The 69,935-nt window shown below is 45.4% G+C and overlaps 3 protein-coding genes, 1 non-coding gene and 1 pseudogene across 8 annotated transcripts; 2 read left to right on the top strand and 3 right to left on the bottom strand.

Moving 5' to 3' along the window:
* Positions 1-4,964: 4,964 nt before the first annotated feature.
* TRNAE-UUC (transfer RNA glutamic acid (anticodon UUC)) lies at positions 4,965-5,036 on the bottom strand. Its single transcript has one exon. It is a non-coding gene; the product is annotated as a tRNA-Glu (tRNA).
* Positions 5,037-5,725: 689 nt separating this feature from the next.
* Positions 5,726-10,037, bottom strand: CCDC115 (coiled-coil domain containing 115). Of its 2 annotated transcripts, none has more exons than XM_060153146.1 (5): positions 9,799-10,037; positions 9,624-9,727; positions 9,454-9,536; positions 8,670-8,816; positions 5,726-7,128 (listed from the first exon to the last, which is right to left on the bottom strand). In XM_060153146.1, the coding sequence occupies exons 1-5, from the start codon at positions 9,907-9,909 to the stop codon at positions 7,016-7,018; spliced, it is 558 nt and encodes a 185-aa protein (XP_060009129.1). In that variant the 5' UTR covers positions 9,910-10,037; the 3' UTR covers positions 5,726-7,015. The 2 variants fall into 2 exon arrangements, with proteins under 2 accessions (XP_060009129.1, XP_060009130.1); XM_060153147.1 differs by having other exon boundaries at positions 8,670-8,801; positions 9,799-10,006.
* Position 10,038: 1 nt separating this feature from the next.
* On the top strand, positions 10,039-16,586 carry IMP4 (IMP U3 small nucleolar ribonucleoprotein 4). Of its 3 annotated transcripts, XM_060153144.1 has the most exons (10): positions 10,045-10,713; positions 10,859-10,967; positions 12,589-12,672; positions 13,387-13,496; positions 13,575-13,707; positions 13,793-13,947; positions 14,030-14,124; positions 14,245-14,318; positions 14,399-14,560; positions 16,359-16,586. In XM_060153144.1, exons 1-9 carry the CDS (start codon positions 10,375-10,377, stop codon positions 14,509-14,511), a joined length of 1,212 nt encoding a protein of 403 aa, XP_060009127.1. In that variant the 5' UTR covers positions 10,045-10,374; the 3' UTR covers positions 14,512-14,560; positions 16,359-16,586. The 3 variants fall into 3 exon arrangements, 2 of the variants coding, with proteins under 2 accessions (XP_060009128.1, XP_060009127.1); XR_009541214.1 differs by lacking the exon at positions 14,245-14,318 and having other exon boundaries at positions 10,039-10,713; XM_060153145.1 differs by lacking the exons at positions 13,387-13,496; positions 13,575-13,707 and having other exon boundaries at positions 10,042-10,713.
* A 3,654-nt stretch (positions 16,587-20,240) lies between these two features.
* On the top strand, positions 20,241-37,326 carry PTPN18 (protein tyrosine phosphatase non-receptor type 18). Of its 2 annotated transcripts, XM_060151550.1 has the most exons (15): positions 20,241-20,372; positions 22,485-22,593; positions 22,881-22,957; positions 23,037-23,132; positions 23,245-23,283; positions 33,126-33,194; positions 33,932-33,994; positions 34,216-34,358; positions 34,746-34,812; positions 34,890-34,967; positions 35,060-35,149; positions 35,413-35,501; positions 36,174-36,382; positions 36,821-36,895; positions 37,121-37,326. In XM_060151550.1, exons 1-15 carry the CDS (start codon positions 20,280-20,282, stop codon positions 37,186-37,188), a joined length of 1,365 nt encoding a protein of 454 aa, XP_060007533.1. In that variant the 5' UTR covers positions 20,241-20,279; the 3' UTR covers positions 37,189-37,326. The 2 variants fall into 2 exon arrangements, with proteins under 2 accessions (XP_060007533.1, XP_060007534.1); XM_060151551.1 differs by lacking the exons at positions 22,485-22,593; positions 22,881-22,957; positions 23,037-23,132; positions 23,245-23,283 and having other exon boundaries at positions 20,280-20,372.
* Positions 37,327-66,818: 29,492 nt separating this feature from the next.
* On the bottom strand, positions 66,819-67,940 carry LOC132521899 (heterogeneous nuclear ribonucleoprotein A1-like; annotated as a pseudogene).
* Between the last annotated feature and the right edge of the window lie 1,995 nt (positions 67,941-69,935).

The following is a 69,935-nucleotide window of genomic DNA, read 5'->3' on the forward strand; positions in this document are numbered from 1 at the left end:
TCTGGTAAGGATTTTGAGGTGCCAAGGGCCACCCTCCAGGAGTTTGCTATGCCTCTATAGAGGATCCAGCTAACTTCACTGCCCACTTAATCTCATTCTCTTGAGCCCGGCATACATTCTCTAGGAGCATAGGCTGGGCTGAAAGTTCTGGCCCACCCAGAACAGCGCCAAACCTCCACAGAAGACAAGCCCACCAGTTCTGGGGACTGGTCCTGAAGATTTCCTGCTAATTATTAAAAAAATTAACATTGAGAGGGGGGCCAAAATGATTTCCTTCCTTTTTATTTAACTGGAATTACAGGCTGTTAGAGCTAGAAAGATCATTAGGGTCCTGGCATCTGTCCTTTCCACTCAAGCAAAGACCCAAGCTGAGGGAACTGAACACAGGCAAAACACTCTTTGACATAAATCATACCAATGTTTTCTTAGGTCAGTCTATGAAGGCAGTAGAAATAAAAGCAGAAATAAACAAATGGGACCTAATCAAACTTATAAGTTTTTGCACAGCAAAGGAAACCATAAACAAAATGAAAAGACAACCTACAGATTGGGAGAAAAATATTTGCAAACAATGTGACTGACAAGGGCTTAATTTCCAAAATATACAAACAGCTCATACAACTCAATAACATAAAACCAAACAACTCAATCAAAAAATGGGCAGAAGACCTAACTAGACATTTCTCCAAAGAAGACATACAGATGGCCAACAGGCACATGAAAAGATGCTCAACATCGCTAATTATTAGAGACATGCAAATCAAAACTACCATGAGGTACCACCTCACACTGGTCAGCATGGCCATCATTAAAAAGTCTACAAATAACAAATGCTGGAGAGGGTGTTGGAGAAAAGTGAACCCTCCTGCACTGTTGGTGGGAATGTAAACTGGTGCAGCCCCTATGGAAAACAGTATGGAGGTTCCTCAAAAAACTAAAAATAGAGTTACCATGTGATCCAGCAATCCCACTCTTGGGCATATATCTGGACAAGTCCAAACTCTAATTTGAAAAGATACATGCACCCCTATGTTCATAGCAGCACTATTTACAATAGCCAAGACATGGAAACAACCTAAAGGTTCATTGACAGATGAATGGATAAAGAAGATGTGGCATACACACACACACACACACACACACACACACACACACACACACACACACACACACAATGGAATACTACTCAGCCATAAAAAAGAATGAAATAAGGCCATTTGCAGCAACATGGATGGACCCAGAGATTATCATACTAAGTGAAGTAAGTCAGAAAGAGAAAGACAAATACCATGTGATATCACTTATATATGGAATCTAAAATATGACATAAATGAACTTGTCTACAAAACAGAAATAGACTCAGAACAGACTTATGTTTGCCAAGCAGAAGGGGGGTGGGGGAGGGATGGATTGGGAGTTTGAGATTAGCAGATGCAAACTATTATAATATATATATGTATAACTAGGGACTTCCCTGGTGGTCCAATGTCTAAGACTCTGCACTCCCAATGCAGGGGGCCCAGGTTCAATCCCTAATCAGGGAACTAGATCCCACCTGCCGCAACTAAGAGTTAGCATGCCGCAGCTAAAGATCCTGCACGCCACAACGAAGATCCCGCATGCCACAACTAAAACCTCACACGGCCAAATAAAATATAAATAAATATTTAAAAATATTTTATATATGTATAACTGAATCACTTTGCTGTACACCAGAAACTAACACAACATTTAAAACCAACTATATTTCAATAAATTTTTTCTCTCACCGCTGTGGCCTCTCCCGTTGCGGAGCGCAGGCTCTGGATGCGCAGGCTCAGCGGCCATGGCTCACGGGCCCAGCCGCTTCGCAGCATGCGGGATCCTCCCGGATCGGGGCACGAACCCGTGTCCCCTGCATCGGCAGGCGGACTCCCAACCACTGCGCCACCAGGGAAGCCCTAAAAAAATTTTTTTATTGAGATAAAATATACTTCATAAAATTTACCATCATAACCATTTTTTTTCTGTTTTAAAAAATTTATTGAGGGGCTTCCCTGGTGGCACAGTGGTTGGGAGTCCGCCTGCCGATGCAGGGGACGCAGGTTCGTGCCCTGGACTGGGAAGACCCCACATGCCGCGGAGCGGCTGGGCCCGTGAGCCATGGCGCTCCGCGAGCGATGGCCGCTGAGCCTGCGCGTCCGGAGCCTGTGCTCTGCAACGAGAGAGGCCGCAACAGTGAGAGGCCCGCGTACCGCAAAAAAGAAAATTTTTTGAAAGATTTCATTTCAAATTCTGGAAGGGCAAATACTCCACTGGGCAACACTTGGGGGTGTCATCGTAGCTGGGATGCCCTCACCCTGACCCCATGGAGACACAGTAGTCTCAGAGTAGTCCCTTGCCATCATGTGGAATAAGCCAAAGAAACCAACTCTGTTACAGAATATTATGACTCTGATGGCCCCACCACTTCTCAGTGTTGCCCAGTGGGCTGCTCAGATCCATCCCATGGCACTTGGAAAGAGTTACCCCTCACTCTCCTTGGAGGAGCCTTTCAACTGTCACAAGTAGCCAATTAATTTGAACTACCCCCAGGTACTCTGTCCTGGACACTTGACACCTTGACCCAGATAGGAACTAGGGGAGGACTTTGTTTACAAGTTCCAAAATTTATGAACGGGATTCACAGCAACATCTGGTAGAAGCAACAAAAAGCAGCTTTGGGGCTTCTCTGGTGGCGCAGTGTTTGAGAGTCTGCCTACCGATGCAGGGGACGCGGGTTCGTGCTCCGGTCCGGGAAGATCCCACATGCCGCGGAGCGGCTGGGCCCGTGAGCCGTGGCCGCTGGGCCTGCGCGGATGGGAGAGGCCACAGCAGTGAGAGGCCCGCGTACCGCAAAAAAAAAAAAAAAAAAAAAAAAGCAGCTTTGGCTACAGCAACAACATGCCAGCCAGCAGCGTGCCTGCTGCTGCTATCTGGAAGACCTGTTAGAAAGTCAAGATCAGTCATTCGGTCTGAGATCAAGCCATTCTGCTTGCTGGACCAATTGTTTCAATGTTTTATTATTATTACTTAGGTATTGTAAGGCCAACAGATCAGGAGACAATTGCCACTGAAAACATAGTTTATTGTGCTCAACATTCCCAAGAGAGGGAGTAGGGACGCATGTGGAGGCATGGGACACAGAGAATGACCAAGGGGAAGTCAAGAGGCAGAGGCAGGGCAACGGGATATAGGATTGGCTAGTCTGAATAATTTCAGGGGCTCAAGGGCATAGAAACGGTCCCTGTTTTATCATCTGTCTTTTAAATTTTTGTTAAGAGCTACACATGATGTATCAGGTAGAAAGAACTGAGGTAAATAGGCTTTTAGTGTGAGCTTTTGTATTTTTCTGGCTAGGAACCAGGCTGTATTTATTGTTTGCTCTAGTTGTAGGTGTCAGAGGCTAAAATTTCCTCCAGTGTTATTTTTGTGTCTTGTGTTGTCTTTGGCTTTCCCATTAGACCTCTTACACAGATTCTGAGCCTAGCAGTTCCTTCAGCTATAGTCCCCTATTATTGTAACGCAGGAGCTTTAGTTATGTGGTGGTAAGAGCTGGGCGGAGGGGAAGTGTCTAGAATCCTATGGTTAGGGCTTAGTCTTTTACTGAGCATCTGCCCCTGGGCTGTGACCTTCACAAGTGTTTCTGAGCTTCTGTTCCTCCCTTTACAACGAGAGAGGGCTGGAGTTCAGTATCTCCCTTCCCCCAAGTTGGGTATGCTCTGGTAACAGTTTCCCTGAGGATGGGCCTTTGTTAAGGAGGACAGGCTGCGCTGGTTCGTTTCCGAACGGTTCCTTTCCCCTTCCCCTTGCCAGAAGCACCGGGGGCTTTTTCTCCAGTCCTGACCCGGAGCACCTGGTAGGGCTCCTGGAGTAAAACCCACAAGTGTGACGCTCAGTGAGCCTCCAAGTTTTCCTACAAGTTGCTGACTCTGGCAGCCGCTTCTGAGGCTGGTGAGGCCTGGCTCTCTGTCCTCACTCTTCTCTCCAGTTTTCGAGGCAGCAGTTGGCCCCGCGACCTCAATTTCCTCATGATCCAAGACGAGTGGCTAAACTGTAGTTTTCTCAGCTTTTTCCTTGTTGTGAGGACAGAAATGGCTTCCAAGCTCTCTGCATGCCAGATCAGAAACCACTGTAACCTACTGTAACTTCCACGCTTAAAATTAATATGATTATAGAGATAATCCCCGCCCCCCCGCGCAGAAGTGTGAATGAATACACGCGTGTGGTGGTGCGCTACTGGGGACAGGGCCTCGGGCCTGCGCGTAAGCTCCCTGGATTATCCGACAGGGTAAAGGGATGGAAAACGGAGGAAGGCGTTTTCTGACTCATGTTTGTGGCTTTGGCTCCCCTTTCGAAGGGAAGTGTGCCCGGGCTGGGATGCAGAGGGCGTGGCGTGCGGGCGCGGCCCGCAAGCCCGCGTTGCCCCCGTGAGAACCCAGGACCCCTAACCACTGGACCACAGGGCAAACACAGCGGCCGCTGGGACAAAGAGAGCTAAAACCGTCGGGGAACGCTCCGATCCCCTCCGCAGCCTGCCGCTCGCCCCTCCGCGGACACAGCTCCGCAGCGGCGGCCCCACCCTCCCCGCAGGCCCGGGAGCCAGGCTGCGGCGGCGCCGCCCTCGAGGGAGGGGCCGGGCCCGGGGCGCCCTTCACGGCGGTGGTCTAATACATACTGGAGTAAACATTTAACCTGTAACTACTACTATTACTCACACCTGTAGTGGATATGGTACCGCATGTAACTCACTGGTAGAACTAGTCAATGACGTGATGCAAAATCGACACGATTAATACGCTGACGGATGGGGCCCAGAGCTTCCCGGGCCTCAATTTCTCCAGGTTTAAATGGAGAGAGACATTTAATTTGACGTGAGGTGTGCTAGTGGAAAAAAACCAAACTGTGGCAAGTTGAAAGAGTAAGTAAAAAAAAACAACTCAACGTTCCCATACCGGGAGTCGAACCCGGGCCGCCTGGGTGAAAACCAGGAATCCTAACCGCTAGACCATATGGGAACTTCCGAAAGCCTATCTTCCTCGATGCGACATATATTATTTGCGTCAGCTTGTCGTCAGCACCACCACACCACATCTGCGCACCTCAGGCCTAGAAATCTGTGCTGACTGCGGCTGCGCGAGCCCGGACTTCACGGACCCGCCCGCCTACGCAGCGCCGGCCGGCACATCCGGGCCCCTCCCAGGAGCGGGAACTCCTCCTCCCGGAAGTGTTCCCAAGAACCGAAGCGAGGATGGCGTTAGTCGTAGTCACCGTCCACACTAGCACACCTCGCTGGGACCCTGGCCGCGCCGCCACCGAAACCCAACTTCAACAGTAAATAACGGAGGGCTATTGCTTGTCCTTCGATGTCAACTGACATCTAAAACAAAAGACACCTCTTCTCCCCCCGCCCCAATACCGGGTTCCCCGTGAAAAATCTTTTCCTCAAAAAGCAAAAACGGGGTGTTATCTTTAATTCATTTAAGCTTGAAGATCTCACAGGTTGGCACTTTGTTGGTAACAGGTTTTGGCCTGAAATTCAACCTTTTGTGTGGATGGAGGGATGCCCTTTTTTCCTCCGGTCACATCGTTTCCTTTTCAGTGCTTCGATTAGGCTGTTTCACAGACAACTCAAGCTCAACGTAGTGCCCTGCCCAGCCCCGGCCCGGCCAAAAAAAAAAATTCCCTCCAACCAGAAAATGTGCGCTTACAGCGGTTAAAGTATGTATTAAAGGCTCAAGAATTAAAACAGTGTGGTTCCTGTGTCTGACATTAAGATCAATGAAACAGAATGGAACCGCCAGAACATGGTACGGGTATACAACATTGGCATTAATCGAAAGAAAAAGGTGGCATCACAAATCAGCGATAAGGGTGGTCCCCTGTATGTGGATCTGTGGTAGAAAATAGGAAGTTGAGTGCAGGACTCACCCTGTACCTCACCTGAAAACACAAAAGTTCTTGAGGAAAACACTGGCGAATTCCCTTACCGTCACATCAACTACAATCCCAAAGCAGGAAATCATAAAATAGCTGAGTGATAAATTCAACTGTACTAAGAAAACTGACTTAAAAACACAAGAGCTGAGAGATGCTCATGATAGTTTTCACCTTGCTCTTTGAGCTATTCATTGGGTCTGTGCAGTTTAATGTAATGTGTTTTATTTTATAATAAAAAGTTTGCTTTGTTTTTTTTTTAAACCACCATAAGCAAAATTAAAAGACAAACTGGGAAAAAAATTTACATCTCATATGATGAACAAAAAACTAACCTCCACCAAACATAACAATTAGCTCCTAGAAACTGCTAAAAATATCAACAAGCCAGTAGGAATATGAATTGACACAGAGTTCCTGGCCCTTCAACAAATTAAAAGACTCACTCTTGGAAAGATAAAGGCAAGTTTTTAAAAACCTGAATGGTCTCTTGAAAGATTTCCCTTGAAAATCTAGGTCCGATCCTTTTTACTTTCTGGCTTAAAACCTGCCAAGCGCTGCCCATCTACTTGGGTGTGTGTGTGTTTTATCGATGAGGAATCATTCTGTCCTCATCTGTTAGCTGTGTATGGTTTATTCCTCCACCAAAATCACTTTTAAGGATCTAGTGAAACCGAAGCACCTACTTCTTGTCCTTCCCTGCCATTAACTGTTCAATATTTCATCCTTTAATGAAAAACCACAGCTGATTTATGCATCAGGTTGTTACAGTTGTTCAGTGATACGAACTAACCTAACAGGTGTTTGTGCCTGCCCCACATGAATACATCCTGAGACAACAGAAGTCTAGAAGTGGTTTCAGAGTAGTGGCTTTCAACATTACTCACTTTGTCCCTTCAAACTTCCCCACCTAACAAAGTTGGAAACATGCAGACCAGAGAAGTATTAAGGAGGGAGGAATAGCTGGGGTGGGGGGCAATCTGTGAAGGAAGAAGGCCTGAGATAATGCAGCCACATCGAAGAACAGCTGTGCTCACTGCCTTGCTTCTGTGGTGGCAGGTCAGGGAGCCCCGGGCTCCAGCTGCTTGAGTTTCTCCTGCAGCCCCTGGAGCTGGCTTCGACCCCAGTCGATGCGGATCTGAAGGCTGGCCATGTCTGCAGCCAGCTGCAGACCTAGAAGAAGAGGAGAGACTGTCACCATGGTATCTGTGGTGACAAATGACTCAGGGGGCTCTGGACATCCCCAGGCCTCTCTGGCCTTCACACTCTTCCTAAAACATTCCAGGTATAGCCTTGCATTGGCTCCTCAAGAACCTCACTGGACCCATACCCTCATGTCCTTCAGGTCATTGCTAAAATGTCACCTCCTCAGGATACTTCCTTGACCCCCTTATATCACCCACCAGGAAATAAATTCACAGATCATAATATAGTCTCATGCCCTTATTTCCTTCCTTGTTTTCTCCATTATCACAGCCCCTCACTGCTCTTGTCCTCTCTCCTTCTACCTGTTTTCTCTGCCCCCAAGATTGGTCCACACTCTGGATCCACCTCTACGTTGCTTTCACCTGATGCTTCTCCTGGAACAGCTGCTGTCAAGTCCTCTGGGCCATCCACACCACCCAGTCCACTGGCCAGTCCTGTCTTCAGCCTAACTGCCTGGCAGCAGAGCTGGCCACACACCTGATCACCTCCCTCCAGGGCACATCTTACCCTCTTGGTGTTGCTCCTGCCTCACTGTTGCTTGTAAGTCTCCTCGACTGGTTTCTTCCCTTCTTTTTTCTCTTACTTCCTGTCCACATTCCCAGGACCTCTGCTGATCTTATCTCATTTCAACTTTAATGCTGTGTCTGTTAGCAACTTGGGAATTTAAAACCAGTGTTATGCAGTGGGTTCCCAAATCTCCCTCTCCAGCCCAGTCCTCTTCCAAACTCCAGATGCATGTGGCCAACCATCTGATCAGAATCTCCACCACACAGTACCAGGAACACACCCCACACCACTCCTGACTTCCCCTCGGCTGTTGCTGCTCCGCAGCCCTCCCACTCCAGGTGAGGGCATCCACCCTTTCAAGCATTCTGGCTAGAAACTGTGGGCTCATCCTTCACTCCACTCCTTCCCTTACTGCCCAGTTGATCTGTCAGCAAATCCTGTGGCTTTTACTTGAAAAAACATGCAGCTTTCCACCACTTACCCAATCCTCCACTGCCCTCCCCCCGTCCCCCTCCACTAGACCACTGGCCTCCTCTCTGCTATTCCAGATACAACCTTGCCTCAGAGCTCTGCCCTGGCTGGTCCCTGCACCTAGAACACTGTCCCCCCAGATCACCAAAGCTCTCTCCTTCATCTCTTCAGAGGCCTTTCCAGGCTACCATTCAAAAAACAGCTTCCCCAGCCCACTCCATACTCTACCTTATTTTTTCATAGCAAGTCTCATTACCTGATATTATATTTAGGGCCTACTTACTTGTTTGCATGTTGTTTTTCTGCCCTCAATAAAATAAACATCCCATGAAGCCGTCTGTCCCTTTTGTTTACTGCCAGCACCTAATATGAACCTGGAACTCTGCCAACAGCGAATAAACGCTTTTTGAAAAAACAGAAGGTGTGCAACAAAAGTCTGCAATGGAGAAAACCTGCAAAGCCCTTTGCAGACTAATCCCAGCCCCGGCATTAGTGCTCAAGTGCTCCCTGTAGATAGGGGGTCCACTCACCCTCCCGGAAGCTGGCTTGAGCTTGCCGTAGACTGTGAGGAACCAGGATTCCAAACCAGTTCAGAGGGTCCTGGGGAGCTGGGGAGGGGTCTGGCTCCGGAGTCCTCGTGAGACCCTTGCGCCTGCGCAGAACTGTAAAAAGAAAGGCTGGAGGTTGGGGGGATTGTTACCTGGCCTTTGTTTTCTCAGTGACACAATGTTAAACTTCATTTGAGCTCATGATCCTAGAAAATACCCATAGTTGGAAAATCCTCTCAACCTTTTATGTTTTGGAAAACAGCTTACTACAAAGAACCACCCTTCCCCTTGTGGTTCATGTGAATCTGTCCACTCTTTCTCTTGACTATCATAAAACCAGCAAATGACACCCCTTGTTTACCCGTGAAAAAGCCACACACTGACTTTTCCCATTTCGCCTGAACATGCTGAAAGGCCAGACAGACCCTTCAATTCCCTGTTCTTTGTCTCACGAATGATTAACTGAGATTAGAAGCTTGTCCCGCTGAAACTAGCTAGACAAAAATATCTTCTGCGCAGCTGAGACTTCCTCTGATTGCAAAACAATCCCAACTGTAAAGGACCTCACCTATAACTTTCTCTCTCTCCCTGTAAAAGTCTAAGGCAAAAAACCACTCTGCTGAGACATTCTACATTCTGATCTTCAGGTCTGGGGTGCCCTCTCTATCGTTAACAGCCTAAATAAAATCATCTCCTCTGTTGTCCCATGCCTTTTGTCTTTGACATCGGAAGGGGCCCTACGGGAAGAAGGGGCGGGGGGACTCACCTGCCTCGCGGGGTCCCACCTCCTCTGGAGTCTGGGTGCCGCCTCTCACCATCCAGAACTTCTGAGGTCCGTCCTGGGCCTCGCTAAAGAACGAGAAGGGAGGCTAGACCTTTGGCGGCCCCGACCTGGCCCCTGCCTGCCCACCCGCTGCAGCGTGAAAGGGACCTCACCTGGTGCAGACGCGGACCTGGGGCTCCATGCGGGAGGCATACTGCAGAGGCCCTACCGACTTCGCACCCATGGCGTAGCGAGCTTTGGAGAGCGAGAGCCAGCCCTGGGAAGAGAGAGGAGAGCGGTGAAACTCAGTAACCTTCACGTGCCGGCCCGCCCGCCCCAGGCTCCCACCTCCTCCACCCGGGCGTTCAGCGCCGCCCGCTTCGCCTCCAGTTCCTCCAGGTCCCCGAGCAGCTGCAGGAGAAGGGAGTCCAACTCGGCTCGCGGGTCCCTCGCCGCCATGGGCTCCACACACAGTCAGTAGCCGGCTCCCCAGGTCGCCCAATCAGCGTCCGCCGTGCCAGAAGGACAACCAGTAGGCGCGTGAGGTCCGTCCCCGAGGGGGCGTTCCCAACCTTGGGCCGAGACGCCCACTGGGTGGAGGCGACTCGCTGAGTTCCTTTCAGGATAAGCACCCTCAGAGCAGCGGCCCGGGGAGGTGATTAGCGCCTCGTCACGCGAGCACCGGAAGGGGATCAGCCACCCGGACAGTCGGCGAGAGCTGTGGGTGTCTCCGAATCGCTTTTGGAATCGGCCGTTTTTTAAAGTACGGCTGTCGCAGTGGCGATGGAAGGAGGCATAGCTGTTCGGCAACCATTTTAAGGGAGGAGCGGCTTTAAATTCAATTCTAGAACCGGCCGCTAGGCGATCATCCGGTCAATCGCTGTGCAGCTTTTACAGTTGCTGCACTATTTCGAGCCTACAATTATGATTATTTTAGCTGTTCGTCGTCTTCTAATTAACATCCCGTTCCGCACGTTAGGTAGTGAAACCACGGCCGACGCCTTTATTAACGGCCGTTCTAGGCCACGTGACAGCACCTTGACACCCCCCCCCCCCCCCCCCCCGCCTAGTGGTTGCTCCAGCTTCGGGCTGGCCAATCGCCTTGCGACTCCCAGCCATTTTAACTTTGGGCATTCTCGGCAGCAGCAGAGTCTAGTGAGGCCTCTAGCGGCCTTCTCGGTTGAGGGCGGAAGGGACGACTGCGTGGTGCCGGCGGCGCCAGAAGAGAACTCCTGGACTCACGTGGAAGTTGCGCCCAGGATGGTAGGAGGGATGTTTAAGCTCCTGTTTTGGAGGTCGGGGGCTCGCGGAGGCTGGGGATGTGGCCTGTGGGCTCGGGGCGGGTGTTTCCCGGGCCCGGTCTTGCGCGGCGAAAAAGGTTTGCCTGAGCGGATCTGCTGTTTCTCAGCTGCGCCGCGAGGCCCGCCTTCGCCGCGAGTACCTGTATCGCAAGGCCTGTGAGGAGGCTCGGCGAACAGCCCAGGAGAGGAAGGACAAGGTTCGGCGTGCGCTCGAGGGTACGTCTGTTCCCCCCCGCCCCCAGTCGCGGTAAAGACCCTTGGGCTTTCCTGTTAAAACCCAACGGGAAAAAGGCCAGTGGTGTCAAACGCTTTTAATTAGCATTTACTTGTGTTAGTATGGTGAGTATCTTTTCAAGTATTTACTGGTCATTTTCCTTTCCTGTTGGATCTTCCTGATGGGTTGCAAATGTCGCTTGCATGATGGTGTGAATTACTTGTCATTTATGCTGCAGTATCCAGATTTTACAACTTGCGTAGTGATTTTATTTACAGTGTCTAGGTCTTCCCAAATTTAAACATTTCACGTGGTCCTATATTTATTTCCCCTCTGTCGTTTTTATTCTTGCTACTTTTTTTCACTACAAGATAACAAGAATATCTTATTGTCTTTTAGTGCTGTTATGACTGCCTTGTATTTTAAAACTGTTCACTCGTGTAGAACTGAATTTTATTTGCGTTGTAAATTAGGAATTTAACTTTGCAATATTTTCCCCGCTTTCCATTTGCCGTACTAATGAAGAGCCTGTCACACATGCCTGATTGGAAATGCCGTATTTATCTGTATTTTGTTGGTTCTCATGTTGGTGGAGCTCTGTTTCCTATCTGATAGTACATCAACTCCATATCTCTATTTTAGATTCACTTTGATTTTTTTAGGTTTTAGACATATAAAGTATATGAGGTATGTGTATGTAGTACTTATGTCAAGCATAAAGTTAAACACCTGTGACCTATCTGTCCGTGTAAAGAAATGAAAAATGATCAATATATTTAAATTCAGAAGTATTTCCCCCAATTTAGATAAACGCAGTATTGAGTATTGATTAAAAATGAACCATTTCCTTGCTGTTCTTTTTGAGGATTATCATGCTTGTTTGTATTCTTAAATCATATGGGTCGATTTTTAGTTGTAAAGGTAGTATTAGGTTGCGTGCATTCTTTTGCAGCTTTCTGTTTTGGTTCAGTGTTGTTTTTAAGATCCATTGAGTGTAGGTGGGGCTCCTGCAGGTTAATATTCCACGGGGTCTTCATCCATTTCCCTGTGGGTGGTGTTGAGCTTATTTTTAGTTTGGGGCAGGCCGGCTGCTGTGAACATTGTCTTCCATGTGCAAGAGTTAGTCCAGGGCATGTTGGAGGGACCTGCTGGGTTCAAGGGCATGCTCCAAAGTGGGCATGCCCACAGCCTAGCTCCTCTGCCAAGTCTAGCATTAGTTCACAGAGGAAACCTCTGACCCGGAGCATCACGATTAATGATTTTATTGTAAGAGGGTTTCAGGGTTTCTGGTCCACCTTTGTATAGAAAGAGCAGTTTCCATTTATTCTTTAAAAATTGTTAGTTTTTTTCTAACTACGAAGGGAGTGCATACTTGTGATTAAGTATTTTAGAAACCCTTCAAGTCTTGAGACTCAGGAACCATAGTAAATGAAATCTCCTATAACCACTGTTAGCAGGTTGGCATGTAGCCAAAAATAGTTTCATCCCTCTCCACCAGTTACGTATCACCTCTCTGCTCAGAAAGGAGTAAAAGGGGTATTTTTCCATCAAGTTTGTTCAGTGTTGTATAAACTGAAGGCTCCATGCATGTGTCTCACTAGCCCCTCTGTCTTCCCTCTGCAGAGAACCGCCTGATTCCCACCGAGTTACGCAGGGAGGCTCTGGCCTTACAGGGTTCCCTGGAGTTTGACGATGCCGGCGGTGAAGGTGACCTTCCCTGACCCTGTGAGCCAGCCTCACTCCCTGCCGCTGAGCCCCCTGGCTTCCATGTCATTCCTCAGACACCTTGAAGAAAGGTTGTGCAGCTCCCACTCCTGAAACTGTCCCCCAGGTGCCCTCGTGGCTCTGTACAGATGACACCTCAGGGGACCTCTCCCTGAGTGCTTCCAATTCCATTTACATGACACAGTATTACCCCACTTTCTGCATTGCTTTGTCTGTTGATTGTCTCCCTTACTAGGACGGTGGGCTCTGCTAGGGCAGAACAGTGTCCATTTTGTTCATTGCTGTGTCCTTAGCTGTCAGCACTTCATTGGCACTCAGGTGTCTCATTCACTGCATCATTCAACAAATACGAAAGGAATCACAAACATTATAAATATTTGTTATGAGAGAATGGAGCCTGATACCTTTGGCCTTAACAGAATCTGGACTTGTGCTAACGTGGTAGCTACTAGCTCCATGTGATTACTACAGCTTCAATGAACTAAAATTAAATCAAATATAAAGATTCAGTTCCTTGGTCACACCTGTGTTTGTAGCCAGTGTGGCTGGGGGCCACCCTGTTGGCCCAGAGCAGGTAGAGAGCCTTTCCATCCTTGAAGGTATCGTCAGTGCTGTTCTAGGTGGATTTGGCCACCCCAAGTTAGCATTTCACTTCTCTAGACAATGTCATGTTCTTGCGCCTCACACTCCTAACAGGTGTGACCAGCCACATGGATGATGAGTATCGATGGGCAGGGGTTGAGGATCCCAAGATCATGATCACTACTTCCCGAGATCCCAGTTCCCGCCTCAAGATGTTTGCAAAGGTACCAGTAGGTGGGAGTTAGTGGGAGATGCCCAGGCCCCAGGAGCCCCAACCCTAACCAGAGGGAGTTCATATGCAGGAGCTAAAGTTGGTGTTCCCAGGCGCCCAGCGCATGAACCGTGGCCGGCATGAGGTAGGGGCGCTGGTGCGAGCCTGCAAAGCCAACGGGGTCACTGACCTGCTGGTTGTCCATGAGCATCGAGGCACACCTGGTAAGACTGAAGGGAGGGAGCAGGGTGCTGCCATGATGGCTGGCTGGGAGCAGAGGGTCTCTGACGGCTTACCTGGCCCTGCCAGTGGGGCTCATTGTCAGCCACCTGCCCTTTGGCCCAACCGCGTACTTCACGCTGTGCAACGTGGTCATGCGGCATGACATCCCCGACCTGGGCACCGCGTCGGAGGCCAAGCCTCACCTGATTATGCATGGCTTCTCCTCCCGCCTGGGTAAGCGGGTGAGTCTGAGGCCGTGGGGTGAGGACTGGGGGCCTGGAGTGCCAGGCTGGGCATTTGCCACTTTTCTTCCTTCTGCCCCAGGTCTCTGACATACTCCGCTACCTGTTCCCTGTGCCCAAAGATGACAGCCGCCGGGTCATCACCTTCGCCAACCAGGACGACTACATCTCCTTCCGGTGGGTCAGTGGGCTGGGCCCGAATGGGGTCTTGACCTTTGTGTCCCTGTGCTGTTTGTTGTTGACCCCGAAGCTGCTCCCTGCCTCCCCTCACTCCTGCCCTGCCCCCCCTTGCCCCAGGCACCATGTGTACAAGAAGACAGACCACCGCAATGTGGAGCTGACCGAGGTTGGGCCTCGCTTTGAGCTGAAGTGTGAGTTTGCGGCTTTATCCCACATCTGGTGAGGGGCATGCTGGCTGTGTAAGTGACCATATCTCATCCCCTTTCGCCAGTGTACATGATCCGTCTGGGCACGCTGGAGCAGGAGGCCACAGCAGACGTGGAGTGGCGCTGGCACCCCTACACCAACACCGCGCGCAAGAGGGTCTTCCTGAGTGCTGAGTGAGCCCACTCACCAGTCAGGATGTGGACCTGGACCCGGGAGCTGGGGAGAGGTCAGAATAAAGTCTGCTTGCCACAGCACCCTGCTAGCCTCTGAGTGGCCAGGACAGGGCTGTCAGGCTGAGCGTGAAGGATGCGGGGTCCCCTCAGCTGGGGACCTGATAGCTCTGGGACGTTCTCAGGCCTGGTGGTGACATCGTGTCTAGGACAAGGCAGGCCTGATGTGCTTTCTTGCCCCTGGGCCACAGAGGGTTTGGTGCTACCCTGGGAGATTTGGTACTGCTCTCTGTCACTCAGGAGTCGGGGGCCTGTGACTTCATCATCTGGGAGTGGGGATAATAATGTGAGCACGGAAGTCTCACTTAGAGCAGGGCTTGGCGCTGGGGCCAGCTCTCAGCCAGAGACAGACAGAAAATAAACAAGAGGCAAACCATTTATTCACTTCATTGTGGCCTCCTTTGAGTGTAATTAAAGTTCCTCAGAGAACTCAGTGCACTTGGACTCACTAGCAGTGGAAAGCTTTATAATGACCATCTTTCCCTTTAAGGATCTCCTTAGGCTCTCCCTGGATTACCGAGGATATTTCTAGGTTATCTAGGATGTTTGGTATGTGTGGATTCACCACTCTTTGATGGTCGCACACTCAAGTTGTTTCCTATTTTTACTACCACAAACGTTGCTTCAAGAACATTGAACATACCTCTGTGCATATTTATGCGAGTATATCTGATGAGTAAACTACTGCAAGTGGAATTGTATCTTGAAAATGATTATAGATGCTGCAGAATTGTCCTCCAGGAGGCTGTCTCTCCCAGCCACTATCATCAGATCTGAGTGTTTCCTGTGTCCTTGTAGGCACTGTGAACTGTCAGACTTTGCATCTTGCCCGAGCTCTAGGTGCAAAATGGGTCCTCAGTTGAATTTGCATTTCTTTAATTATGACAGAGGTTATGCATCTTCAAATACTCACTGACTATTAGTGTATGTGTATTCTCTGTGACCTGTTAGCTCTTTATAGAAACAGTTGTTCACCTCTATGTTGATTGATTGTTTTAAGTCTTTTAATTGTGGAGAATTCCAAACATAAGAGCTGAGAGGACTGTACAGTGAGTCCATGAGCTCATCTCAATGTTGACCAGTCTGGTTTCCTTCATAGCTCCACCCACTCCCTTTATCCACTCCATTCATTTATTTTGAAGCAAATCCCAGACACCATATCATTTCATCCATAAATATTTCCATATATCTCTGAAAGATAAGACTCAACAGGAATAATAATACCACTGTCGCACCTAAAAAATCAACAATTATTCCGAATTCTACATGTTAATGTTCAGTTTTCCCTGACTATGTTATGTTTGTTTGAACTAGGATCCAACTTGGGTCCATTCATTGCAAATGATTGACAAGTCTCTTGTCTTTTTAAAAACAGCTTTATTGAGATATAATGCACATGTCCCACACAGTTCACCTGTTTAAAGTGTACAATTAAATATTTTTTTTATCATATTCACAGGGTTGTACAACCATCACCACAGTCTAACTTTAGAGCATTTTTGTCCCTCCTAAAAGAAACTCCGTACTCTTTAGCTGTCACTTCCCATTCCTCTCCAACCATCTCCCAACTCCCAGCCCCCAGCCCCTTGTAGCCACTAATCTACTTTTGGTTTCTATAGACTTGCCTATTCTGGACATTCCATAGGAACTGTAATAGGAAAGAACCTTTTGTATTCTATTAGAAGCTAATCACTAAAGGGATGTTGCCTATAAGCTTGAGTTATACATAATGGCTCATCTCTGGGAACCCTGCTTCCCAGGTAATGAGCTAAAATACCTTTGTTTAACCTACAGGAAACATCCTGACCAGGTCCACCTGTAAATGACTGCAGGGAAGAAGAAATTAACGCATCCTCTCCAGAGGCTGATGGGAACCAGGAAGTGTTTGATTTTACTTCCTCATCTTTTAGTATAAAAGGAGCCTGAATTCTAACTCAGGCAAGATGTTTCTTTGGGGCATGAGCCCACCATCTTCTCGGTTTGCTGGCTTTCCAAATAAAGTCTTATTTCTTGTCCCAACAAGTCGTCTCTCGATTATTGGCCTGTTGTGCGGCGAGCAGTATGAGCTTCAACTTGGAACGGAATCATACGATATGTGGTGTTACTTAGCATTGTTTTCAAAATTTATCCATGTTGTAGCATGTGTCAGTACTTCATTCCTTTTTTTATTGCTAAACAGTATTCTATTGCGTGTGTATACCTTATTTATCCATCAGTTTATGAAATTTGGTTTGCTTTTCACTTTTGGGCTATTTTGATAATGCTGTTATGAGCATCTGTGTATAAGTTCTAAGTCTCTTTTATCCTATAGAATTCTCTCCTTTTAATTTTTTTTTCTTTGTAATTTATTCAGTTAGGAAATTGGTTTGTCTTGTGGAGCTTCCAGAGTCTGGAACAAAAGCCCTCCCAAAGGCAGCTACCTCCAATCGCTGGTGGATGCAAGCTGCCACTTGTAACTGGAGAGACTGGCATTTTTCCTTTTTTGCCAAATGCCAGACTTGTAGGTGGGCCAACAGGTCAGCCCACACCCAATCCAAAAGTTTGTAAGAGTGGAGCAGTGGGAGAATTTTTTCAAATTTTTTGTTCCCTTTTGTGGCCTAGCAAAAAAGGAAGTCAGAAGAACTGTTCAATAGGGATGTCAGTAGTCTCAGACTATCTCCGCATAGGCCTTCTTGGTGAGGGTGGTGTCGGCCAGGTTTCTCCACTGTTTAAAAGTTACTATTTCCCCTTTGCAACATCAGCGCAGGCTGGGTTCTTCACAGTATTGCAAAAGCTTCTCCGAGTACCTTCCAGCACCCTGTCCACTTGGCTCTGTTGGGTGGCCTAGCACTCTGAGCTGGGAAGCAGGTGGCAGACTGGCATGTGGCATGTGGGCACTGGGGTGCTCAGGATCTTCAGGACAGTGCCAGCTGCTCCCACTGCTTGGGACTGCCGCCAGTAGGGTGCGCAAGAGGGCCAGCAGCAGCAGTGAGTCCCACAGCAGGAACACAGCTTGCAGTTCTCTGGGACAATGGAGAGGGGTGAGCCAGGGCTGCTGGTGGAGGTCTTGGGGGGTCTTTCCATCCCCTACACCAGCCTGAGCTGAGCAGAGGGAAAGCCAGGAGAATTTGGATGTTGGAGAGACATGGAGGGATGGTCAGTGTCAGGATGGTGGTCCGGTTAAACAAGAGGAGGGTGTGTAGTAGGAGGTGGACGTGCAGCTAGAAAGACAGACACCCAACCCTGGTGGAAGCATGGCAGGTGGACTAAAGTCTCAGCCACTCTGTTCACAGGCCAGATAGGCAGAAAGATTCCCAAACAGGCAGGCAAACAGACACATAGATCCCTGGCAAGACAGACTTCTAGATAGAGTCCCAGGGAGAGAGAGACTACAGCAGGACAGCCAGACAAATGGACAGATTATTGGACAGGTGGGAAGGTGCTCAGCCAGGCATCCAGAAAGACCTGTGTCCAGGCACATGGACACCCGTCCCTCCCCACTTCCAGCCAACCATAAGACAGAATTCCTCAAGGGTAGACAGAGCCCCACAATTGTACAGAGAGACCATTAACTCAATGGAGAGACATTCCACTACCCAGTCAACTAGCCAGCCAGACCTTCAGCTTGACAGACTTACTCTTTGCCAGTAGGTCCCAGCCTATGAGAAAGGCAGGTGGGTCCTCAGGATAGACAGATATCTCCTAAGCCAGGGGGACAGATAGACATATACACCCCACCCTGTCAGACAAATAGACCCTCAGCCCCTAGTGGAACAGAAGATCCCAGAGTGCCAGAACCCAGTTGCTGGGTTAGTTGCCCTGCCTCCCAGTCATCACCATAGGTGATATGGATGGCTCACTGACCCTCAATGTTGCCTCTGCTCCCCAGGTAGCACTGGTTTCCAGTGATCATTGACATCCAATGACATTCACTACCAGCAGGGTCCATAAAGCCCTTTCTTGATCCCACAGTGGCTGTTCCCCCTTTACTCTGGTATCCACTATACCCAAATGACTGCCATTAGTATCCATGATTACTCAGGGACTTGAGTCTCTGTGACTCCTCCAGTGGGCCTCCATATTTTCTCAAAGTTCACTGATACTTCTGTATCCTGCCACCCTGAGTCTCCAAGAACCCATGACCATCCAAGAAATCTCAGTGATTCCACTGACATTCACTATTGAGCCCTGGTTAGGGGTCCTCAATGACCTTCCCTGACTCTTTTGACCCCTCAGTTATTTAGTAAACTAACATTCCAAGTCCCAATGGCTCCTCAGTTACTTTCAGTCTCTCACTGACCTCCCAGTGACTGCCATTGACGTCTACTGACAGTCTCCATGAACATCCAAGGAACTCTCACTGGCCTCCAATGAATTCACTATCAATGTCCATCCTCAGTGATCACTGCTGACCACCTTTGAACTCTCAAAGATGACAGTGATAAACACTGAGTCAACAGTGACTCCTACTGACCCCTCAATAAGTGAAACATCCCCACTAACTGGCTTTTTGACCTTTCAGTCACTTAAACTGGGGTCAGCAACCCACAGCCTGCAGGAAACACACACACAAATCGTGACACATGAAATTAAAATTTAAAGTCCACGAAGTTTGGGACAAAGCCATGCTCATTCCTTTACATGTTGCCTATGGTTGCTTTCACCCTGCATAGCGGAATTGAGTAGCTGGGACAAGGACCAGAGACCCAAGCCCTTTAAGAAACAGTTTGCTTGTTCTTGACTTAACACTGATGAATTAGGTCCACATTCCTCACCCCAGAGGTGAAGGATGGGCTAGCCCATCTACACTGGCCAATCCTTGGCAGGGGCCGTAGGCTTCTCTCTGCTCTCTCCAGCCTCCCTTTGGTAGCCCTGGGAGCTGGGACAGCAGCTGTCCTCCAGTCTTCTCCACATTTTCTGAAGACAAGAGTGTGGGGACGAAAGAAAATAAGCCCCTTAAAAGCACTGAGAACACCTAGTCCCTTGGAACCCACTCCCAGAGCCTCGATTCTCAGTTTCCCAGAAGGTTTATGCGGGTTGAAATCCTCAAATTAGGACTGGATGCTGGCGCCCCCAGTTCATCCTAGCCCGACCCAGAAAAAGAAGGAGCCTCAGGAAATACACGGATTCAGTCTTTCTCACAGCCCAGGTGCCCGGGTGTCATTTTCCCCCGCGGCTACCTCTCCCGACCTCCCTCGGACCCCGCCGAAGCGCAAAGCGCGGGATGGTCCCCACCCGGGGTCCCCCAGGCAGGAGTTGCAGCTCGGTCTCGGCGACCGTCTTTACTCACACCTGCCACGCCACCCCGGCTCGGATCCGGACACAGCCTAGCTCCCAGAAGACAGAGCCGGGGAGGCCGGGCGAGGGCATGCAGCCATCCGCCCTGCCCGGGCGCGGACCCCGGGTCCAAGAGAGAGGAAGTGGCCATGGGACCGTGCGGACTCAGCCAGCTCACGCGGAGGCCATAAAAAAGGGAAGAGCCAGCGCAGGATCCACGTCCCTGGCCCACCCCGGGTGAACCAAGCGCTCAGGCAGCCGCCCCGGTCCGGGAGCCTGTAGGCGAGGCTGGGGCGGGCTCTGAGTGTCATTGGCCGAGGGGAGCGCCCTGTCCGCCGCTGCGCACTTCCATTGGCTGGCGAGATCTGAGGCGGGGCCTCGGCAGCCTCCCACGGAGTCTACACTAGGTGGGAGCGCGGAGCGCCACAGGTGGACTGGGCATCGCTAGCCGGCAGCGCCATGAGCTGCAGCTTGGACGCGGCGAGGAGCTTCTTGGAGCAACTGGAGGCACGGGGAGTCCGGGAGGGGGCGGTCCTCGCCTACGAGTTCAGCGTGAGTGGCCGAGTTGGCCGGCAGCGCGCCGCGCTTCGGCTCCTTGCCCTGGATGGTCCAGACGTCTGCTCTCCTGTGCACCCTGCTGCGCTTTGCCTCTCTCTCTCTGTCGTCTCTCTCTCGGCCTCCAGGGGCATCTCCTCGCCTCGAGATCTCTCTGTTTTTCTCTCCCCAGCACCTCTCTCTGTCGCCCTCTCTCCCTGTCTGTCTTCATCCTCTGCCAGTAGGTCCCAGAGGGCTATGTCCACGGCCGGGTCGGGCGGGGCCGCACACGCCCTCGGGTCCCTGCGCCCTTGCCGCGCTCCCAGAATCGTCCGGTTGCTGAGCAGGGCAGGCGCTCACCTGCGCTGGACACGCGACGCCCGGCCGCTCCAGGCGACCAGGCAGTCACTCCTGTGGTCCTGGGGAGGAAGGGGCTGGGGAAAGAGGAACCAAGAGGCCCCGCTGCGGCGAGTGTGTGGACGCCGGCTCTAATAGGCGCTGTGGCCTGTGGCGCTTTATCCGGTCCCTCTGGCCTCAGTTTCTCCTTGGGTGAAATGCGGACATTGATGACTCAACTGGCCTGAGGATTAAAACAACCGGTGTGGGTAAAAAGCGCTTAGCACATCTTGAGCTCTCACTTTGTAGGCGCCTTTGTCACTAGTTATAAATATTCTAAACTTTACAATGGGGTAGTGCAAGCTGTATGTAAAGAATGCTAACGCAGCAGCGTCGTAGGCATCGCATCTACATGTACTGAGGTATTTTAAATATAATAACATGGAAACGTGCTATGCAAATACAATATATGGTGACATCTCAAATTTAGAAATAAGTTTGGTAAATATATGTATGTATCTAATAAATGACTATATATCGTTGAGTATAATAAAAATAGATAACAAACATTTATGAAATAATTTTATTAATAAATAGAAAATATATAGTGAATATGTATAAATATGATTGTAAACTATAATTTACACAATAACATTAGTTAACTTCTTAAAACAGTAGAATACACATAAATACAACATAGAATTATAATTTATCAAATAAGCAGTTATTGAAGTTCCTAAGTAATAAAATATGTAATAAATAGATAAAAGAAGTTTAAGATAAATCTAAATTTACACAAATATAAAAATAAATATCATATATAAGAAATGCATAATAAATGCAAAATATATAATTTATTCAATATGAAAATGTACATAATAAATGTAAACATAATATCCAGGTAGTACATGACACCATGTCCATCCGGGTCTGGGTCCAGTCTGGGACAGTAAGCAGTGCCAGCTGCTGGAGACCACCCTCCTGCAGGCAGCCTCCTGTACTCACAGGAGTCTTTGGGCTTCTCTAGGCCTTGGTTTCCTCATCTATATAGTAAAAATATTAATAGTGGTACCCACTACACTAGTGTGTCCACGAGGATGTAAATGACTTGATGGGCATAAGAACACTTAGAATGGTGGCTTGCACTCATCAGGGGGCTTGGTAGGTGTTACTTATTATCATCATGATTATGAATACTTGATGATGGTAATGCTATTCACTAATTATAATAATGGAACAGTAGTAAAGCACCTATAGTATCTAGTTACATAAGTAATGTTATTCATTATAATTCATATGCATTGTATATTGTCTTATATATTGTGTATCACCATGTTTGTTATTTTAAATGCATAATATATTACAATTATTGTTCACAATACAATGTAAATACACATTGAGTGTACAGGGGGTAGATGCTCAGAGGTCTGAGTTCAATACTCACTCACTCACTGTGCCACTTCCTGGGTGGGACTTTGAGCAAGTCACTCAAACATGTGGTGCCTCAGCTTTCTCACCGGCATGATGGGGACGTCAATAATAGTACCCACTTTGGAGGGACCTTGCAGGTGGTTCAATGCCCTCACACAGAGCCTGGCACAGAGAAAGCACTCTGAGTCGCTACTATTATGGAATCATAATTAGCAGGCCCTGTGCTATCTGGGCACTGCACTCACCTCTCACAGGCCACGTGCTGTGTATCCCTGTGAGAGTCTCAGTGTCCCAGGACCCTAACCTGGCTCCTCTCTTGCTCTCTCCTCCCTCTCCCGGGTCTTCTTTCTGTCCTCCCACCAGGACATCCGGGCCCGCTCAGCCTCCTGGAAGACAGACAGCGTGTGTTCCACTGAGGCCGGCAGTCGACCAGAAAATGTGAGGAAGAACCGCTACAAAGATGTGCTGCCATGTAAGTTGGGGGTGGGAGTGGGGACCTTCTGGAGGGAGTCGGTGCTGCTTTGCATGCCCGCACCCCGAGGCAGTGCAGGTGTTAGCCCGGATCCCCGTGCCACCACTGGGCCCCCAGAACTCTCCCTCCCAGGGCCTTGCTGTGGCTGCATTTCTCTCCAGCAGTCTGCGAGTGCACCTCGATGGGATCCCTGCTAGGTATGCTGTCCCCTGCTGGCTTTCATCTGGGAGGCCGTCAAGGCCCCTGTCACCCACAAACTCCACGTTTCTCACCTCTCCCGCTGGCAGACGATAAGACACGAGTGATCCTTTCCCTGCTCCAGGAAGAGGGACATGGAGACTACATCAATGGCAACTTCATCAGGGTCAGGCTGGGTGTTAGGGAAGGGGCAGAGGTGGTGGAGGGGACAGCGGGATCTCCATAGTGAACTTAGCCTTTACCAGGGCACAGATGGAAGCCAGGCCTACATCGCCACGCAAGGACCCCTGCCTCACACCTTGCTAGACTTCTGGCGCCTGATCTGGGAGTTTGGGGTCAAGGTCAGCTTTGGGGGGGGTGAGGTATGTCCAACATTCTGGGTCCTCCCTTGGCCCTGATAACCACACCCCCTAAACCAAATCTCCTCCCTTTCCCCTTACCCCTCTTGTCTAGGTGATCCTGATGGCCTGTCAGGAGATTGAAAATGGGCAGGTAGGTGTCCTCAGCCCCTAGAATGCATATCCTTGTGCAGAGAGGAGACAGGAGAAATCTTGCTAGCTCCTCTTCCCTGATGCCATGACTCAATGGCCCAGTTCTTGGTGTGACCCTCACTGTACCTCTGCTAAGCCCACTATTACTATCTTTAATTTTTTTGTTGATCTTTTACCTTTTATTCATGGGGCTCAACCCCTCTCCTGCTGATCTTCCCGCCCCATTCCATACCATAGACCATAAGGCCCTGTAACTGTGGCTTCCCCAGTACAGCTCTGATCTCTCTTTCCACCTTTCTCCCCTTTATTCACTCCACTCCAACCACCCTGGCCTTTGTTCTGCCTCGGGTCCTATGCTTTGTTCCCTGGGACATTTTCCCCTTGGCCTGCTCCATCACCACCTTCAGGTCTTGGCTCAAATGCTACTTCCTCAATGAGATCTTCCTGGATCTCACCCATTTGGAACTCCAAGCACTCTCACTCTCCTTCCCTTGTCCTACTTTCATTTTTTTCTTCACAGTTCTTACCAACTTCTAACATACAAGATAATCTACAAATGTGTTATGTATATTGTTTATTCTGTCTTCCTGATAAGAAGAAAAGTTCCATGAGGGCAGGGATCTTTGTTTTGCCCATTAGCATAAATTAGTTACTCAAAGAATGTATGTCAACATTGAAGGCACATGGTTTCTGCATCCTGGCGTGCTCCATGGACAGGGCTGGGGGTGGGGTAAGTACTGCCCCGGGATGGCTGGCTGATCATGGAGTCTGTACAATCTGTAGTGATGTACCTTCTTCATTCCTAATTTTGATAGTTGGTCGTCTGTCTGTCTCTCTCTCCTACATTGGTCTGGCAAGAATAAAGACAAGCAAACTTTAGTTGTTGTACTAAATCTGTCCTGCTGCCTGTTTTTGTAAATAAAAATGTATAAGAACATAGCCACACTCATTTGTTTACATAGTGTGTATACCTGCTTTCATGCTACAATGGCCAAGTTCAGTAGTTGCAAATTAAGTACATTGTATGGCTCACAAAGTCTAAACTATTATTATCTGGCCATTTATAGAAAGTTAGCCAATCTCTGGGCTAGAGGCTTATCAATTTTATTATTTTTTCAAAGAAGCAGCTTTGAGTTTCATTCATTTTCTCTATTTTTTTCATGTTTATTTCATTAATTTCTTCCCTTTATCATTTCCTTCCTTCTGGTTTAGGTTTAACTTGCTCTTTTTTTTTCTAGTTCCTTAAGCTTAGATAATAGATTTGTGATTTTTTTCACATATAAGTATTTTAAAAAATATTTACTTTTTGGCTGCATGGGGTCTTAGTTGCGGCATTGGGGATCTTTTTGTTGCGGTGCGTGGGCTCTTAGTTGCGGTGCGCAAGCTTCTCTCTAGTTGTGGTGCGCAGGCTCAGTAGTTGCGGCATGAGGGCTCTGGAGCATGTGGGCTCTGTAGCTGTGGCGCACGGGCTCCAAAGTGCATGGGCTGTAGTTGTGGCACATGGGCTCTCTAGTTGCAGTACATGGGCTCTCTAGTTGCGGCACGTGGGCTTAGTTGCCCTGTGGTATGTGGGATTTTAGTTCCCCGACCAGGGATCAAACTGGCATCCCCTGCATTGCAAAATGGATTCTTAACCACTGGACCACCAGGGAAGTCCCCACATATAAGTATTTAATATCATTCATTTTTTTCTATGCAGTGCTCTAGCTACATCTCACAAACTGGTATGTAGTGTCTTTTTTTTCAGTTAGCTCAAAATATTTTCTACTTTCCCTTGTGATTTCTTCTTTGACCAATGGTATTTGACCATGGCTGTGCTTAAATTCCAAATATTTGGGGGCTTTTCCATATATTTTCCTGTTATTAATTTTCAGTTCCATTGTGGTCAAAGAACAACTTTATATGATTTAAATGTACTGAAACTTGTTTTGTGGCCATGAATGTGATCTATCTTGGTAAATGTTTTGTGTGCACTTGAAAAGAATGTGTATTCTGCTTTGTTGAGTGGAGTGTTCTATAAATATCAGTTAGGTCAAATTGATTGTGTCTTTTTGAAAGACACTTTAATATCTTCTATATCTTTACTGTATCTTCTATATCCTTACTGATTTCTTTTCTCTAAATGTTCCATCAATTGCCAAGAGAGGAGTGTTGAAACTTCCAGCTGTTCTATAACTGTGAATTAGGACAAGTTTCTCAATAGTATTATTCAAATCTTATTATTCTTACCTTTTTTTTTTCTTTTTGGCCATGTGGCATGTGGGATCATAGCTCCCCTGACCAGGGACCGAACCTGTGCCCACTGCACTGGAAGGGTGCCCCCTGCAGTGGAAGGGCAGAGTCTTAACCACTGGACTACCAGGGAAGTCCCTATTCTTACTTTTTTTCATCTACTTGTCCTATTATTTGCTGAAAGAGGAGTGTTGAAATCTCTAACTCTGATTTTAGATTTATCTACTTCTCCTTTCAGTTCTGTCAGTTTTTGCTTCAGATATTTTACAACTCTATAATTGAGTGCTTATACAGTTAGGATTATGTCTTCCTGATGAATCAATCCTGTTTTCAATATGTAATGTCCCTTTTATCTCTAAAAGGAAAAGGGTAATATCCCTTTCTCTAAAGTGTACTTTGATATTAATATAGCCATTTAAACTTCTTTAGATTAGAGTGTGCATGATATCTCTATTTTAATTCTTTTACTTTTTATCTGTGTTCATTTTTATTTATTTTATTTATTTTTTTGGCTGCACCACGGGGCTTGCAGCCTCTTAGTTCCCTGAGCAGGGATTGAACCCATGCCCCCTGCAATGGAAGTGCAGAGTCCTAACCACTGGACTTCCAGGGAATTCCCCATTTTTATTTTTAAACTGTGTTTGTTATAGCTGGCATATTGTGGGTACTTACTTTTTTATCCAGTCTGACAATCTCTGCCTTTAATTGGAGTATTTAGTCTTTAATGTGCCAATAATGTGTCTAAATCTATGATTTTGCTATTTGTTTTCTATTTGTTCCATCGGTTCTTTGTTCCTTTCTTATTTTCTGTCTTCTTTTTTACTGCGAATTTTTATGACTCTGTTTCACAGTCATTATTCACTTATTAGTTATACCTCTTTGTATTATGTGCTTGTGTTCTTAGTGGAATGTGTACTTATCACATTCTATATTCAAATAATATTATATCATTTCATGTAAAATGTGAGAACTTTACAATAGCATATTTCAATTTTCTCTTTCCATGCTTCAAGCTATTGTTGCCCTAGGTTTGATTCCAAATTTAAAATATACTACACAACACACTGCTATTATTTTTCCTACAGATTATCTTTAAAAAAACAACTTTATTGAGATACAATTCATCCATCTAAAGTGTGCAATTCAATTGTTGTTAATATATTCCTGAGTTATACAGTCATCACCACAATGAATTTCAGAACCTTTTCATCACCCCATAAAGAAGCCTTGTGTCTATTAGCAGTCATGCTGCATTTCCTACCAAACTCCACCCTAGGCAACTACTAATCTATTTTTAGTCTCTGTAGATTTGCCCACTCTGGACTTTTCCTATAACTGGAATCATATGATATGTTGTCTTTCATGACTGGCTTCTTTCACTAAGGTTGTGTTTGAAGGCTAATGTATATTGTAGCATGTATCAATACTTCACCCATTCTTATTGCTGAATAACATTCCATTGAATGGATCTACCACATTCTATATATCCATTAATCACTTCATAGAATTTGAGCTGTTTCCACTTTTTGGTGATTATGAATATTGCTGCTATAAACATTCATGTGAAAGTTTTTGTGTAGAAGTATGTTTTCATTTCTCTTGGATATATACCTAGAAGTAGAATTGCTGGGTCATATGGTAAACTCTATTTTTAACATTTTGAGGAACTATCAAACTGTTTTCCACAGTGGCTATATCATTTTACATTTCAACCAGCAATGTATGAAGGTTCCAATTTCTCCACATTCTTACCAACACTTGTTATTGTCTGTCTTTTTCATTTTTGCTATCCTGTTTGATGTGAAGTTGTACTCATTGGGTCTTTTTTTTTTTTTCAGTTGTGGTAAAATATACATAACATAAATTTTGCCATTTTAACGATCTCAAGTGTACAATGTGGGAACATTAAGTACACTCACAGTGTTGCAAACCGTTACCACTGTCCAATTCCAGAACTTGTTCATCATCCCAAACAGAAACTCTGTATCCATTTAACAGTTTCTTCCCATTTCCCCTTCCTGCAGCTGTTGGTAGCCTTTATTCTACTTTCTGTCTCTATTAATTTGCCTCTTCTATGTACCTCATATCAGTGGAGTCATACAATACTTGTTCTTTTGTGTCTGACTTATTTCATTTATCAGGTTTTCAAGGTTCATCCATGTTGTAGAGTGTATCAGAATTTCATTCTTTTTAAGGCTGAATAACATTTCATTGTATGTATGTACCACATTTTGTTTATCCATTCACCTGTTGATGGACATTTGGGTTGTTTCTACCTTTTGGTTACTGTGATAGTGCTGCTATGAACATTAGTACATAAGTATCTGTTTTGAGTCCTTGTTTTCAATTCTTTTGGGTAGTAGAATTAATTACTGGATCATATGGCAATTCTGTGTTTAATTTTGTTGTTGTTGCTTTCCACAGTGGCTGGACCACCTTATATTCTCACCAGCAATGCACAAGTGTTCCATTTTTCCAAACACTCACCAAGACATGTTATTTTCTGTTTTCACTTTTGTTTTTATTAGCCATCCTAATGGATGGGAAGTGGTATCTCATTGCAGTTTTGGTTTGCATTTGCCTAATGAGGTGGATTTGTGGATTTGGTTTACATTTACCAAACATCTTTTCATGTGCTTATTTTTCCATTTGTATGTCTTCTTTGGAGAAATATTTGTTTCGGTCCTTTGCCCATTTTTTAATTGGGTTATTTGTCTTTTTATTATTGGGTTGTAAGAATTCTTCTGAATACAAGTCCCTTATCAGTATATGATTTAGAAATATTTTTTTCCATTGTGTGGGTGTCTTTTCATTTTCTTTATAGTGTCCTTCGAAGCACAAACAATTTTTAATTTTGAAGACTTCCAATCTATTGTTTTGATGTGCTTTTGATGTTGTATCTAACAAGTCATTGTCTAACGAAAGGTCAAAAAGATTTACTCCTATGTTTTCTTCTAAGTGTTTTATAGTTTTCTCTCTTATGTTTAGGTCTCTGATTCATTTTGAGTTAATTTTTGTATATGGTGTAAGACAGCGGTCCAAATTCATTCTTTTGTTTATAGATACCCAGTTGTCCTAGCACCATTTGTTAAAAAGACTGTGCTTTCCCCATTGAATGGTCTTGGTACTTTGTTGAAAATCAATTGAGTGTACACGTAAAGGTTTATTTCTGGACTCTCAATTCTATTCCATTGATCGACATGTCTATCTTTGTGCCAGTACTACATGGTATTGTAGGTTTGTGGTAAGTTTTGAAATCAGGAAGTGTGAGTCCTCCAAATTTGTTCTTCTTTTTGCAAGATTGTTTTGGCTATTCTGGGTCACTTGCCATGCAGAAAAGAGTTAACATATCAGGCATAAATGCTTATGCTTAAAAAGAACTTCCTGCAAGGTTGGCTCTTGACTGGAAATTGGATTTCTAATAAGAGTGGCTCACCATGCCTAAACTGTTTATACAAACAACGTGTCTATGTGACAGTAGGTTTATGTGAACATCTGCTTTCCCTCTGGGAGTCTGAAGTTTTGTCACATGCTAGTCAGAGGTGCCTACATACCACATAGAGTCCCCCAGTAAAAACCCTGGGCACTGAATTCCTAAATGTCCCTGTGAACATTTCACATGTGTGGTCACAACTCATTCTGGAGGAATTAAGCACATTCTATGTGACTCCACTGGGAGAAGAACCTTGGAAGCTGGCACCCTGTTTCCTGCAGACTTCACCCTGTGCGCCTTCTCCCTTTGCTGTTTTATCCTGTAACCTTTCATTGTGATAAATTGTAGCCACAAGTACAACTCTATGCTGAGTCCTGTGAGCCCTCCTGTTGAGTCATCAAACCTGAGGGCAGTCTTGGGAATCCATAACACATTTATTAATGTTAACATATTGTTTATATATTAATGTTAAGATCAGCTTGCCCATATCTTCAAAAAGCCTTCTAGGATTCTGATAAGGATTTCATTGAATCTATCAATTCTGGGGGTGGGTGGGAGGTATTGCAAATAATAGCTTTTTAAATATGAAAATACAGTTGATTTTTCTATATTGACTTTGTATCCTGCAACCTTGCCGAACTCGCTTATTAGTTCTAATAGTGTGTGTGTGTGTGTGTGTGTGTGTGTGTGTGTGTGTGTGTGTGTGTGTGCATTCTTTAGGGTTTTCTATATATAATATCATGCTATCTGCAAGTTGACATACTTTTGCTTCTTCCTTTCCAATCTGGGTAACCTCCCTTCCTTTCTTTCTTCTTCCTTCTCTCCCTATCTTTTTTTTTCTTTTCTTTCCTTTCCTTTCCTTTTCTTTTTTCTCTCTCTTGCTTCCTCCCTCCTACCTTCCCTCCTTTCCTTCCTTCATTTCTTTTTTCCTAATTGCACTGTCTACAACTTCCAGTACAAAAAAGTGCAAACATTCTTGTCTTGTTCCTGATCTTAAGCACAAAACATTCAGTCTTTCACCATTAAGTATTAGGTTAGCTGTAGGTTTTGGTAGATATTTTTTGTTGTTGTTGGTTTTGCTTTTTAAATCAAGATGGGGAATTTCCTTTCTATGTCTAGTTCCTTTCATATTTTTATATGAAAATGTATTGGATTTTGTTCAGATTTTTTTTCTGCATCTATTAAGTTGATGATGTGTTTTTGTTTCATTTTCTATTATTATGGTATATGATATTGATTGACCTTCATGTATTGATTTTCATATATGTGTTCCTGGGATTAATCCCACCTGATCCTGTGTAAAATCCTTTGTTAATATTGTATTGAGGATTCTTCTGTCTATATTCTTGAGACGCTGCTTAGTAGTTTTCTTTTCTTGTGATATCTGTCTGGTTTTGGTAGCAGAGTAATACTGGTCTCATAAAATATGTTGGCAAATGTTCCTTCAATTTTTTGGAAAAGTTTGTGAAGGATTGCTATTAATTCCTCCTTTTCTGGTAAAATTCACTAGATTATCTTTTAAAGATGTTAAAAATGAGAAATACCTTTTACATTTAGCTACATATTTACCTTTTTCTTTACTTTTCATCCCTTTGTGTGGGTCTGTATTCCACCTGGTTCCTTTTGTATGAAAAGCTTACTATAATATTTCTCATAGTGCAGTTTTGCTTGTGACAAAGTCTCTCAGCTTTTGTCTGAAAGTTTTTTTAATTTCAGCATTTTTAGGGTGTCACAGCATTGATCTCTGGCTTGCAGAGTTTCTAACAAAATTCTGCTGTCATCCTTATTCCTCAGTATGTAATGTGTCTTTTTTATGTGTGATGCTTTTAACATTTTTTTCTTTATCATTGTTTTTCAGCAATTTGATCATGAGCTACCTTGGTGTGGCTTTCTTTATGATTATTCTCCCTCTGGTTCATTGACCTTCTTGGATCTGTGGGTTCATAGTTTCATCAAATTTGGAAAATTTTCCAGCTATTGTTTATTCAAAAATAGCTTCTATTCTCCCCTCTCCTCTCCTTCTGGACTCCAGGTACACATACATTAGGCCACTTGATATATATTTCCACAGGTATCTGATTCTCTCTCTTAGTTTTTTTCCCCAGTTTTTCTCTCTCTTTTTCATTTTGAATAGTTTCTATTGCTATGCCTTTGTGTTCACTGATCTTCTGGTGTCTAATCTGCTATTAGAGAGTGAATTTTTTTTCATATTCTTTTCCATTATGGTTTATCACAGGATATTGAATACAGTTCCCTGTGCTATACAGTAGGACCTTGTTGTTTATCCATTCTATATATAATAGTTTGCATTTGCTAATCCCAAACTTCCAGTCCATCCCTCCCCACCCCCTTGCCCACAGCAACTACAAGTCTGTTCTGTATCTCTCTGAGTCTGTTTCTGTTTTGTAGATAAATTTATTTGTGTCATATGTTAGATATTTAGTGATATCCTATGGTATTTGTCTTTCTCTTTCTGACTTACTTCCCTTAGTATGATAATCTCTAGGTCCATCCATGTTGCTGCAAATGGCATTATTTCATTCTTTTTTATGGCTGAGTATATTGTATATATATACCTCATCTTCTTTACCCATTCATCTGTCGATAGACATTTAGGTTGTTTCCATGTCTTAGCTATTTTGAGTAGTGCTGCTATGAACACAGGGGTGCATGTATCTCTTCAAATTATAGCTTTGTCCGGATGTATGCCCAGGAGTGAGATTGCTGGATCATATGGTAACTCTATTTTTAGTTTTTTGAGGAACCTCCGTACTGTTTTCCATAGTGGCTGCATCAATTTACATTCCCACCAGCAATGTGGGAGGTTCTCTTTTCCCCACACCCTCTCCAGCATTTGTTATTTGTAGACATTTTCATGATGGCCATTCTGACCAGTGTGAGGCGGTACCTCATTGTAGTTTTGATTTGCATTTCTCTAATAATTACTGATGTTGAACATCTTTTCATGGGTCTTAGACAGTGAATTTTTTATTTCATATATTTTATTTTTCCTCTCTAGAAGTTCCATTTAGGTCTTTTTTATATCTTTTATTTCACTTTCATCCCTTTTGTGGTTCCCTTTTCATTTTTGAACATATTTATAATATTTATAAAGGCTGTTTCAAAGTCTTTGTCTGCTTGTTTCCTCATCTCTATTGGGTCTTTTTCTGCTGCTTTTTCTCCTGGGTATAGGTCATATTTTCTTGCTTCTTTGTATGTCTAGTAAATTTTTATTGGATGCTCAATATTTTAAATTTTACAAAAGTAAATTTTGGATTTTTTACCTTCCTTTAAAAATGTTGGACTTTTTGTAGAAGGCAGTTAAGTTACTTTTAGATATTTGATCATTTTAAGGTTTGTTTCTAAGCTTTTGTAGGGCGAGTCTAGAGAAGCCTTTATTCTAGAACTAAGTTCTTCTACTTTCAGTGTTTGATCCTTCAGGTTCCCTACTGAATGCCCCTTTTAATCACTCAGGTCTCTCCACTGTGGCTGGAGGAAATGTAAATTATTTCTGTCCCACTCTGAGCCCTAGGAAATGTTCATCTTATAGTTCCCTAGCTATTATTCCTTCAAGGGAAGTTATTCCTTCCTAGCTTCATGGGGTTTCGTGTCATATGTGCCCAGATCATTATTCAGCTAAAGACTTAAGGGGACCCCTATGCAGACTTCTGGAGTTCTTTGCTTTTGTTTGCATAGTGCTGTTCTCTCAAGACCTCTGCCTTGGCCTCCCCGAGCCAAGATCTCTGGTTCCTCAACTCAGTGGGCTCATCAAACTCTCCAGGTTCTGCAGCCTGGTTACTGCCTCTTGGCAGTAAGCTGGGGAGGTCATAAGGTTTGACTCATGTGTTTCCCGTTGTTCAGTGATCACAGTCCTGCAAGGCTGTGGACCAGTGTCTGAAAATAGTGGCTCATATATTTTGTCCAGGTTTTCAGTTGCTTACAGAAGTAGAATATTCTGGACTGTCTTCCTCCTGCACAGTCAGAAGCTCACATCTCCATTGAGTCTGTCTGTGTTTACTCTGATGAGGTTCTGCTGCATGGCCTCCTTTGAAGTTTCAGTTGTCTGTGCTTCCACCAGCAACCTGAGCTGTCCCATGCGGGGTGTGCACGTGTTGATCTGAACTTTGAGGCAGACTCCCCCTCTTCACTCTCTGCGCTTTTCCCCTTGCCTTTTGCAGAAAAAGTGTGAGCGTTATTGGGCCCAAGAACAGGAGCCACTGCAGATTGGGCTTTTCTGCATCACTCTGGTGAGCTGGGGCAGAGGTGGGAACAGCACTTAATGAAGTCTCGGATGTTGTGGAAGATTTCACAGATGATTCTGAGTGGAAAGCTTTTGGGCTGGGCCTGAACAGTTTTCCCACAGTCCCACTCACACTGCAGGGAGCGCGCTGGTATTAGCATTGCAAATAGTCAGAACTCATTATATACTGTTTTTGCATTTTAACTACTATCATGGTTATCTCTGTAAATGTTCATGTGCCTGGTTAGGTTCTTAAAATTCTTATTTCCCTTACCCTTTCAAAAGAACTCAGGAAAATCTCTCATAAGTCATAAATACAATTGGTATTGAATAAATACAATGAAACTTGTTTTAGAACAAAAGACGTTTCTTTGTTTCACTGTAAATGAGCTTGTTGGATATTTAATCATAGTTCCTCTTTCTCCCCTTTGTGAAATGTTTCCTTCACAAAAGCCATGGGAGATATTCGGGCTAAATTAATTTTAAAAAATATGTTGTTTGTATTTGATTTTTCTTTTGTTTTTTTTGGGGGGGCCATGCTGCATGGCTTGCAGGATCTCAGTTCCCTGACCAGGGATTGAACCCAGGCCATGGCAGTGAAAGCCCAGAATTCTAACCACTAGGCCACCAGGGAACTCCCTGTATTTGATTTTTAATCAGAAACGCTTTGTTTTTTGTAAATACGTCTTTTGGCACCTGTGATCTTTGTTCTCTGCCCTCTTCTCACATGCCCCATATCCACAGACAAGGGAGACATGGCTGAATGCAGACATCACGCTCAGGACTCTTCAGGTCACCTTCCAGAAGGTACTGAAAGGGGAGGAGGAGACTCCTACATAGGGAGAGCTGTTTCCTGTCTCTGTTTTCTCATCTGTAAAATGTGCATTAACAATAGTACCCATCTCTTCAGTTATTATCTGTTGCATTTAAACGGAGGATGTAGAGAACTAGGGCTGACATGTAACAGGGGCTCAATAAATGCATTTCTTTCTTTTTTTATTCTTTGCCCCTCATTTCCTATGTTTCAGGAATCCCGCTCTGTGTACCAGCTGCAGTATATGTCCTGGCCAGACAGAGGGGTCCCTAGCAATCCCGACCACGTGCTCGCCATGGTGGAGGAAGCCCGGCGCCTCCAGGGATCTGGCCCCAGCCCCCTCTGTGTCCACTGCAGGTTTAGGAAAATGGGCTTTATGGGGGTCTGGTGAGACAGAGGGGATGGTGGTGGAGAGGGGACAGGGAGGATAGTGCAGGGCTTGGAGCCAGTCTTACAGTCTGAGTGCCTGTTTCAAGAAACGTGAGGCCACACTTGCTCAAGTTGCAGCTGAAATGGTTAGTATTTATTGAGCACAGACTGCTAGGGAGTAAGTACACAGTTGATGCTCAACAAATATAAGCAATTAGAAAGGTTTTCCTTTCAAATTATAATCTGGGATTCTGGGAATCAAAAAGTGCTGCAGGGGACACTCCATTAAGGCCCTCACCCCCAGCCCCAAATGCCCCCTTTAAAAGGGGTTGCAGGCAGGCCCTGACCAAGCTCACTCTGATTCTCACTTGTCAGCGCGGGCTGTGGGCGAACAGGTGTCCTGTGCACCCTGGATTATGTGAGACAGCTGCTTCTGACCCAGGTATGAAGAGGGCATACAGCGCAGTGTGGGTCCTGTGCCTATAAGGTCCTGCTCAAGTGCCCATCTCTCTGCCCTAGATGATCCCACCTAACTTCAGCCTCTTCAGTGTGGTCCTCGAGATTCGGAGGCAGCGGCCTGCAGCCATACAGACAGAGGTGGGAGCCAGGTCTCCTCGTTCCAAGGACATATCCCTCCTGTTCTGGTCTTTCCTTCTCGATGACCCCTCTTCCCTCCCCCACCCCTTCAGGAGCAGTACAGGTTCCTGTACCACACAGTGGCTCAGATGTTCCTCTCAGCGCTCCAAAATGCCAGCCCTCACTACCAGAACCTCAAGGAGGTACCAAGGCCCCCTTCCAATCCTCAGAGACCAGGACCCAGAGCAGAGGTCTATGGCCACCACCAGCGCCAGCATCCAGCCCTTGGACTCCCTCCGGGAGCAGGGACTGACGCACTATGATATCTACCTTTGTCCTCCTCCTTGCTCCCTTATCACTGTCCCCTCTTAAGCTTCCCCCACAGAGCCCACAGTGACCTCGCACCACTAGGAGCCTGGATAGCGTCCTCCGAAGCCTCATGCCTTTCCCTCCTGCCTTTCCCCAGAATTGTGCCCCACTCTACGATGATGCCTTCTCCCTCCGGACTTCCCACACCCTTCCTGCCACAGCCCGCCCATCCAGCGGGGTCCTCAGGTACCCAGCCCCCTCCCCTCAGTCTTCCATTTTCACTTTCTCGTCCTTGGAGGCTGGCCCTTTCCTCACCCTTGAAACACCAGCCCCTTCCTTGCCGTTCAGTTCACCAAATATTCACTGGCCCTTTCTTGCAGCTGACCTCTGGGAACCCTCCACAAGATGATTCTTTAATCCCAGAGATCCATTGCCTCTGCCCCTCAGGCTAGCTCCCGATGTTAGTTCTCTCCTCGCTTTTCCACTCGTTAATTCAGCAGATATTTTTTGAGGCCACCCAACTGTAAGGCCTCATGTCGGGTGCAGCAGAGACTTCAGCCCTTGGTCCCTGAGACCAGCCCTCCATTTTGAGACTCTCCCTTGCTTCTCTTTAGATGTCACTTCCTCATTCATTTATTCAACAGACAACTACACAGAAATGACCAATCCTCAATACCAATATCTTGCCCCATTCACCTGCCAGGCTGGCCCCTTCCTTCCTTCATCCACCCAACCTGCTGGGCGCTAGGGACACAGAGACGAGACCCCTTTCCCCAGAGACGCTACCACCTCCACCTCCTCGCTCCGTAACTGCGCGCCGCCTCGGGCGGGAAGGAAGCCGGTGGTTTGCGCGCCGAGCGCGCTGCCCCCTCCCTCCCCAGCCTCGGCGCCGCCGCTTCACTTCCTCCCCACCCGCAGGAGCATCTCGGTACCCGGGCCCCCGGGCCTCGCCATGGCCGACACGTACGCTGTGGTGCAGAAGCGCGCGGCCCCCGCGGGCACCGGGACAGGGGCGGGCGCGCGGGCGCGCGGCGCGGAGGAGACGCCCCTCTACAGCCAGGTGACGCCGCGCGCCCGGCGGCCCCAGGCGCACGCGGAGGACGGGCGCGGGCCGCTGCCCGGCCGCGGTAAGTCGACGCGGCCCGGGCGCGGGGCTGGGGAGGGCTGGCCCAGACCTGCTCCGTCTCACGACCCCCTGTGGCTGCGGTCTGGAGGGTCTGGAGGCCACGAGAACCCCCACCCCCCCTCCACCGAGTCCGGCCCGGTCACGCCCCGGAGGCTGACGTCCTGGCTTCCCCGGCCACGCCTCTGGGACAACCGCCCGTCCTCTGGTCACGCCCGGAAGCGTCCCGGGCCAAACCGCGGTCTCTGGCCCGACCACCTAGTCTGGGCGGAGGTCTCCGATTTGGTCACGCCCCTGGCCACGCACCCTCCTGCTGGGCCCCGGCGCCCGGCCCCCAGCCTGCCTTCTCTGGCCTGGGAGGATGCGCATTTGCCTCCGAGTGGCTCTCCGGAACTTCGAGGGGCGGCCTGAGCCGATCTGTTAGGTGGTTTTCTGCCCGCAGTTCCTGTTGACCAAAGCCCAGCAGGGCCTGGCGCCTACGAGGACGTGGTAGATGGAGCTCAGACTGGTGGGCTAGGTAAGTCAGACAGCCTGGGTCGCTGGGACTCTCTACAGTTTTAACTGAATCCCAGGCATTTGGGGCTTTAAGATGGTGTTAGGAAAACACACGCCCTCGGAGTCCTGTGGATGTGTCAGCAGCAAACCGTGAGGGCCTGGAGGCTTGGGGGTGACTTTCCACGAGTTGCCTACCTCTCTGCACCTCAGCTTCTCCGTGATCCCTACGGTGTCCTTCCTTTTCCAGGCTTCAACCTGCGCATTGGAAGGCCTAAAGGACCCCGGGACCCGCCTGCCGAGTGGACCCGCGTGTGAGTGCAGCGCCCTTGCCTGCCTGTTGGCTGCCTGGTCCACGTGGGTTCCTGGACTGCTGAGGGCCGTGCTCTACTCTGTGACGTGCTGGGAATGGGGTTGCTGGGCTGAATCAAAATAAAAGTTTCTCAGTGTGGAAAATATGGGGGCTTTGCCTCAGTGATCATAACGTTCAAGGCGTGAGGCTTGGGGAGGTAGTTGGTTGACGATGGCTGGTGAGGTTACACTGAGCATATTCAAGAATAAATTCAACCCCAAGAGTCTGGGCAGGGCTCCCGGCTGTGAAGGGAAGGATGGACAGATACGCTTCTGGAGACTGTCCCCTTCACCACTTGAAGGACTAGTTCATCTCAGTATCTGAGCCTCCCTCACTCAGACACTCAGCTTATAACACAGGGAGATGGATGGACCCCCGTTGACTTCCACCATTCAGACAGATGGAAGCCAGGCATAACAACAGCCAAGCAGACTGATTTCAGACAGGTGAAAAGATCCCCAGATGGGCAGGCAGACAGATGGAATCCCAACCTGGACAGGCATATAGCAATTCCCTTAGACAGCCAGACCTTCAGAGGGACAGTCCATGGGTGGACCTCCAGCCAGAGAGAGTGACCCACTGACAGCCTAACAGACCACTCCATGCAAAACAGACCACCCAAAAGACAGACCACTTCCCCCAGCTAAGCAGCTAGATGGACATCAGCCAGATAAAACCTTGGCTGGACAGACTCCCAGGCAGATGTAAAGAGATCCCCAGCTGAATAGACACAGATGTCCTCTCAGCTAGACAGACCTCCCAGCTACACAGACCCACCCCCATGTGGGCAGACAGCCTGACAGACCTGGTCACACAGACTCCCAACTAGCCAACTGGACTCCAGCCAGGCAGATACTAGCCACACGGACCCTTGATTGCACAGACACCCCACCCAGCCAGCCAGACTTCCAACTAGGCAGACAGGTGGGCAGACCCCCCATTTTGGCAGAGAAATTGATATATCTTCTGCTGGGAAGACACCCATGTGGACACTCAGGCAGTCGACTGGTCACATAGGCAGATGGACCCTCATATAGAAAAAGCATCATGAGCCAGACAGATCCTCCACTACCCAGACCATCTGCCAGTTGGACACACACTGCAAATCTTCAGGTAGATGGAATCCCTGCTCGCCAGATGGGCTCCTAGCCCTCAGATACATAGGACCCCATTGGATGGGTGGACTCCTAGTCGGACAGATAGATTCCCAGCCACAATGACACACCATCCTCAGCCAGAGAAATAAATGGACCCCAAGCCAACTGGCCAGCTAGATCCCAAGTTGGATGAACAGACCCCCAAACCAGATGAACGCGTAGACCCCCATCTGGACAGATGACTGGACCCCAACAAGTCAGACCCCTAACTGTTCACACAGGCTTCTAGCCAGACAAGCCTTGAGCTGGAGAGCAGATGCACACAGACCACCAGCTTGGCAGACAAATCTGCAGCCAGCAAGACAGCCCTCTAGCCTCACAGTCACATGGACTGACCTCATACTGATAGACTGGTAAACCTCCAAGTAGACTCAGCTGGAAAAATAAACTCCGGACAGACTGACTCCTAACTTGAAAAGATCCTCAGACAAACCCATGACTGGACAGACATGCAGACCCCCAGCCAGAAAGCAGCCAGACAGACCCCATCTAGACAGGTAGATACTCAGTGAGCCACACAGATCTCCAGCTGGACAGACACTGGGCCACCTAGCCATATAACCTTCAGATGAGATGGAACGCCAGGTAGACAAAAAGATGAGTAAATTTACACTTGATGCTTCAAAATCCTGATCCTGCTCTGTAAGCCTCCCTCCCGACGTGATCTTCCTTCTGGCAGTGTCTGTCTGACAATGTCAGGTTTATCTAGGAGGACTCCCAGTCATTCCTCCCCAACACAGTGCCTTCCCCAGGCTGTTGGAAAGCTGGCCTGTGTCTGTGACGAGTGTGGACCACCAAGGCCTCCACCTGCTCAGCCAGGCCACATCCCTCACACAGTTACTGTGAGAATTCAGTGAAAGAGAATATAAAGAGCCTACCATCTGCTCAATAAGTGTTCGGCCATAATTAGCTCCAGGGCCCTACATTCAATACAGGTCCTGAGACAAATCATTTGCCCTTTGAGTGTTGGTAGAAGGAGGGTGAAACTTGCCTTCCCTGACCACAAAGTGCTTGGTGACAGTGACTTAATTTTTCAAGTATGTAAAGTCTCTGCACAAGAAGCAGTTCGACCAGCAGAAACCAGGAATTGCAGAGAAACTAGAGATTCCCCAGTTGAATGGGAAACAGGTGAAAGTTGGAGCAGATCTTGATGGAAAGAGGCAGGAAGGAGGCCCCGGGGCTGCTGATAGCAGAGGAGGCTGAAGGTGTCATTTAGAGTGTAAACCAACCTGAAAGCCAGAAATATTAAGTCATTGCACTCCGGAGACCAGAGGGGAAAAGCAGTAGTGTCTCAGAGTAGAGGGGGCTAATGGTAGAAGGAAGAGGCAACTTTCCATCATTTGATGTTTCTTTAAGCAGGTCTGTATCATAATGGTGAATAGCTTGGACTCAGTCACTTACTAGTGTGATATTGAGCAACTTTCTTAATTTCTCACTGCGTCAGTTTTCCAGTCTATAAAATGGGACAATAAAGTTATATTTATCATAGGGTTGCCACATATATGACTGTGAATCTGGATATTTACAATGGACATAGAAAGGAAGATTTCTTATTTTTTCAGGGCTTATCCCCAGAATAAAACAGAATTCCATATAGTTGAAATAATTATATCAAAAGCTCTAACTAAGACATGGGACTTCCCTGGTTGTCCAGAGGATAGGACTCCATGCTTCCACTGCAGTGGGCACAGGTTTGATCCCTGGTGGGGGAACTAAGATTCCAGAAAAAAACCCTGAAAGCCAACCAGACAAACAAAAAAACCACAAAAAACAAAACAAAAAAGCACCCTTTACCCAAGACAAAAATAAATGAAAGCAAATTTAATTATACATTCTCCTGCTTAAAATCTAGTGGCTCCAGTCTTTGATTACTGTTGCATTTTAAATCAGTGAGCAGAAAAATGTTTTATTCAACATAGGTTATTGAGATGATAAGTAGTCATTTAGGAAAAACGAAGTTTGAGCCATATACCTTATAGCAAGATAACTTCCAAATGCATCAAAGATTTAAATGTAAAATATTAACCCATGTTACACCATGTTATTCACTGTAGTAGCAGAAGACTGGAAACATTAAATTTACTTAATTAATTAATGGATGCATTGTGTCTTTATTTCTGTGCGAGCTTTCTCTGGTTGCGGCGAGTGGGGGCTACTCTTCGTTGTGGTGCGCAGGCTTCTCATTGCGGTGGCTTCTTTTCAGGCTCTAGGCGTGCGGGCCTTAGTAGTTGTGGCATGTGGGCTCAGTAGTTGTGGCACACGAGCTTAGTTGCTCCTTGGCAGATGGGATCTTCCCAGACCAGGGCTCGAACCCATGTCGCCTGCATTGGCAGGCGGATTCTTAATCACTGCGCCACCAGAGAAGTCCTGGAAACATTTTAAATGTTCTCCCTGGGATCCTGGTTAAATAAATGCTGTGATGGAATCTTATGCAGCTGTTTAAAAAAGGAAGAACTCCTCTATGCACTGGTGTGGACGAATCTCCAAATCACATGGAAAAATGAAAAAAAAGGGACTTACCTGGTGGCACAGTGGTTAAGAATCCCCCTGCCAATGCAAGGGACATGGGTTCAATCCCTGGTCCGGGAAGATCCCACATGCCATGGAGCAACTAAGCTCGTGCACCACAACTGCTGAGCCTGCGCTCTAGAGCCCGCGAGCCACAACTGCTGATCCCACGCACCATAACTACTGAAGCCTGTGCATCTAGAGCTGGTGCTCCGCAACAAGAGAAGCCACCAAAATGAGAAGCCCGTGCACCAGAACAAAGAGTAGACCCCACTCGCCACAACTAGAGAAAAAGCCTGTGCGCAGCAATGAAAACCCAAAGCAGCTAATAAATAAATAAATATATATATTTTTAATTTTATTTTATTTATTTTTTAGACAGCAGGTTCTTATTAGTTATCTATTTTATACATGTTAGTATATATATGTCAATCCCAATCTCCCAGTTCATCACACACACACACACACACACCCCTGCCGTTTTCCCCCCTTGGTGCCCATACATTTGTTCTCTACATCTGTGTCTCATTTTCTGCCCTGCAAACCAGTTCATTTGTACCATTTATCTAGGTTCCACATATATGCATTGATATACGATATTTGTTTTTCTCTTTCTGACTTACTTCACTCTGTATGACAGTCTCTAGATCCATCCATGTCTCTACAAATGACCCAGTTTTGTTTCTTTTTATGGCTGAGTAATATTCCATAGTATATATGTGCCACATCTTCTTTATCCATTCGTCTGTCGATGGGCATTTAGGTTGCTTCCACGACCTGGCTATTGTAAATAGTGCTGCACTGAACACTGGGGTGCATGTGTCTTTTTGAATTATGGTTTTCTCTGGGTATATGCCCAGTAGTGGGATTGCTGGGTCATATGGTAATTCTATTTTTAGTTTTTTTTTTTTTTTTTTTTGCGGTATGCGGGCCTCTCCCTGTTGTGGCCTCTCCCGTTGTGGAGCACAGGCTCCGAACACGCAGGCTCAGCGGCCATGGCTCAAGGGCCCAGCCGCTCCGCGGCATATGGGATCTTCCTGGACTGGGGCACAAACCCATGTCCCCTGCATCGGCAGGCGGGTTCTCAACCACTGTGCCACCAGGGAAGCCCTGTTGGAAGATTTTAAATCACAGTTTCAATTTCTTTACTTGTGATTGGTCTGATCATATTTTCTATTTATTCCTGGTTCAGTCTTGGAAGGTTATACCTTTCTAAGAATTTGTCCATTTCTTCCAGGTTGTCCATTTTATTTGCATAGAGTTGTTTGTAGTAGCCTCTTAGGATGCTTTGTATTTCTGCTGTGTCTGTTATAAATTCTCCTTTTTCAGTTCTAATTTTATTGATTTGAGTCCTCTCCCTCTTTTTCTTGATGAGTCTGGCTAATGGTTTATCATTTTTGTTTATCTTCTCAAAGAACCAGCTTTTAGTTTTATTGATCTTTGCTATTGTTTTCTTTGTTTCTATTTCATTTATTTCTGCTCTGATCTTTATGATTTCTTTCCTTCTACTAACTTTGAGTTTTGTTTGTTCTTCTTTCTCTAGTTCCTTTAGGTGTAAGGTTAGATTGTTTATTTGAGATGTTTGTTGTTTCATGAGGTACGATTGTATTGCTATAAACTTCCCTCTTAGTTCTGCTTTTGCTGCATTCCATAGGTTTTGGATCATCGTGTTTTCATTGTCATTGTCTCTAGGTATTTTTTGATTTCCTCTTTGATTTCTTCAGTGATCTCTTGGTTATTTAGTAACATATTGTTTAGCTTCCATGTGTTTGTCTTTCTTACATTTTTTTCCCTGTAATTCATTTCTAATCTCATAGCGTTGTGGTCAGGAAAGATGCTTGATATGATTTCAATTTTCTTAAATTTACTGAGGCTTGATTTGTGACCCAGGATGTGATCTATCCTGCAGAATGTTCCATGCGCACTTGAGAAGAAAGTGTAATCTGCTGTTTTTGGATGGAATGTTCTATAAATATCAATTAAATCTATCTGGTCTATTATGTCATTTAAAGCTTCTGTTTCCTTATTTATTTTCATTTTGGATGATCTGTCCATTGGTGTAAGTGAGGTGTTAAAGTCCCCCACTATTATTGTGTTACTGTCGGTTTCCTCTTTTATAGCTGTTAGCAGTTGCCTTATGTATTGTGGTGCTCCTCTGTTGGGTGCATATATATTTGTAATTGTTATATCTTCTTCTTGGATTGATCCCTTGATCATTATGTAGTGTCCTTCCTTGTCTCTTGTAACATTATTTTAAAGTGTATTTTATCAGCTATGAGTATTGCTACTCCAGCTTTCTTTTGATTTCCATTTGCATGGAATATCTTTTTCCATCCCCTCACTTTCAGTCTGTATGTGTCCCTAGGTCTGAAGTGGGTCTCTTGTAGACAGCATATATATGGGTCTTGTTTTTGTATCCATTCAGTGAGCCTGTGTCTTTTGGTTGGAGCATTTAATCCATTCATGTTTAAGGTAATTATTGATATGTATGTTCCTGTTACCATTTTCTTAATTATTTCAGGTTTGTTTTTGTAGGTCCTTTTCTTCTCTTGTGTTTTCCACTTAGAGAAGTTCCTTTAGCATTTGTTGTAGAGCTGGTTTGGTGGTGCTGAATTCTCTTAGCTTTTGCTTGTCTGTAAAGCTTTTAATTTCTCCATCAAATCTGAATGAGATCCTTGCTGGGTAGAGTAATCTTGGTTGCAGGTTTTTCTCCTTCATCACTTTAAATATGTCATGCAACTCCATTCTGGCTTGTAGGGTTTCTGCTGAGAAATCAGCTGTTAACCTTATGGGTTATGTCATTTGTCATATGCCATTTGTCATTTTTCCCTTGCTGCTTTCAATAATTTTTCTTTGTCTTTAATTTTTGCCAGTTTGATTATTACGTGTATTGGCGTGTTTCTCCTTGGGTTTATCCTGTATGGGACTCTCTGCGCTTCCTGGACTTGAGTGGCTATTTCCTTTCCCATGTTAGGGAAGTTTTCGACTATAATCTCTTCAAATATTTTCTCGGGTCCTTTCTCTCTCTCTTCTCCTTCTGGGACCCCTATAATGCGAGTGTTGTTGCGTTTAATATTGTCCCAGAGGTCTCTTAGTCTGTCTTCATTTCTTTTCATTCTTTTTTCTTTATTCTTTTCCACAGCAGTGAATTCCACCATTCTGTCTTCCAGGTCACTTATCCGTTCTTCTGCCTCATTATTCTGCTATTGAGTCCTTTTAGTGTATTTTTCATTTCAGTTATTGTATTGTTCATCTCTGTTTGTTTGTTCTTTAATTCTTCTAGGTCTTTGTTAAACATTTCTTGCATCTTCTCAATCTTTGCCTCTATTAGTTTTCCGAGGTCCTGGGTCATCTTCACTATCATTATTCTTTATTCTTTTCCTGGAAAGTTTCCTATCTCCACTTCATTTAGTTGTTTTTCCTGGGTTTTATCTTGTTCCTTCATCTGGTACATAGCCCTCTTCCTTTTCATCTTGTCTATCTTTCTGTGAATGTGTTTTTTGTTCCACAGGCTGCAGGATTATAGTTCTTCTTGCTTCTGTTGTCTGCCCTCTGGTGGATGAGGCTGTCTAAGAGATCTGTGCAAGTTTCCTGATGGGAGGGACTGGTGGTGGGTAGAGCTGACTGCTGCTCTCTTGGGCAGAGCTCAGTAAAAGTTTAATCCATTTATCTGCTGATGGGTGGGGCTGGGTTCCCTCCCTGTTGGTTGTTTGGCCTGAGGCAACGCAACACTGGAGCCTACTCCGGCTCTTTGGTGGAGCTAATGGCAGACTCTGGGAGGGCTCACACCAAGGATTACTTCCCAGAACTTCTGCTGCCACTGTCCTTATCCTCATGGTGAGACACAGCCACCTCCGCCTCTACAGGAGACCCTCCAGCACTAGCAGGTAGGTCTGGTTCAGTGTCCTGTGTGGTCACTCCTCCTTCCCCTTGGTCCCAATGCACTCACTACTTTGTGTGTGCCCTCCAAGAGTGGAGTCTCTGTTTCCCCCAGTCCTGTCGAAGTCCTGCAATCAAATCCCACAAGCTTCAAAGTCTGATTCTCTAGGAATTCCTCCTCTCGTTGCCGGACCCCCAGGTTGAGAAGCCTGACGTGGGGCTCAGAACCTTCACTCCAGTCGGTGGACTTCTGTGGTATAAGTGTTCTTCAGTTTGTGAGTCACCCACCCAGCAGTTATGGGATTTGATTTTATTGTGATTGCGCCCCTCCTACCGTCTCATTGTGGCTTCTCCTTTGTCTTTGGATGTGGGATAGCTTTTTTGGTGAGTTCCAGTGTCTTCCTGTCGATGAATGTTCAGCATTTAGTTGTGATAGAGGGAGTGAGAGCATGTCCTTCTACTCCGCCATCTTGAACGAATCTCGATAATTTTTTTTAAAATAAAGAAAAGCGTATGCAATTTAACTTACATTAAAAAAAGGAAAAAATACTTGTATATTTTTATATATAGATATGTTTTCCTTGGATATGCAAAAAGTATGATTGAAAAAAAGCACAAGAAACTTGACAGAGGACTGACTGTCTGGGGGCCAGGTGCTCCCACCCACCACTCTGCCTTCCTTTCACGTTCTCAGACCTTCCACACTTAGGTATTTGTGTATGGTGGGCTCAGGTCCTACTGGCACTGCTGCGGTGCCCCAGGGTCCCACATCCAGCACAGTTATGCCCTGTTCTGAGTGAGGGCTGGCCTTCCTGCCTCTACCTGCCCACATCCTTGGGGAGAAAAAGTGCCTTGGAGTGAATCCCCACCCTGCCACCTTCCACCCAGCTGTCCAGGAGGGAAGTCCTCTTTCCTTGGGTAATATATATGTATCCCAGTGTAATATGCTGAGAGACCCTTTTCTCTCTTTCTCAAAGATACTTACATCACAGGACAGTGAATGAGTTCTTTTTGGGGGAGAGGATGGGCAGGTCAGCAGCAGCCCTCTTGATAAAATCTCAAAGCCTCCTTAGTTCAGGGTTTCTGTCCTGTGATGCAAACCCCTGGCATGCACAGATGACACCGGCATCCCCTTGTGGGGAGCAGGGGCGTGGGAAACTGACTCAAGATGCTTATTCAGGCTGCTGTTTTTACTGCGAGTGATAAGCTGTTTCTCTGATTCAGAGGTCTGATGTCACATATAGATGAAACTGGGGCAGCTAACCTGATAGCTCGCAAGGAAGGGCCACCCTCAGAGGCTTCATGGATTCACCACTGGCCTCCTTCCTTGTCTGTTCACAAGCGCACTCCTGTCTCAGATGTTTGCACTGGCTATTCTCTTTGCCTGGGAAGCTTTTCTCTCACGTTCCACTTCTAGTATATTAGAAATTTTACCTCTTTATGTTGTTTTCTATCTGTCTCTCCTGACCAGAATGTAAACTCCACGAGGACAGGAATTTTTGTTTTGTTAACAGCTCTATGCCTGGTTCCTAGAACAGTGTATAGCACTTAGTAGGTGTGCAAGTTAATTTATGTCACACTATTCCTAGGCTTCCCAATTTCTAGGAAAATATCACACTTTGTTTCAAATGTGCCCTTAGCCTTTCCATGTTAGTGACTGCCTCAGGCTGACACACAGCCCTCCTCTTGTTGAGAAGGTACTCAGCATTGGGAGAGCCATCCTCTGCGGGCCTCTTTCTTTCCTGAACATCTTTGCTAGCTGTGAGTGGAATATTGCGCCCCCCCCCCCCCCGTCCCAGATGTCTAAATCCTAACTCTGGGAACGTGTGAAGGTGACCTTATTTGGAAAAAGGGTCTTTGCAGGTGTAATTAAGTTAAGTGCCCTGAGATCATCCTGGATTTAGGATGCGCCCTAAACCCACTGGCTGATGTCCTTACAAGAGAAAGGGGAGGGAGATCTGAGACACAGAGACAGAGAGAAAAGGCTATTGAAGATGGAGACAGATTGAACTGAGGCATCTACAAGCCAAGCAACACCAAAGAAAACAGCAGGAGCTGGCAGAGAGGCCTGGAACAGATTCTCCCATGGAGCCTCCAGAAGAAACCAGCCCTGCTGACACCTCCAGTAATGACCTCTGGACCCCAGACCTGTTGTTTTAAACCACCGGTTTATGGTCATGTGTTATGGCAGCCACAGGAAACCCATATATTGGGTGTGCCAAGAATAGCCCTTCTCAGAGCTATGTTTGCAGCAGGAAAATTTCAGGGAGGCAATGGCTCCCTCTGAGCTCAGTGTTCCTCAGCTGGGATACAGCCCTTTGTGTGAGTGGTACCTGTCTCTCACATGCCTCAGTGGGATGTGGGGTCAGGGGATGCAAGCGTGATGGGGGCCCCTTGGTCTCTCATCGGTAGTCTCATGTCTTCCGCCAGCACCCATGAAACAGGGATGCACTGTGGTCAGTGTATAAGTAGGGTGGTATCAGGTGACACCTCCTCCACACACCCCGCGGTGATTCCTCCCTCCTTTCTGTGTTCAGCGTCTTCTGACTTGACTTCTTCTCTATATAAGGTGTTTGTTTCTTATTTTAGATTGTGACGTCTCTGAGAAAAAAAACGAGGCCCTATCTGTGGCTACATGTGTTGTTTTTAATCCCAGTGGTGCAGAGGTGTTTTACACAGTGTTGGAAACTTTGTTTTGGTCTCCTAACTCTTAATTCAATGCTCTTTTCAGTCACCCCCTATGCACATGTATCTCATTACCTTCAGAAGCAAAACATGGTACTAAAAGATGCTGCCAGACTTTGGGCAGTGAATATCTGATCTCATGCAGCCAAAAGAAAGAGGTGAAGAATTTCTGTTTAGCCCTTGGGTCCTCAGCGAACTTCTCAAATCTTAACATAGAAGGGGGTTGCTGAGGTCTGGAGCTGCTGAGAGTCTAAAAGCCTCTCGTAACTGGGCTGGCCTGGGCCCAGTCCCACTTCCTCTTCTCACCTTCTACTCACCCTCACACGCAAAGCCAGCACTTCCGGCAAAATGCACTGTCTCCCCAGGGCTCCCTACTCTCCTCCTTCAGTCACAGTTTCTCTCATCCCACAGGACCCAGCTCCCATTTCACCTGCCCAGTGAAGGATGGAGCATTCTCTCACCCTACCCCTTGGCTTCTATTCCCCAGAGCACCTGGTGTCAGCCCTTGTCATATCCCTCCCTGGGCTGGCAGGATCCTGGGGATGCAGGACAGTTCTGTGTGTCAGGGATGTGTCTTGCTCCTCTTTGCTGCCTACGTGTTTGGAGCATACCCTGCACAGAGCAGTGCTCAGTAAGTGTGGATTTCTATTCAGTAAGTGGAATTGCTCAATCATGTTCCTGCAAATTGGCCTTGTTGGAAAGCTTGCAGAATGCCAATAGCAGCCTCAGTGAAAGTCATGGAAGAAATCACTAGGCAGCTATTGTTCATTGGTCAGTGTTTGATAATAGCTAAATTTAGTCCAAAAACAAGGTCAACATATGAATAAATTATCTAGTAAGTGGGAATTGTTTTATTTGCTTACTTTACGGCACATTTCTTTTAAAATATACAAACTGGTCCAGGGGACATGAATCCCTAAGAAAACATGAGAAAGACAAGTGTTTGTAAAGCCACGCCAGCATTCTGATCAATTTCATAGGCTTTAAGAGCTAAGAAGAGTGTCCAAACATAAATACAAAATGCACTTGAAAAGGGATTTCAATGGATTCCACAGGTCTCAAGCAAACCTATGGCCCTGCAGCCTTCCTTCTGAGGATGACTTCTCCAAGAAGTCTATCTGGCTGGCTATCTGGGGATTGATGACTACTGACAACGTTAACAGGCTGACTACCATGACTTTTTTCCGAGTGGCAGACATAGGAATTTTACTTTATCTTGTTAAACTTATTGTGGTGAGCAAGACCCCGGTTTAAAAGTCTTTGGGTTCCCCCACAGGTTTAGCAGAGTTTGGGTCAATAAATATTTACTGAATTTAATAAGAGCTGTTGGTGAGGAAGAACTCTACAGTGTAGTCATGCCTAAAAACCTAAAGTTGAACTTTCTCCACCCTGACCTTGGAATAGGTCAAGGGCCCCAGTGAGAGTGTGGGATCAGCAGCTCTACAGCTACCAAAAAATGGTTCAAGTTTGCATTGTCACGTGTACAGTGGATGCTTTAAAATCAAGGAACATCAAAGTTATCAACAATGTGACATTGTGATTTGTAATAAATATTTATTTTGGACTTCTCTATTGTTTCTGGCTCCAGCTCCCCAAACTCTTGAAATTTCCTAAGCAATAAGAGCAAGGGAAGCACCTTTTATTATAATATTTGGTCTTTTGCCCTCAGTTCCTGGAAGTGCTTCAGGGCCATAAAGGTGAAATAGGTGTCATGTTATTCATAGCAAGCCCCTTTCTACTACACCTGAGTTTAGATTAATGAGGTGACTTTTGGAAAACCCCTAGGTAACTAAGGTTGGAGGCTGGTTGCCATGGAAACCAATCAGATGATTAGAGGGTTGGGACATTCAGCACCAACCTCTCACCTGGGAAGGCGGTGTGGGGGGATAGGGGGTGACTGGAAATTGAGTTCAATCGTTAGTGGTCAATGATATAACCAGTTATGCCCACATAATGAAGCCTCCATAAAAATCCCTGAACGTCTGGCTTTGGAGAGCTTCCAGACTGGTTACCCAGAATGCATCCCCATGCTGGGAGAGTGGCACACCTCAAACTCCACAGGGACAGAAGCTCCTGTGTTCAGGACCCTTTCAGATCTCACCCTATGTATCTCTTTGTTTTGGCTGTTTATTCCTATCCTTTCGTATCCTTTGTAATAAATCAGTAATCTAGTAAGTAAACTGTTTCCCTGAGTTCTGTGAGCCACTCTAGCAAATTAATTGAGCCCAAGAAGGGGGTTTGGGGAACCTCCAGCTGATCGCCGATTGGGCAGAAGCACGGGTAACAGCCTGGACTTGCGATTGGCATTTCAAGTGGGGGGCAGTCTCGGTAAGACTGAGCCCTTAACCTGTGGGGTCTGATGCCATCTGCAGGTTGATGTCAGAATTGAGCTTAATTTGTGGGACACCTAAATTGTTTGGTGGTATTGGAAAAAACACATCGGAAACAATTGCTTTGAATATTCTAGTTGGCTTCTTGTTTCTCAGTGGATTTGTTCTGGGGGGTGGAAGAAATCTTCATGATCAATACATCCCAGCTTAGGAGAGAATACTCAGCCATATTTTTGTTTCCCCCAAATATGACAGATGTATTTAGATGTGAGGAAAGGGACACTAACATGGGTCCTATGTGGGGGAAACCTCTACAGTGTCCACAGGACAGAGGGAGGAGGGGAGGAGAAAGACAAGGAAGCACTTTCCATTATGTATGAAAAGTACAATAAACAATGCAGGGGAGCCAGGGTGAGTGTATCTTGGTCCAGTAAAAAATGAGAAAGGAGGGGTGGGTCAGGAAGGGACTCCTGAGGAAATGACACCTGGGCTGAGCTGTACTCACTGAGTTCAGTTACTTGTGGGCTAAGTTAATTACCAGTGAAAGCTGGTCATTGAAACGGCACCACAGGGACCCCATAACATGTGAATTGGTCCTTTCATATATTGCCAACAGGAAAATATATTGAGGTAACTGTTTTCAATAATTATTAGATAATGCCTACCCTTTAACAAACCAGTTCACTAGGAGTCTACTCTCTGGATGTATTCTCAAAAGTTAACTAAAAATGGTTTTCTCTGGAGTTGAGGTGTGGGGAGGATCTGGCTGTGAAGGGGGTCACTCTCTGGGACAGTGCTGTGTGATTGCTAAAAGCAGCCGAATAAAACACTCTCCTGGAAGTATCATGAAAGGCAGACTTGTCTGTGTGAGCTGGCGGCCCACTGGGGAGACTCAGGTGTGCACTGGATCAGCCGTCACCCGTGCCCCCCTTTCCTGTTTCAGAGGAGAAGCTAAAACCTACAGAGCTCCTGCACAGCGTCCTTCTGAGGCCATGCCATACCTTTGTGGGCAGCTATTTCTGCATTTTCCCCAAATTCTAAGTTTCTTGATATGTTCAGTTTTTCAAAGAGACCCATGTTATTTTCTTTTAAGCAACTGAGTTTTGTGATTCTAAGATGAATTGGTAATTTTAGCTCTAATGTGGAATTGAGGGCATGGTGTTTGGGGAAGGGAAAGATAAAAAATCATGGTATGTTCGAACTAGCAACAACCATGTTTTCTGGATGAGAGAACTGGGAGAGAAGGAGGCAGGTAGAGGTGACAAAGACATCATTTGGGAGACAGGCATCAGTGGATGTGAACGAGGATGAGGGCACAGCAATGGGAGTGCAGTTGCAGTCTGGAAAGGAGCCTGGTTGCCTTACTCGGGATGGTCGCTTGTAGGCAATCAGGTTCATGAGTTGAGTTCCTGGCAGCTGACACTGATAGAGGCAGAGTGCATTTTTCACAGAGCATCTTTGCCCCTCAGGGCAGAAAGAGCAGGAGGTATTGTCCTGTGGGTCTAGGGCTAGCAGGACTGACTGATTAATCAGTCTCATTTATACTGCAATTCGTATGTGTTTTGAGGATGACCAGGGAAGATGTTCCCAGCATGTGGGCAGGAAACAAGCCCACAACCTTGGCGGCCTCTTGCAGTTCGCCCAGCGAGGCTGCATCTGAGTCCTGGCTGAGGGAGAGCAGAGCAGAGGCGGGAGGCTTCCAGTGTCAGAGTTGCCAGCCTTATTTCTGGTTCCACGGGGTGTACTCTAGGTTAAGGAATAGAATTGGCTTCAGCGCCTTTGGCCACGCTGAGTCTTGTCCCCACGTTCCCACTCACAGGGCCAGCACCTCAGATGTGTGAAGGGAAGAGCGCGGGGCGTGAGGCAGTGGTGCATGGAGGGGTGGGGGGAGTGACTGTGCTCAGCCTCTGCCCCAGTCTGGCCTCTGGACTGTAAGACAGGGTTTTGGCACTAAGAGATACAGGCCTCAAGCACTAGGCACCCTCCAGGAGCAAGACGCTCTACCGTCTGAGCGAGGCTTGGGAGGAAGGGAGTGCTGTGCAGGGTGCTGGGAGAGCCCACTCAGCCCACCCACACCGACCCCCGTGGCCAGACTGCGGCCAGGGTGCTAACCTGCCACGTGCATGGTCGGATCTCATCGAATCCACTGGGCGGGTCAGGAATTATTTGAATACTCAGACTTTAAAAGCTAGCGTTGAAACTTCCGGTGCTTCGCTGTCTAGTCACGGAAAGACTTTGCTGGAAATAAGTATGCAAAGTATAAAATATACATCGTAGATGATGTATGGACACAGACCCAAGGTTGTGGCCTGAGCCACTGGAGCCGCTTTGTCCTGGAGGAGCCAGCAATGCTACACCCAGATTCCTGACTCAGGGAAACTGAGATAGGGAGTGTTCCTGTTTACGTTTCTAAGTTTGGATGATTTGCTTTACACAGCAGAGGTAAAACACACAATGTGTTACCTGATAGGACATGGTCTGTTTGCAGCCCCCTCAAAGTGGATCTTTTAGATCAGGAGCCCTGCCACGGGGCTTGATCTCTCTTCCACTGGGGCCTGCGTGGCTTTCCTCCATGACACTCATTTGGCTCCAGTTCAGGGTCAGCCAGGTCTCTTCCAAGGCTGAGTTAGGTTATTCTGGGACCAGAAATCTCCTGAGGAATCACTGAGTTCTCCACTTTTTGGAGAATTCAGTCCCCATTAGCATTGAAGAAAGTGATACACAAGCCATCTTGGCAATTATTGACTTATGAGTTTACCATCATTATTTGGTCCTCAGAAGCCTCATCAATTTTGGGTACCTGGGGAAAAAAAATCCAGTTTCTGGACCTGAACAGCTGGTGGTGACACCTCACAAAGCCTTGTCCAGGAGCTTAGCTAGCCTCTCCTTAAGGACATTCTGTGCCATCTCCATTTAATATCACCATAAGTCACCGAGGAAAAGATGGACTAGGAGTGGATCCCTCCCCTAGAGAGTCAATACTCAAGAAATATTTATTGAATGAATAAATAAGTTCCTTTTACATTGTTGATATGATTATATATGTTTATATATTTATAACTATAGCTGTATGCCTCACTTTTCTATTTAACATTATTCTTGAAGTGTCTCCAGGCCATCTGCAGTCTTTGTAGACATCACTATGAGGGCAGCACCAAGGTCCATATGACAGTGGCCACTTATGGCTGAGCACTCCACCGGCTGGTCCATACTTGGTCTGCCCAGCATGGCTAGTGGCATATATTTGCTTCACAGGACATCTTTACTGTGCCTATGTTTAGGGGGTATTTTCTCTATTAATAATGTTGAGGTGTACATACATGTTCACTTGCATGAATGTGTATTTGCTTAGGATCGATCCCCAAAAGTGGACTCCTTGGGTTAAAAGGCAGCAAGAAAGACCACAGCAGCCATGACATGCAGGGGCTGGCCTGGCATCACAGCGGGGCCCTGATGTCCTCCTGTGGAACACAGGGTGAGTAGAAACAGGATGTGCTCTGTGTGAGGAGTGCTGTTCTCTGCTAGCGATGTGTGGTGTGTCAGGGTCAGCAGGAGGCTGTGTGGAAATGGTGGTTGGTAGGAGAGGAGGAGGCAAGATCCATGGTGACCTTTAGCTTCCCACCATATTGTTTTCTTTGTAGGCTTAGAAAATGCTACATCACCAATCAAATTACCTAAAGGATTTTAAAATTAAATTTGACAAACTGATACTAATATTCATCTGGGAGAGAAAATGAACTAGGAGAATTTGAGGAATTTTGAAAACTATATCAATTAAATTGGCAGAGATAGATGGAGCAATGGAACAAAACTCTTAGATCTAGAAAAAGCCTATGTACATCTGGGAATATGGTAAATGTTGAAGGAGGTGTCTTATATGGGTGGAAAAAAAGGAATAGATTAATGTTTAGAGAACTGATTACAAATTTGGGGAAAAGAATTGGCAGCTCTCTTTCCCACCATTAACAAATATAAATTTCACAAATATTAAAAAATTAAACATTAAAAAAATTATAAAGGTAGAAAATGGCTACCTATATACCTATCATCTACCTTACGACTATATTTGTAAGTTACACATGTGACCAAAACAAATGAATAAGAATGGGTGCATTTTTTAAATGTGAAAAAATATGTAAACTGAAATTGGCTTACAATTCTACTCTCAAATTGGAGAAGTCTTATCTCAAATGGGGTCCCTGCATGAATTCTCAGTTGTTTTCAAGAGTACCTGCCTTGAAAATGGTCCCCTTCGTTGCTCATGTTGGGAAATATTGATGCATACCACAGATGGTACAGGAACCCAAGGGAGAAACAAGAGCTGACTGGTAGAGCTGGTCACTCCTCTACCGCCCCCTATTGTTGTTATTGCAAACATCATCCCCACTCTACACCAGACGGGATCATGGAGAAACTAAGCTATTCTTCATTTTGTGCAAATCCATTCTATGCACATCAAGATTTATAAGCCATCATATGGGAGGTAATGACTCTTTTTACCAAACTATCCAATAACATTTTGGGTTGCATATCTAGGTACAGAGAGTGCTGGTTAGGCTGATCCCATTGCAAGGCACAGACATGAGCTCTAGTTCTGACTGTTTATGCTGAGAGGCCGGAAGCAGCAAAGACCCTTCTTGGTGGCTGCAAAACCAGACTTCACACAGGCCTGGGGCACTGACCATGGCCATTCAGATGTAACCACAAAACCTGGGGGCCCCATGATTTTGCCACACTTCAAAAACAGGCACTCTCTCATTCCTCTCTTCTGTTTCTCCCATTAATTCTTCGCTTTCTATTCTTCCTTCTTGTACTGCATACGGAATTCCCTGATAATTGATTTACTTGGTCCAGCTAACCGCAATCCAACATGGTGTTGTTGGATTTGTCAGAGTTCTCAAAGCAGACCCTAGAAGTGCACCCCCAGTGCACTTCTAGAGCGTCACTTATCCAATACAGTAGCCAGTAACCACGCGTGGCTATTTTAAAGCATATTTATTAAAAGTAAGAAAGAAACCAAAAACCTAGTCCCTCAGTTGCACTACCCACATCTCAGGTGCTCAGTAAGCATCTGTGGTTTGTGGTAGCCTGTTGAATGCAGGTCCAGAACATTCCATCATGGTCAGAAGTGATACTGGACAGCAGCACTGCTCTGGAGGCTGGCCTTTGGCAGGCCCGGATCTAGGTGGAGTCAGTCAGAGGTGTAGCAAAGGGTCTCAGGACAGGGGACACAGCAACGTTTGCACGTGGGCTTGCATCTAACCTCTGTAGACAGTGGCCAGAGCTTGGAGGCTACCATGCACATAAAGTTGGGTCTGGCACACAAGTCCTCTTTCCCTGCAGTGGAGAATAAGGCTAGAGAAACCCTGGACCCAGCGCTGGACAGCATTCCCAGACTGCCTTCTCAATGCCCTCTGGCAGTCAGCCGCATTCTTTGTGTTGCAATTTTTCTTATCCATAAATGACAAGATTTTTTAATTTCTCAGCCAGCTTCTAGCACAGTGTGGAATCCAGTGACTTATTCAGTGAGAGCAGCAGAATGCTAGTTTTCTCATAACTAGGCTAATACTTTGGTCACTAGAGGCCTCACTAAGGGAAAAAGAATGTGCTCACTGGCAAGTTCTAATGAGAAAGAAAATACTGTGGTCCCTTCGTCAATAATTTTCCAAGTGACTCCTAAATACATTAAAAAAATATATATGTTATTGATTGTTCTTAAGAGGCTTCCTTTTTTCTTTAATGTTTTATATTTCAAAAGTATTATGTTCTTTTTATACATAATTCAAATAATATGAAGCATATAAAGTGAAGAATCATACAAGCTTCCCTCTCCCCATGCTAATACAAATGGGCTCAACTGTGCTCACATTACATGCACCAGCGGCCTCTCCTGGGTTTGACCCTGGCAAATGTCTGTACTACACTTGCAGACCCCTCCTCCTGTCAGTGGCAGTGCTTTTGAAGTACTTGTACCCTGATTTATTCAACTAGGTCTCCTATGGGTGGAGACTTAAAGTCCTTCCAGTTTTCACTATTAAAACTTATATTGACGCAGATACAGTTGCTAATTTACCTTTGTGTACTTTTGTGAGTCTGCAAGATCTCGTCTTAGAAGTAGAATTGCTGGGTCAGAAGGCATACACATTTTAAGTTTCAGCAGCGATTGTCAAATTATCCTCCCCTAAAATCTTGTCAATTGACATGTCTGCAGAAATTTAATGAAAGTGGCTGTTTCTCCAAGCTTACCTTCCTCAAACTTTTCAGACCTTGCTAGGTATCTTTTTTTTTGCTTGATTTGCAAATTTTTAATGATCAATGAGGTTGAGAATTTATCATATGCCTATAGCCAAATGTATTTCTTCTTCTCTGAGATAACATTCATATCCTTTGTCGTCTTTCTGCTGAGTGTTTTTTTATCCCTTTTTTTGAAAACGTTTTTTTGTATATAAGAACAAAGTGATCATCATTTTTATGGGCTAAGAAACCTCAAGGTTAGTGGGTGTGGACAATTAAGATTTGATGAAAATTTATATGCTCTGACCCATTTTTGCCACTTACCTGAATTTATTCCCCCAAACCCCTAAAATTTCAGTAGAAGGCAAGAGCTATGTGGCCAATAATATTTAGTTTAAAAAAATGGAAACAACTAACCCTTAAAAATGAAAACTATATGCAACATGGAGAATGCGTCTGATATAATATTGAACGAAATAAAGCCATATGCAAACTATCTGCATGATAACAACAACCATGGAAAAATATGCATGCAAATAGCCTCATTTAAGTGGCCTCTTCCTGGAAGGGAATATGGAAAACTGAAAATAGTGGTGTGTAAGAGAGGTAAAACTGCAGGAGATTCTTCTAATGAAAAACCCTAAACTAAACAAATCAAGAGATAAAGTGTAGGGAGCTGGAGAGGGTGGAAGCAGGGGCCTCGGAGTGAAAGAGCTAGCTCGCTATATGCTATCTGATGGACTGGCCTGTGCGAGACTTGCAAAAGACCACGCCCTGCCACACATACACACACCCTGCATTTCCCAGCATTAGTCACTGGCCTATAACTCGTCGTGTTTGTCATGGCTATCTATGTTTTAATTCTATTTTTCTTAACATTTTTCTCTGATTTGACTTTGAATCTAATCATTCTTTCTATAATAGTAATATTTTGCTAGTTATATTTTCTTTTTCTTATATTTAAATTTTATTTTGTTTTTTTATACAGCAGGTTCTTATTAGTTATCAATTTTATACATATTAGTGTATATGTGTCAATCCCAATCTCCCAATTCATCACACCACCTCCACCCCACCGCCGCTTTCCCCCCTTGGTGTCCATACGTTTGTTCTCTACATCTGTGTCTCTATTTCTGCCCTGAAAACCAGTTCATCTGTACCATTTTTCTAGATTCCACATATATGCATTAATATACGATATTTGTTTTTCTCTTTCTGACTTACTTCACTCTGTATGACAGTCTCTAGGTCCATCCACGTCTCTACAAATGACCCAATTTGGTTCCTTTTTATGGTCGAGTAATATTCCATTGTATATATGTGCCACATCTTCTTTATCCATTCATCTGTTGATGGGCATTTAGGTTGCTTCCATGTCCTGGCTATTGTAAATAGTGCTGCAATGAACATTGGGGTGCATGTGTCTTTTTGAATTATGGTTTTCTCTGGGTATATGCCCAGTAGTGGGATTGCTGGGCTAGTTATAGTTTCTTAATGCATATAAAAATTAATACTGGGACTTCCCTGGTGGCACAATGGTTAAGAATCCGCCTGCCAATGCTGGGGACACAGGTTCGAGTCCTTGTCCGGGAAGATCCCACATGCCGCGGAGCAACTAAGCCTGCACACCGCAACTGCTGAGCCTACGCTCTAGAGCCCACGAGCCACAACTACTGAGCCCATACGCCACAACTACTGAAGACCGCGTGTCCGGAGCCCATGCTCCACAACAAGAGAAGCCGCAGCAGTAAGCAGCCTGCGTGCCGCAACAAAGAGTAGCCCCCGCTCGCCGCAACTAGAGAAAGCCTGCGAGCAGCAACGAAGACTCAACACAGCCAAAAATAAATTAATTAATTTAAAAAAATTAATACCAAACTAACATAACATACTTTTCATCAAAGTCTCCGTAATCAACACATCACCTCCAGGATCACACACATCACAGGCCAGGGAACACAGGAGAGTAGAGGAACTACATTTTTGCTTGGAACATTGGTTCTGTTTAATAAACTAAGTTTAGATAGGCCTCTAATCAGCAGAGGTACTTCAGGGACACAACCTCTTTGTGGCTTTGCCTCTGAGCCCTGTGCTGGGTCAGCAAGGCTGCAAATGGCCAGGAGCTGCACTGAGCAAGTGCTGGGCCTCCAGCTCTGGCAGGGCTCTAAGCAGCAGACACCAGCCAGAAAACCAAGGGGTTAGAGATGATAGGCTAGCAAGAATTTATTCACAAGAATGAAAAAGATTGTTTCTTTCCTTATAAAGACTCTTACCCCAAATTAAGTGTTAAGATAAATATTCTTTGGAATTAACCTCCTGGATCAAAACACCAACTCTGGGGGAACTCTTAGAAGCAAATAGCACAGATGCTAGGTGACAGTCTCAGCATCCAAATTTGGCTGCAGCTGCCCCAGCATCCTGCGCACATCTGCTTTATACCTAGAAAAAGTAAGAGACTACTACTAAAAGTGGGGATACTAGTCCTGTCATATTTCTACATTATCTGGTCCCTCTTTTTTCCTCTATAAATTTGGTGGATATAGGGAAAGCCAGGGATATGTTAGCCTGGAGAACACATCATTATAAAAGGACTCTGCTCTAATCAAATGTCATTCAGTAGATTTTACTTATTACTTTTACCTTTTTTGTTTGTTTGCATTAGCACACACTGTTTCATTGACAACCATTTTTTTGTTTGTTTTTCAGTGATGTTAAAAAACATCATAGGATGAGGAAGACGGGGATATGGTAAAGCTAGCTAACATTGTAGAAATAGTGAGCACAAGCTCCTGACCTTCTGTCCACAACAGCTGCAGCAGCTGGTTCCACAACACAGTAGAGGGTGTCTGTGGGGATGACGCACCTCACACACAGGTCTGAGAGTCCCAGCAGGCAAAGCTCTATCTTATTGCTACTGAGATCTGTGGAAGTAGATTTTTAACACTTCCTTTTGTGGTTTTGGCCAGTGCTGAAAAACTCTCACTACCAGAAACTTTTCACATTGGGCTTTGTACCTGGTCCTATTTTCCATCTTAGCTTGAGGTTGAGTGTCCAGTGTTCCTCAAGTTGAGGTAAGAAGTTGGAGGCCTAGACGACATACTGTCAGTCTATAAGGGAGTGTCCATGGGAGAGCATGACACCTGGATTCTCACACCTGCTCTCTTGCCCAGGTGGACTGCCCAGGGGAGCAGTTTCATCAGTTACCACCATGCTTATGTGGGTCACAGTGCCTTTGCAGAACCATGAATATCATGTCTTCCAACAAAGGAGCGCAACATGGCTTAGTAAGGGAGGCTCCCAGTGGAAATATAACAGATGGATCACCATGTTGGCTCATGCGGCCCCCACAGCTGAATGAGGACTCCCCCAAGCCTTTTCATGTATGCCACTCTTGATCCACATACCTCCACTGTATTCTGCACTTCTTTTCTCTCCTTAGTTGTTTGTGTTTTACAGGAAAAAGAGCACATGATCATGTAAAGAAATGGTACCTGGTAAAACTATACAAATACTTAAAAACACACACACAAAAGTGTGTGCAGGGCTTCCCTGGTGACGCAGTGGTTGAGAGTCCGCCTGCCGATGCAGGGGACACGGGTTCGTGTCCCGGTCCGGGAGGATCCCACATGCCGCGGAACAGCTGGGCCTGTGAGCCATGGCCACTGGGCCTGTGCGTCCGGAGCCTGTGCTCCGCAGCGGGAGAGGCCGCAACGGTGAGAGGCCCGCGTACCACAAAAAAAAAAAAAAAAAAAAAGTGTGTGCAGTACAAAGAATCTCCCTCCTAGTTCAGACCCCAAACTGAGGCCCTCTCTCTAGCAAGCTTTTCATCTATCCATTCAGAAATAGTCAAGTATGTACAAGTAGTGTGTGTAACCCTCTTTTTTAAACAACTGGAACATTCTATGCTCATTGTTTTATATGTGAAATGTGACCTTTTCACTAACCAGGATGAGTCAGGTTTTCTTTGTGCACCCAAGGGACTTGAAGGCAGGATCCCAGACGTGGGTTGTGAATGGTGGCTTGTGAGTGCTCAGAGAGCAGTGATGGCGACAAGGACCCAGCTTTATTCAGAAGAACACAGGCCTGGCGTCTGTTTGCCTTTTTGACTGAGACATTAGGTAGATCAGGAGTATGCTGTAGACCAGTGTTTTCCTCATGTAGGATGTTGCTTTAGTTTCTTGTTGCTGCTGTAACAAATTACCACAAACTTAGTGGTTAAAAACAACACAAATTATCTTATAGTTCTGTAGGTCAGGAGTGCGACATTGATCTCACTAGGCTAAATCAAGGTGTTAGCAGGGCTGTATTCCCTTCTGGAGGCTCCAGAGGGCCATTTCCTTGCCTTTTCTGGCTTTGAGGCCCATTTCTCCATTTCTGCATCTTCAAAGCCAGCAGCACTGAATCTGCAGATCTCTCTTTCTGACCTTGCTTCCATCCTCACATCTCCTTCTCTGACTCTGACCATCTGACTCCTTCTAACACATTTGAGGACCTTTGTGATTCCATTGGGCCCACCTAGATAATTTCCTCTTTGCTGTATAAACTAACATATTCACAGTTTCCAGGGTTCAGATAGGGACATCTTAGGGGGGTCATTAATTTGCTTGCCAGAGATGTTAATTGCTATCACATGAAAAAGAGGAATGAGGTTTTCTGTTAAAAAGTTGTATTTTCAAATAAACACAGGAGCCTTTGATATGCTAAGGTACACTGCATCTTTCCAAAAGAGTTCTCCAAAGGGATAAGGTCTTGTGTCACACCAACACCTGCCCTCCACACCTGCCTGAAACCCAGGAGGCCACCTGCATGCCACAGGCAAGGGCTTCCTGGCCAGGAGACCCGTGAGACGCAGCCCTGGGGCAGCTTTTCCCACTATATTGCCAAACCGACTCCCTGAAAGAGACTTCAGGTAACCGGGGAGTGGTTGTAAGGACAGCAGGCCCATCAACCCAGGGGCCCGGCGGGGGAGGGCCCCTTTGAGGGGGCGGGGTCTGCGGGGCGGGGCCTGCGCCCCCCCCCCAAAGTTGGGCTAGCGAGAGCGGATGGGGCATGTAGTCTGCGCTCTCAGGGTCAGTGGTGAGGCTCCGTGGGTTGGCCTGGTCGCTGGCCCCTGGCCCCGGTCGCCCCTGCCCCTTGCTACCTTAGCGTACATGGTCCAGGCCCGCCTGGTGCCCGCCCTGCAGCCCGTGCCCTCCTGCACCCACAGGAGCCCCTCTCCCAGTTCTCCGCCTACATTCCCGGTAGCCCTTCATCAGTCTCTTCTCTGTGTTGCTCCTCTGCCAGCCCCGTAAAAAGTTTATTTCGTATCAATTCCAGGGGCTTCCAAAGGTTATTTTCCATTCTCCACAGTAATAAAGGGTTTTTGGATCTCAGTCCATTACCTTCCTCACCTTCCCCCCAAAACACACACACACACACACACACACACACACACACACACACACACACGCACACACTGTAAATCAAAAGTTCCTGAGAACAATTCTTCCTCTTAACTGGAGAAGTGCTTTAATTTTTTTTTCAGGCTGGTCACATCCCAATAACTTGATTTCACAGTTCGCAGAGTGTGTCCAGCAGTTTGGGAAGCACATAAGTCCTGGGCCATGTGCTCACCACTTGGCTGCGCTGAGATGTCTGCACTGAGTGCTGTTCAGAAGAGGGCGTGTCCTGCACTTCTAGCACAGCCAGGCTTCCATCAGGGCCAGGCTCTGTCGCTCCCTCCATGTGTATATCTGTTATCATGCTTTGTTCTTGCAGCTCTTGTGGTGAGGATATTTCCTCCCCCATTTTTCAGATTAAGAAATCGAGTCTCAGGTGTATAAAGTGCCTTACTCAAGATCATGAAGTTACTTGGTGATGAAGCCAAATGGCCCAGAAATGCCAGCATCCTCTGTACTGAGTGCCCTATGGGATTAGGAGGATAGGGTCCAGAGCAGCACTACCCAACTAAAAACAGAATTCAACCCACGTTTTTATATATTCTAGTATCCACATTAAAAAAAAGCAAAAAGAAAGACCTGGGATTGCTTTTAATAATATATTTTATGTAACCCAATGTATCAAAAATATCATTTAAACATGTAATCAACATAAACACTAATTATACAGTTTACTTATTTTTAGTACTAAGTCTTCAAAATTTGGTGAGAAGTTTACACTTACAGCACATCTCAATGCCCCATGTGGGTGGTGGCTGCCACCCTGGATGCCATGGCTCCAGAGCCACACTTTCTGGGCTTGCTCTTGATTGTGTGTTGTCAGGCACATTATTAACATCTCAATGTCTCCAATCTTCTTATCTAGAAAATGGAGGCAAAGTACCAATTTCATAGGGTTGTGGTGAAGATAAAATGGGAGAACCGATGCAAGGAAGTAAGGCCCATGAATGGCCCATTAGAGCTTTACAATTTTTAAGGCTATTTGCGTGATTGTTGGATTCAGGAAGATTTTGGAGTCAGATCGACTTAGGTTCAACCACCACTCAACGGCTCCCCCAGTTGCCTGTTTTTAAGCTGGTCACTTCCTCAAGCCTGACTCCTCATCTACAGCCTCTAAACCTTGGGCAGTGAGCAGCTGGTCTTATCTCCTACCTCTCCCAGTCTCCTCCCTGGTTCTCTTAGACTTTCAGTTCAGTCAGCCCCTGAACATGTCCTGACTCAGAATCATGGACTTGCCACATTAGAAATGATGTTTGTTCTGCACTAACTCACAGAGGATTGCCTTCTGATGGAAGGGAGCCACTGGGAAGAGGGGCAGACGTTGCTTAGCAAGGAGATGCATGTTAAAATGATCTAGAGAGGTTTAAAAAACACCCACAGGAAGGGGCACTTCAGACCAATTAATCAGGACCTCTGGGAGTGGGACCAGTGCCACACACGGGACGCTAACCTGTGTGACCATTCTCAGAAAGGCATGGAACATATTTTTACTTAGAAAGTGCTAGATGATGACTAGTCAGGATACTTTGTCGCCTTATCTCTGTTCTCATGGCTTCTGAAGTTCTGACAATGTGGCCTACCGCCAGAACACCAGGTGAGAATTGAGAGGTTTGGGATTTCTAATACCCTGTCTGGTATTTTCATCGTAAGTGTCTTTGCTGTAGATATCTTTGCCACAAACATTTCTGCCAAATAACAAATAAGGCAATTTCACCTTAAAAGTAGCAGTAAATAAAATGTGTGTAGATCCATGGCAATACTGCACAAATAACTGATTTTATTCTGTGGGTTGTACCTTAGCACTTGTCTTCCAAGTCTTTTGTTCATAGCGTTTTATACATATATTTTTCAATTTGTTGTCTTCTCATTTGTCATCATACTTTTTTCTTTATCACTAAAATGTCTTCCTTCCTTAAGAGAGGCATCAGTTTCCAAACACTAGGATGCATGTTTATGCATCCTGAGCTTTGTGTTGCATCATGAAGTCTTCTACAGTGTTTGTTCTTTGCATATTGTCACATGTCCATTGATAGACATTCCAAAGTTTTATGGGGAATGTGGGTTCAACCCTGTACCTTCAAGATCCTTGGCCTCTTTCTCCTCCAGTGTAGTGTGTTTCAAAATAAACCAACTCTTAGGGCAGATCATTGTCATCTTTCAGCTTGATAAAGCCACTTATAACGTCATTAACTGGAAGAAATGCTAATGGATTTCAACCCGTTGAAACTAAACTATCAACCAGTTATTTTATCTTTCATGGCAAAATTGCCTTATGGCCAATTAGTTATGAGGCAGAAATGTTTGCCACAAAATGCTTTGTGTGAAAGTACCTAGAACCCTCTAATACAGTTCTGGTCAGCTGTGTTAGAATTTGCCTACTTTTTTCAGATTAAAAAACTGAAGTCCAGCTAAATTTAGTAACTTACCTAAAAGAAAACTTAAGTTTACATTAGTGTGATTTTATTACAAATTATTAAATTACAAATATACAGATATTACAACTCATTAAATAAAATCATTCTATTGATTTTATTTGTAATGCCCAAGCTAGACCCTCCATCCTCCTGGAAGCTTCTTGTTATATAGGGTGAAGTGGTTCTCAAGTCTATGGTGTTCACCTAATGGCCTGTATCATAAGAAGGCCTGACATTTTTGTAGCACTTCACAATTTACAAAGTAAATCTTCCACAGGCTTTTTCCAACTGCAGATCTTATTAAGTCCAGTCACAGGAATATGAAGTGTGCTGTCAATGTAACCAGCAAGGCCATCTGAAAGCCTTGGGTGAACTGTTGTTCAGGAAGCTTGTTGAGCTTTGACACCCACTGGCCTGTTCACCTCCTCACCTCAGTTTCCTCATCTGTAAAATGAGGGCTTTAATGATTATTGTTGGGGAAGTAAATTCCTACCAAAACAGAGTGCTCTCTGCAAAACAGAGAAGAAAGCAAGCAGTTTTACTAGTGAACAAGCATATCAGAGTACAGTGCATTGCAGGTTATCTGTGAAGAGAGATAACAAAGGCAGTTATACCACCCACTTATACAGCCAAGCTGCCACAGCTGTTCTATGACACCCTATTTTTAACCATGACATACATAAACTCTCATGGTTAACACACCTCACCTTCCCATAGAGGACTTGACTAAACTCACTTGGAAGTCAAGGAACAACTTGGTCTAGTTAATCGCCTTTATCCAAGGGGATAATAAATTTCTGTTACAATCTTCCCTGCTAGCAGATGGTTACAGCTCCAAGAAAGTCACTTAGGTTAAACTCTACAGTGACAGGAGAGTGAGGTGTCACCTTCTCAGGTGTTTACATTTCAAAAGGGATGAACCCCAGTCAACTGCAAAATATTTCTGGGTTATCAAACTGGCAAATGGCTTATCTTTACAAAAATTTATACACATATCAAAAGATTAGAGAAAATATTCACAGTCACTACGTTTCTCACAGAAATGGTCTAGGAAAGGTGGGGGAAATGTCTCTTTCCCTCTTAACAACAGGAATAATTCATTTAAAAATGTATCATTACAATATTAAATAAGATAATATGTGTGAAGCATCTAGCCCATAGAAAAAGCTCCATAACAAAAAAAATATTCAGAAAGCATGTGCTGAAATAATTTTCCTTGTATTTATGTTCATTATACAGGATTTTTTGGATGTTGAGGAAAACCACAGTCTGATTGCACAGGCCCTCAACCTGGAACATTTGGGACAGAAACACTAGCCTTTTTAATCCTTTGAACGTCTCTGTCTTTGTTTAGTGAGTGACTGGTGAGTCTGGGCCAGGAAGGAGGTGTGGCAGGGAGGGGGAGACAAACCCTGCAGTCCCCATCAGGCACATGACCCAGGAGGCCTGGTGCAGGCAGTGGCCACATTTTCCCTCCACTTCTGGCCATCCCCTGCCTGCTGAGCTCCAGTACCTCTGCATCCTGTCCTGTGGAGACGTCAGCCCTGGACAGGGGAGGAGAGAGGGAAAGAGAGAGGAGGGGAGGTTGGGAACTGGTTGTGACTAATGTGCCAAGGGTATCCTGTGTCTAGGATTTTTCTCATCTTGTTTAATCTTCCTAGAAACTCTGAGAGGTGAATATCATCACCCATGGGTAGATAAGATGAAACATGAGCCATTCAAGGACCAGTCAGGATTCCACAACTAAGAAGGAAACAACTACCTTGACCCAAGAGGCAGACTCTCCCTCCATACCTAGGGGCTTCCCTGAGAACTGACCCGAGGCCTTGGGTCTCAGATGAAGATCTTAACATTACTTCAGACTCTTCTAGGAATTTTGCTAAACACTTCAGTTTAGTAAATACCCATTTTGGACATACAGAGCATGTTCCATCTTCAGATTTTTGATGAAAATTCAATTAACTATTAAGTTAAGAAGAAAAAAGAGAATTTTATTTGAGCCAAACTAAGGACTATAACATGGGAAGCAGATCCTCAGAAAGCTCTGCCTGTTAGAAGTTGAAGGCATAGTCATACACATTTTTGAGACAAAGGATGACATATCAAAATGGCATACTGATATTTTACATAAAGGTCACCAAGGATACATAGTGCAGGTAAACACATACAAAGTGAGCAGAAAGTCATCATGACCCTTTACAGAGCTGGGAAAGGACACCATCCTTTTTTTTTTTTTAAGAGGGTATTAAATCATTTTTTGATTACACATGATAATGGATGATACACAAGCTTCATTCCCATCTATAAGTTTATCTGGTACCATAATTCAATTTAGATATATTGCATAGGAGTCCCAACAATCATATTAATAACCTAAAAACGCCATGACTTTGCTTGGGTGACCATTTTAACGGTGAACTCCAGGTCACAACACAGTAACTGTCAGTTCAACTACACCAGGGTTTTTGAAAACAATGGTTTCTCCACCCAAGTATGTTGTAAATAAACTTCGAATGGAACCTGGCATCACCCTGAAGGAATTCTAACTTCACACTCTTGAAGTAGTTTACGAAAATGGCTTCAGAGTAGACTAACTTTACACAGCACGTTTAAAAAAAAGACATTTAGTCAGCATCATGATCAGACTATTACATTTAGCAATCAACAGCATGGATGCAAAAAAAAAAAAAACCTACACTAAAACCCTTTGTTGGAATGCTTTACACTTTCCACAGAACAGAAACTAAAATAACCTGTTATACAATTAGTCACAAATACAGTCCTTGAGGTTTTTTTACCCATACACCTGAATATTGTCTAAAACATGTCTTCTTTGTATCAGCTAGGCCCTGACACCACTGTGATTGGCTGAGTTCACAAATCTGCTGCAACCTGTGGCTTCCTGTCACTTCTCTGGCTCTCCTCTCCTACTAAGCTTTGTTTCCTGACAGTAATTAAAACCTTCTGCCACTCCCATAGCTGCTGCTACTGCTGGAACTGCAATAGCCACCTTGGTTTTGTGGTTTGGCAAACTATTGGCCTCCACCACCATAGGGGCCAGAACCTCTGCCTCCAAAGTTTCCTCCTTTCATGGGTCCAAAATTTGAAGATTGATTGTTGTAATTGCCAAAATCATTGTAGCTTCTGCCACCTCCAAAATTGTTTCCATTATCACCACCAAAGCCGCCTCTGCCTCCTCCGTTGTTATAGCTATCATAGCTTCTGCTCCTTCCATAGCCACTGCCCTGGTTTCCATAACCCTGTCCACAACTTCCATAGCCTCTGTTTCCTCCAGAGTAACCAGGGCCACCTCCTCTATAACCACCATCATTACCAAATCCATTATATCCATCCCCACTTCCACCATATCCACCACCATCACAGCTGCCACCAAAGCCACCTTGACCACCGAAGTCTCCTTCACAACCAAAGTTGTCATTCCCACCAAAATCACCTCAGTGACCACCACCAAAGTTCCCAGAACTACTTTGACCTCTTTGGCTGGATGAAGCACTAGCCATCTCTAGCTTTGAAAGGGCTTTCCTTACTTCACAGTCATGGCCATTCACTGTGTGGTATTTCTGAATGACAATCTTGTCTATAGAGTCATGGTCATCAAAAGTTATGAAAGCAAATCCTCTCTTTTTGCCACTGCCTTGGTCTGTCATGATTTCAATCACTTCAAATTTTCCCAAATGTTCAAGATAATCTCTTAGGTGATGTTCTTCAGTGTCTTCTTTAATGCCACAAGCAAAAATCTTTTTCACTGTTAAGTGTGCACCAGGTCTTTGAGAGTCTTCTCTTGAGACGGCCCTCTTTGGTTCCACACATCTTCCATCCACCTTGTGTGGCCTTGCATTCATGGCTGCGTCTATCTCTTTCACAATGGCATATGTGACAAACCCAAAGCCTCTGGAGTGCTTGGTGTTTGGATCCCTCATTACCACACAGTCTATGAGCATTCCCCTTTGCTCAAAATGGCTCCTCAGACTCTCATTGGTTGTTCCAAAGCTCAAATCTCTGATGAAGAGCTTCCACAGCTGTTGGGACTCTTTGGGAGACTCTGACTTAGACATGACAGCAGTAGAGGGGGGAGACTTTAATGATGCTTACTTGGTGGCGTCCATGGGCAGAAAGCAGAACACTATTCCTTTAAGAAATAACATTGCTAGCATCAGAAGAAAAAAGAAAAAAAATGATCTTTACAGTTGAGCAGGCACTCCCATCTTTGAGGAACTCTAGTTAATGTGTAAGGCAGACACACACTGCACATTAGGGAAGGAGGGAGGAGGCCCAAAGAAACACAGAGGGAGAATTTTATGTTTTAATTTTTTCTTGTCCTGCCTTAAAATATAAATTTTATTTCATCATCTTCCCCCTTTTTGTCATTAATCTTTCAATAGAAAGCATTAGGTGATCAAATATTTTGTCCCCCAATGCCAGGGTAGTTGCTTACCTGACCTGGATCCATCATGTCCCTCGATGCCAGGTCTTAAAAGCCCCAGTTCTTTCTTTCCTTTTAGGGGGTTAGTCTAGTAGAATGCTTGGCAAGGACTGAAAGTCAATTCTAGGTTGTCCAATAGGACTTATGCCAATTTTATCCCATATGTGCATTGTGCATGCCCATTATTTTTTATAGGACTATAGATATGATCAATAGTTTCAAGTCATTTAGACATTATTATTTTAGTTGGAGGTTTGAATATAAGTTGAGAGGCACAAGAGATTGATTCTATAAATGATATAGAACACAATCAATATAGCCAACAACAATAACAGAGTCAGAAGCAGAGATTTAAACAGCAAATCCCCAGAACAGAACCATTTACTCAAGATTTCATTTAGACTAGAAAGGGGATCTTTCAATGCAGAAATTTGATTTTGTATGTGAGCCATTAGATGGTTATATTAGAGAACTCATCTGATATAAAAGCACAACATTGTCTGGATTACAGCATGTTTCCCCCTGCAAAGTCGTTTTAAAAATCAAGAACCATTTGGTTTTGCAACATCATTTTCTCATCATAGAAACTTCAGAATTGAGTAGATTAATTGAATGTGGTAAACAAACATGGAGGTATATGCTGATGGGGAAACATCTTATAGATTATAGGAACATCTGAAAAGTCAGTGAAAAGACTTATGAGGGACTTATATTGGCCTTGTATTGACCAAGGAATGTGATGACAAATCTGACAGTCAGTAAAATTGCCCCCAATAAGTATTCCTTGTGATAGTGTTACTAAAGAGTTTTCTTTTCATCTTAAACATTGGGGCAAAAGCATAGCTAGAAATAAAACAATAACTTTTTTTTTGACTTATAAACAGAAATTTACTTCTCACAGTTCTGAAGTCTGGAAGCCCAAAATCAAGGCACCAACAGATTCGGCATCTGGTGAGAGCCCACTTCCAGATTGCAGACTGCTGACTTGCTGTGTCCTCACATGGTGGAAGGGGTGAGGGAGCTCTCTGGGGTCTCTTTATAAAGGCACTAATCCCATTCTTGAGGGCTCCACCCTCATGACCTAATCACCTCCCACAGGCCCCACCTCCTAAGACCATCATATTGGGGATTAGGTTTCAACATATGAATCTGGGGGATGCAAACATTCAGACCAGCAGTGAGTGTAAATCACCAAGTGGAGAATGTGAGGTGAGAAGGAAAGAGAGCGAGTGGTAGCCAGAGACGAAGCAAAGCCCAAGGAGCTGGAGCATGCTCACACCTGTGAGGGGACAGTGAGAGAGGGAGAAGGACATGCAAACATGGGAAGGAGGGCGAAGCCTGAAGACATGGGTCTCCAAGGAGACAGTGACCTTTGTGACATAGGTCAGTTTTCTTTTTCATTTTTCGTTGGTATATACTTAAAGTGTGCAAATTGTCGATGTGATATACATACACATTGTGAAATAGTCACTACAATCAAGCTTATGAACACATCCATCCCCTCACAAGGTAACTGTGTGTGTGTGTGTGTGTGTGTGTGTGTGTGGTAAGAACACTTAGGATCTACCCTCTGCAAATTTCAAGTATATTGCACACTGTTGTAACCTATAGTCACCACGCTTTACAT

The sequence above is a fragment of the Lagenorhynchus albirostris genome, chromosome 6 (genome assembly GCF_949774975.1).
Source record: "Lagenorhynchus albirostris chromosome 6, mLagAlb1.1, whole genome shotgun sequence".
Classification (NCBI taxonomy): Eukaryota; Metazoa; Chordata; class Mammalia; order Artiodactyla; family Delphinidae; genus Lagenorhynchus; species Lagenorhynchus albirostris.

What these genes read in the sequence shown, in the direction of transcription:
- PTPN18 (XM_060151550.1), top strand. Translation starts at nt 20,280, where the DNA reads ATGAGCTGCAGCTTGGACGCGGCGAGGAGCTTCTTGGAGCAACTGGAG. An exon ending in TTCAGGTCACCTTCCAGAAG is followed by an intron (nt 33,995 to 34,215) that starts GTACTGAAAGGG and finishes CCTATGTTTCAG; the next exon opens with GAATCCCGCTCTGTGTACCA. An exon ending in CGGGCCGCTGCCCGGCCGCG is followed by an intron (nt 36,383 to 36,820) that starts GTAAGTCGACGC and finishes TTCTGCCCGCAG; the next exon opens with TTCCTGTTGACCAAAGCCCA.
- CCDC115 (XM_060153146.1), bottom strand. Translation starts at nt 9,909, where the DNA reads ATGGCGGCGAGGGACCCGCGAGCCGAGTTGGACTCCCTTCTCCTGCAG. An exon ending in GGTGGGACCCCGCGAGGCAG is followed by an intron (nt 8,817 to 9,453) that starts GTGAGTCCCCCC and finishes CCCAACCTCCAG; the next exon opens with CCTTTCTTTTTACAGTTCTG. An exon ending in TCAAGCCAGCTTCCGGGAGG is followed by an intron (nt 7,129 to 8,669) that starts GTGAGTGGACCC and finishes CTCTTCTTCTAG; the next exon opens with GTCTGCAGCTGGCTGCAGAC.
- IMP4 (XM_060153144.1), top strand. Translation starts at nt 10,375, where the DNA reads ATGATTATTTTAGCTGTTCGTCGTCTTCTAATTAACATCCCGTTCCGC. An exon ending in TGGAAGTTGCGCCCAGGATG is followed by an intron (nt 10,714 to 10,858) that starts GTAGGAGGGATG and finishes GCTGTTTCTCAG; the next exon opens with CTGCGCCGCGAGGCCCGCCT. An exon ending in GCCTCGCTTTGAGCTGAAGT is followed by an intron (nt 14,319 to 14,398) that starts GTGAGTTTGCGG and finishes CCCTTTCGCCAG; the next exon opens with TGTACATGATCCGTCTGGGC.